We start from the raw sequence: 72,089 nt of genomic DNA, 5'->3' as shown, positions 1-72,089 counted from the left end.
TGGTCAGAAGTTTGCTTTTACCCTATGTATCCTCATACAACCTCTACTATGACATAGATTCCAATTTAACCAAAGCTGAGAGGCATTCAGTTGTTATGTGATCCAAATTACATTCAGTATTCCCAGGGGCTCCACACATTTAGAAACAGTCCTTGGATTTGAAGAGAGGAACTTATTTATCCATGACTGTATGATATTAAATGGTGAGTAAATATTCCTTTGTAGGGAAACAACTGTTTACCTCTTTAATTGCTGTCATTGAATTATCTATTCATCTGCTTTTTCAAAGCTGCATGTGAGATTTGCTGATCAAATTTTCTGCCCTTGAAATGAGTTTGATATTAATTTTTTCTTCTCCCATTTCAGTGTTTTATCCCCAACTTCATTGTTAATTCTATTTCTTCATGTGGTACAAAAATACCTTTTGGTACTTCACAGTTCTGTTTAAGATATATTCCCAAGAGTTGATGAATGTCCATGATTTCCACTGTGGGATGGTACACAGATGTTACAGTGAAGGGTATATTTATTTGAATTTCAGTACAGAAAAAAACCTAAAATTGTATGAAATTGAGTAAAATTTCAAGAAATCTTCAATATCTTTAAATCTGATGAACGTGCTCTTTTTTTTTTTTTTTTTTTTTTTTTTTTTTTTGTTCCTGCATGTTTTCACAGATTTTTCAAGCAGAAGTACTGAACAGCAAATACTAATAGACTTTGCTAGGGAATTTTGTGAATATACATTGAACCTCAAATTTAAAAAATGGACTGGGATTCAAAGCTCCTCCTCAGCGCTGGGTTTTAGATATCTAAAGTCAGATATCTAAAACTATGTTTTAGATATCTGACTTATACAGGGCTGATTTTCTCTCTGGTTTCCACAGAAATCAATTGTATTGCAATCTGTATGTTATTGTACAATCAGTGGATTGCAAATATATTGTTCTGACTGATATTTGGAAACCACATTCAGCATTGGACATCCTGTTTACAACATCACATAGATTTTTAAAGCTATCTCTGTTGGCTGATGGCAAGGCACCTATCTCATACATAAATATATTTTCTAGTTTGAAGGAAATGATGCTGTCTCTATAAAATCATTGTCTATTATTGGTAGTTAAAGCACTGACGCTTCATTTCTCTTTTATTATTTGTAGTTTATGATTGAAATACACCAGTGATTCACTTGTATAAAAAAGATCCATATTTTTCTTTTTAACATTCTGCTTCTTTTTAAAGCATCCACGTGCTAGCTTTAATGTGCATGTGGCATCACTGGGAAAGAATTTGGAGGCAGAACAAAAAGTATTCATTCCTTTCACCAGAATATTCCACCTATTTAAAGATCTTAGTGCAGGCAGATGGGAAATGCCTAAAAAAGTACAAATCCAGGGGAAGCAGAAAAAAAAAAAATAGGTTGGAATGGACCATCTGTGAAAACTTTTTCAGAATCAGATAGACCTGAATAGCTGGCATAAAGAATAAAAGCCTCATTACCTCCAGATGATGCAGATGCTGTGTGTGCTTTTAAAATGTTACAGAATTGTTCAAACTTCACAGCAGTATGTCTGATAAGTTTCTCTGAGCTGGATTCAGTTGACTAATACTACTTGAACAGTTATACAGAACAAGGGTATTTTCTTTTATGTCAGTTTCTTGACAGGATTTTTAGTCTTGCTATATTGTGCAATGTAGGAAAACTGACTTTGGTCAGACAAATTTGGCAATTTCAAAATAATTCCTGACATTATTTGCATGAAAATATGGCTGAATCATTTTGCTATTGATCTAAGAAACCTACTGGTCTATGAAAACTCATGGCAAAAAAACCATACTACTGATAAAGAGCAACAATCTGTATTTATAAAACAATTGTTAACATTGTTACTTTGTAGTAGTAGACAGTCTGAGCCCTAGAATCTTTCCCATTACCAAAGACAGAATAACTGCAAATATGAGCAAGACATGAGATTAACCATAATTTTAAGATGACTTCTAAAATGACCTGTATTATATTGAAAGTTCTTTTAAAGTCATCTTGCCCTCTTCTCTTTTCCTCTCCTCATGAGAGTGCTTTTTAAAGTGAAGGCTCCAGTTTCTGAGTGAAAACTTGGAATGTGTGCATATAACAGCAGTATGACTACAGCAAGTGAGCCATTCAAATTGGAATGAAAAAATCCCCACCAGATTTTATAACAGCTGTTGAAGTCATGTGGAGGAGCCTGCTCCCAGTCTGAACATCACAGGAAAAAAAGATCAAAGAGTAGTACAGAGCTAATCATGAATACAGTAGGGTAAAAGAAACATGGACAAAAGTATGTTTATTTTTGAGGTTTCTAAAACTGCTTTTGTACAGAATTATTTTGCAGAGAACAGAAACCTTGTTTTAAAACACTCAGGCTCAATTTGAAATTATTCACCCAGGTTCTCCATAGGAACAAACATGTTGCTATGGAGATGGACCAGAGCAAAGACAAAATAGAGATACAGATAGATTCTCCAGAGGAATGTAATTCAAAGCATAAGTAAACTTCTTGAACAGCATAAATACTGGCCTGGTATGTCTTGTTTTCTCCATCAAAAGTATAATAAAGTATCCCTAATCCTAAATGAGCTGTTGTTTTAAAAACAGCTTTTAAGAGAAGATTAATCACTCATATACACATATATATTCAACAAAGAATACTACAGAAACTTTTTTGTTATTGCCTATGTATTATTAAAATATAAGTGAAAATCAGCAATAAAATTGATAAAACTTTGCAGAAAAAACAGAGCTGAGGACTTTGCTGATGTAGAGATACTGACTGCTGTGAATTCAGTATTCATAACAAATGTGTAGAAATGTAATCTTTTTCTTAATTGCTATAAAATAAGCTGAGCTGAGCAGAACTTCTGAGACAGAAAGGACAAGTGCTTATCCTCTGAAACCCATGCATCTGCCACTTGGAAAAGATCTTTGTTAAACTTTTAGGTAGTACAGCCTCTAAGCATACGGTGGTGGAGATTTGATTATGTTGCCGAGAAGCCGGCACAGTGTACATAATTCATGGATCATTGTACTCCAAATGTTATAAATGGGAAAATGATACAGCTTTAAATGGTGAATGACAAAAAATTCTAATGCTGGTTTTCCACCAGCAACCAGTAATTCAACCAGGAGAAAACTCACGTAAAAGTCAACAAGACATTTACAGCAGTCCACTATTTTACTCGAATAATTTATAAAAGCACAGCTTCTGTTTCAGGTTAGACATTCTTATTCCTCAAGCTCTCAATGAAAATAGTAGGAATCCTAGTACATTTTATCAAAAAATTTAGATTAAAACCACTCATATTTTTTCTCATAAGAATTTTCATAAATCTGTCATTTTCTGCAAGTAGCTTGAGGAACTCAGCACCAGTGGCCTTTTACAGCATTGCATCACTGTGAAGTGTCACAACATGAAGAAAAAAGTATTCAAGCTATAAATTAGACAGAGCTCTTTCCTAGATAAACCATCCTTAACATTACATCTGGAAGCTGTTGAAGCATGCAGATTTCTCTTCAAGGATGCTTTAGAGACAATAAAGCACAAATTTTTGAATATTTCTCTACAGCTGTAACTCTCAACTTGACTGTGCCTGCTAAGTTTCATTATAATTCCTCTATACATATGTAATACCTTATAAAGCTATATATGTATGTTCAGAATTAATCTCATTATGGAAATGAAACATTTGGAAGACTCCAAACAATTGCAGGATCGACTGGGAAGGCAGCACCAAATTTCCTACACCCATTGCTTCTGTAAATACACACATGCTTCTTTGAGTGCTAGTTCCCTGAGAACCAAATGGTTGAATGTGAGCTTTCCAGATCTCTTACTCATATTTTAATTAATTATTATTTTATTATTATTATTTTTAACACGTTGACATGGTTTTTAAAAATGGTTGCTAATATTTGTTCAAGTTGATCTATAGCCACCTCATTCAGTTCTGGGAGTTGTTTTTTAAAATAATGCCCTCAGAAAATCAGAAATAATGTTTGAGCCTATTATTCACCTGAATGCTTGCTGGGCAATGAGAGACTCACTCTTAGTAACTTACTTGTTAGTAAGGTCAAGCTTAAAAGAAATATACAAATAGTTGTAGAAGATTTTAATAGGGAAATTTTAATTTCCAAGAATTACAATTCTTCCCAATACTGTTTGAAACAGGTTAATTTATTTATATGATAGTAGTAGCCTGGTCCCTGGAGACATAGTAGGAATTAACTGAACTTTTGATGAAGTTGGAAATTTAACCAAGTTTCTGTAACCAGCATGTAACTAGATGCTTAATCACAAAGGAAAAAATCTTAATTCTCTGTAAAATTTGTTTGAAAGTTTTTTGTTGTTGTTGTTTTTGTTTTTGTTTTTGTTTTTGTTTTTGTTTTGTTTTTGTTGTTTTTTGGAACATGAATATATGCCACAGATAGGCAGAAAAAAAAAAAACAAAAAAAAAAACAAGGACAGAAAAGAAATTTTGTAAATCCAGCTTCTGGGAAATGGCAAGACTCGCAGCTATATTAAAATTCCATCAAGCAAAGAATTAGCATTCCCCACTGCATAGAAACAAATCAGGAGATGGTGGAAAGGCTCTTCAGGCAGAAGTAATACATTAAAATGATTACACTGTCAGGCAAACTGAGCTACTATATTCAGAACAAATGCATTTTCACTGTTAGCAAGTGAGACATTCAAACCAGATGCTTATTTCTAAATAAGCTGTGGCACCACCTGGTATTCTGGGCCATGTCAATTTTTTTCTATGGTGGTAGAACATGGCCCAAAAATATTTAGGCATTGGCAGCATAGGATAAGGTGTCTGAGAGCTCTGAAGGGACAAGTTTGGAGAGGCAGAGGTGATACTAGAAACTTTCTTGCACTGTATAGAGCAATCATCTCTTTGCCAACAGTGCCATTGCTTGCCTAGTCAGAGGTGAGATCTCAGATGCTGAATCTGGAGCTGCCAGGGTGCACACTTACCAGGTGTTTGTACAGCTGGTATTCTTGGGCCATTTCAGCAAGGCCAGAACAGTTCCTCAGCTCTCCTCAGTAGACACAGGCTAGAGATTTTTTTGAATATACAGCCTTCTGTCTCTCTTCTGCACACAGGTAGAGACAACTGTGGGCTGTTGAAAGCCCATCTGGCTTTTGTTCAAAAGTAGAATATGAGAAGCACAGAGGTGGCTGCCTTTCAGCTCTCACACATTCATTTTCTGCTGCATCTCTAAAAACCATCAGTAATACATATAGGTTTGGTACTTGTGAAACTTAAAATAAGCCTCATGGAAAGCAAGGTATGAATAGTCTATTTACATATTTCTATTACATATGCTCAACACGGAGAGCATTTTTAATATTTTAGTTAAAAAATCACCATAAATGGAGGTTCTTATGTTACCTGGAGCATGTGAAAACAGAACACTTCATAGATTGACCCCACAAGAAAGTTTCATTTGCCCCATGCTGTTATCCTCAGTAACCAAAAATGCTCCCCCGCACTGAAATATGCAGCACTGTAATTTGCACACAAGCCTCAGTGATAAGCAGGGCAAGATAAGGTTGTAGAAGGTTGTGCTATCTGGAGATGAAATCTGAACTAATGAAACATATATGTCATAACAAATGGAAAAACATTGAAAAGGAAATGACGGGTTAGTGGCATGTCATAACTTTTACTGCATGTCTACATTTTTCCATCAAAATATGAAATCAGGTATTGGTTTGGGAGATATTATGTTCTAAAGGTAAGTTCTATTCTTGTGGTGCTCAGATATCTACTAGCAAAATCCAAATGACATAAAAAAAATTGGGTTTAGGTTGTTGAAAAGCGAATTGAAATCAAAAGTGGATTACAGGCAAATTTCCATTTGGTCTAGAATAATGGAAGTGAATAAAACTGGTCAAGGATAGATGTAGGGTAATTCCAAAAAAAAAAAAAGAAAAAAAAAAAAAAGAAAAAAAAAAGTAACTGAGCACAATATTACCATGAAATAAATCCCAGGGGAAGCCTTCTGCTATCTGCTTGATTTTAGATGTTCAAATATTTTATAATGTTGAGCTCACCTGCTCTCCATTTTCTAGGTAGAAATACTGAGGCCCTCAACTGACTGTGGTACATTTATATGTCACCAACAGTCATAAAAATATTTTTATTCTCTGCCTCCAGAGCCCCAAGAACTAGAGCTAGAATGAAAGCCCTGAAGAAATTAATTGATATCACTTTTCTTTAAGCTTTTCTTGGAGAGTGATGGATATAACACGATGCCACTTAATCCAATTCTTTTTTTTTTAATCAGAATTCTAAATATTGCTGGATAATTAGAATGAGAGACATTATTTTCCTACAATAGTGCTTTCTCCCACATGGAAGCATTAGTCAGAGAAACACTGTAAAGTATCTGATGTCATTTAATGAAGAATTATTTCAAGGCAGAGGCCAAATAGGAGAACAGATTTGAATCAAATTAAGCAGAATAACTGCCCATGCAATAAAAGAAGAATGAGGTTGGAGCCACTGAGAACATTTATTGTTCCTGCCATAGCACTATTGATACAACAGGAGACAATAAATGTACCAACAGATATTTCATAATTTGATGTTGTATGTGCAAATGTCAGGTTAAAGTATAAAAATATGGGATTTAAGAACACTGAAGTAGACCTTTTTCATATTACAGGCTGTGTACTTTTTTGACCACAGACTATTACTCACAAATAACCATCAAGTCTCCCCACAACTTTCACATTACTCCTTTATTTTTCTGCTCACCTTTTCAGTTCCTGATCTACTTCAGTTAAAGCCTTTCATTCTAGTATCTTTTAAGTTTCAGTGGCTTAATATGCTATAGTTTGTTTGTTTTTTTTCTCTTTTTCTTTATCAGCCATGCTCAGTGCTATCTTGCTATATCAAAGCTTTATAATATAAACATTATTAAAAAAAATATTTTTTTTTACTTTTTTTTTTTTTTTTTCCTAAACCACGGGGAAAAACACAGTTCTTTAATACAGTCATAACTTCTCTCTTTCAGCACAGGACTTATTACCCTACTGCTAAGGAACAAACATACAGTAACCATACAAGAAAACAGAACATCTTTTTCAAAGTTCTTAAATTGCATTTTTGTCTTTTCCCTTTGCAACATCATCTGCTGTATTCAGCCTAAAGGTGAATGTTCACATGTTCACTATAACACCAAGGGCAGAACAACTCAAAAAAAACCTAATTCTCCTAGGATGTGTCTGAAGATTATCACCTGTTTGGAACAAAACACAGGAATGAAATTTTGGCTTGATTTAGACCAGAGGCCATTATTCTTAAGGAGAAAATTACTGCATTTTATTTTATTTATAAAGTGCCATACAGATATATGCAGATCTATCTTGTTATCCTGTTTCAGAAGTCAGCAAATATCATTTGCTATCTTCAAGCTGACCACAGTTTTGTTCATTTCTTTCTATTCCTTCCAGTGATTTCTTTAATCTTCTGTAATTTTTTTTTTTACCATGATGAAATTTTTTATTTAACTTCATCAAGATTTTCAGCGAGAGGGGATAAGAGGCCATAAGAGGGGATAACTAGGCTGTGATTATAACTTCATATTCATCCTCTACTGCAAAATACTCCTGAAAAATTTCTTTTTCACTCTGTAGTCATTCTTCTATTCTCCTTACTGGCAACCAACTCGATATGTGCTTCATAATTTGCTTGATCACTGTCTAGTTTACTCTTTTTTTTTTTTTTTTTTATCTATTCCATTTCACAGCATAATCTAGGCATAGCATCACAGAAAATTCTGGTGGAAAGGGAGCTAGCTCAGAAAACATCTAGTCCAACCGCCTGCTGGAAGAAGATATGAGGGCACACAAGGTTGCCTTGGGCTTTATTGTGGTCTTGAAAAGAAAGAATGGAGACAACACAGCCTCCTAATAACCAAACACTTCCGCTACCAATATGCCCTCACAGTGAAAGTTTTTCTTTATAGTTAGTCTAACTTTTTTCTGTTCCAATTGACACCCATCAGCTCTCATCTTCCTACTATGCATTGCTATGTAAGAATCTGGCTCCATCTTGTCAGTTACACTTCTGTCTTCTTGTAGATAGTGCTTTCTTATCCCCTCAGCAGGATCTTGTTCTTTTGTTAAACCACTGAACATAAACCTTTGTGTTATTTAGTTATTGATCATCACAATATGTGATTTTCTACAGCTTTAAACTGCAGTCACATTGTGTCAATCATGTCACAGCGACCCAAATCTGGTTAAAAAGATCCACGTTTTTATGCCTTCATCTTTAGTTTAGAAAATGTTCTCTCTGGAGGGAAAGTTACAGAAATGCAATTTGCAACATTTTCTATGCATGAAATTATTCCTTAAACTTCCTTAGGCCAGCTTTTTCAAACACATCTAAAGGATAAAATATCTAAGGAAACCTAAAGCAATCTATAAAATTTACCTCTTCTGATGGCCAAGATAAAAGTTTGCCTTTCTTAGCATGTACTGTGACTTCCTTAGAATGTACTGTGGCTGTCCCTGCCCTAGAAATCCTGGAGCCACGGTTAGCAGAGTGATATGTATGCACAGTGAAAGTACAACACTGTAACTAGTTTAAGCCTTCTCATCCATTGGCTATTCAGTTATATTGAGTAAACAACAGAAAATTAATTTGAGATATCCAGGCAGACTCAGACTATTTTGTTTGGTATGTGTAGTTTTAAAATCTTGACATGGGATGATTTTGCTCGTTTGCTTTGTGTATTAGAATCTAATCCTAAAGGGGAGTCAGGCTGGTTGTGCATGACTGTTGTTGAAAAGCTTCACACATAAAGAGAGGAAGTTACTGTAGAATCATCATAGAATCATAGAATGTTTTGGGTTGGAAGGATCATCTTATTTCCAAGCCCCCTAACAGGCAGGGTTGCCTCACACTGAATCAGGCAGCCCAGGGCCCCATCCAATTTGGCCTTGAAGATTCCATCTACAACCTCCCTGGGCAGCCTGTTCCAGCAACTCACCACCCTCTCAGTGAAAAACTTCTCCCAAACAACTCGACAGATTCTTGATCAGCGTGCCATGAAAGAGTGGTAGTATGCTGGTCATGAAACCGCAGGGGAGCTCCTTTAAGTGCAATTTGTCCTTCTCGCTGAGTCTGATTAGCTGTTTAATTAATTTTAGACCCTTGCTGTTCTTTCACTCTACATAAATTTATGTTAAAATTAACTTAAACCAAACCAATGTTTTACCTTCCAAGGGTCACCCAGTAGGTGGCACTCCCCATCTGACTTAACCAAAAGCCAGGGAAGAACCCACAACAGACACAGGACTGTAGCCAGGTAAACTTGTTTCTGTCTCTTCTTTCCTACACAGCACAAGATCTGGGCATCTGTCATGACTTTTCTGCTGTTCCACTTTCCAGATTTCACATTCCTCTCTAGAGCTCAAGTGTGGTTTCTTCCCAATTTCATGGCCTTCTATGTGGGCTTGGAAAAGGCTGAAAAGCTAGACTGGTACCAAGGAAATTGGAAACAGTAATGACCAGAACACTGTCAGAAAAATTAGCTGTGACTTGAGAAGAACAAGTGACTTGAGAATCTATAAAGTGTTTATCTTAAGAAAACTAAGATAAGATTGGTACTTCACAGAATCTCAAAACAATAGATGTTTTGGAAGGCCATTTTTCTGTTGGTAGACTTTGCTGAAAAGAGCCCTGCTCTTTGACTCGCACCCTTTAGACAACTATAAGCATTGATAAGATTCCCGTTTAGTCTTTTCCAGGCTGAACAGTCCCAGGGCTCTCACCTTTTTCTTGTGTGCTCCAGGTCCCTCAGCATCTTTGTGGCATTCCATTGAATTGTCTCTATAATTTTCTTGATCTGATGAGCCCAGAACTGGACATAGTACTCCAGATGTGGCCTCATCAGGGCAGGACCTCCTCCCTTGACCTGCTAGCCATGCTTTTTTTAATGAATCCCACTGGCATTCGTAGCCTCAGGAGCACACTGTTGGCTCATAGACAACTTGTTCACCAGGACTCTCAGGTCCTTCTCCAAGAGCTCCTTTAATTCTATGATAACGTGTACTGTTGCATGCAGTTTTTCCTCCACATGAGTAGGACTTTACACTTGCCTTTGTCAAACCTTGTAAGGTTCTTCTTTGCCCAACTTTCTAGCCTGTCCAGATCTCCCTGAATGGCAGCACAGCCTTCCGGTGTGTCAGCCAGTCTCTCAGATTCATAACAGCAGCAAATTTGCTGAGGGTGCATTCTATTTCTTCATTCAGGTCACTGATGTTGAACAAGATTGAACTTAGTACCAACCCCTGGTGAATGTCACTAGTTACAGATCTCCAGCTAGACTTTGCTACTGATCACAACTCTCTGAGCAGTGCTGGTCAGCTAGTCTTCAATCCACATCACTGTCCACTTGCCTATCCCACATTTCCTAAGCATACTTGTGTGGGTAATGTTATGAGACAGTAAATACAGACAGGCTGACATGCGTTCACATCTGTACCAAGTTACATAACTTACATTTCAGTCTTCTGTAGGTTTGGTGACCTTTTCAATATTTCACATTTCACATTATTAGTCTCTTTATTCTGGTGAAAGGGTTTGAAAGGTTAGAAAGTTTGAAATCACAGATAAACTGGTATCTCCATTTACTCAACTGATTAAAAAGGCAAAGCGTGATACAAATTAAAATTCAATTAATGGAAAATATGAGACAGAAAAAAGTACTGAATATGAAACAAAATGTCAAGTGTGTAGGAAAATCGACTCTGAAGTAACTCTTGTTTAGCCTCAGAGTTCTCTGTATTTTGGTGATTTTTATCTTTCAGACTTTCATTTTTCACATCAGGGAACACCTCTAATATCTTTGAAAATCTTCCCCTTACCACATCTCAAATAGCTGTGCTTTTCTCAGATTCCCAAACTAATGGTTTGGTGAAAGAATACATTGTGTGACCACGGTGACAAAAAGTTGTCACCCATGTGGGAACATGAAATTCTGGATTTTGGGAGACAGACTGTACAGCAGAAGCACACAGTATACAGCTCTAATTTCTTTGTCAATGCATGTTTGAATAAACAGAAAGTGATCCTTCAGTACAAGCTCTCATTTCTTTGCTGCAAATCCATCACAATAAACTCAGATCCCATGCACAAATTGTCAGAGGCTTCTTCTGCTCTTTCTTTGCTTACTCTTACTGTCCTACTTCCTTCCACACAGTCATTAGCAAATGAATTCACTCCTGGACAAAAGTCCTGGAGTTTTCAATTTAAGCTAGACTTTAAGATACTTATCTTCTATACTGGAATACATGAGAGGAAGTGCTCTTTGTTATACTGATGTGTGTATTCCTTGCAGCTTAAGTAGAGCTACCATTCTAGTTTCCTAATTGAAGATGTATTTCAGAATGAAAGGATATCATTTTTCATTTCTGTGTATGTATTTTAAACTCTGTGACAGATCATGCAGCTAAATGTTCATATCATGATAGGTCATTCCAGTACTGCTTTTTATTCTGTGTGTTGTGTTAAACATTCTTCCTTATTTGAGTCTGCTCAAAAAATTGGTGCCTCCCATTATAATTTTCAGTTTATTTCCTGCTTGGAAAATCAGGCTTATGAAATATACGACTTCTATATTTTACAAACACACATCAGAAATTTCCATACTAAAGACATATCCACTGTTTAGAGTTAGAGTTGGCAATTTGAGAGGCACAAGAGGATTTTATCATGATATAAGATGGTGAAGTTCTGAAGAGGAATGTGTAAAAAGTATGACTGTTGTGTTATTAGAATAAGAAATCCTCTGGGAAAGAGGCAGAAATTACCATTCTATAACGCAGGGATATGCTTTCAGGACATGAATCTGTGTGTCCTTTCTCATACTAAAAAAAAAAAAAAAAAAAAAAGCACAATCTGTAGCTATGATCTGGGGATAAATTACAGCACATTTTCCACTGGTTGAATTAAATATTATATGCATACATATGTCCAAGGCTCTATTCTTTCAGTTCCCCCCAAACTCTAAATTCATGCTAAATCAAAACGAGAAAATACTGCCACAAATCACTGATTCCATTTCTATCCAAGGTAATATTCCAAGAAACAGAAAGCTACTGATGTTATTACCATTACAGTCACTTCTGTCAAACTGAAACCCTCAAAATAATAAGCCATAGCTTATTTTCTCAGAATTACAAAATCACACATTTTTAATCTGCCTGTCTTTTTTTAAGCCTTCATGATTCTGAGATTTTTTTGTTTGGTTGGTTGTTGGTTTTGAAAGCTTTTTACAGTACATATAAACTTTTCTATAATCATGTTGTATGTGAAAGTATATGCATGGTTCTTACTTTTCCATATATATGCATTAATTCCAGAGAAAAATAACTGCCAATCACACACACCCTAAATGTCTGTTTTCCATAGCCTGTCTGGCAGAACACACTTTGTTCTGTTGGGACTGTGATAACAGGAAGCTATACTAACTCTTTCATGTCTACATGTATGTTCACAATCTTCCATTTGCAATGACCTACACTGTATTTTAGATCTTTCAAGTTAATCTGATTAAGCAGGTTTGTCATGACATTTAAGAGTAACCTTATTTTTTTAGTTATCAGATATTAAATTTCAAGTTAATATCTCAGTGTATGGGTAGTGCCTTTTGAAAACAGGGTCTAACATGTCTGTAATTATAGCTTGCGTAAGTTCATCATTTTTTCCCAGCAAGAACAAATATGCAGCTTACATGTGCAATACTGCATTAAGAATCATAAAAAAAATATTCAGTATTTGACTGCTAAATAAATTATAATTTTTAATTTATTTTTCTTATAAACTGTAAGAAAGAAAAATCTTGTTATCTCTACTTTACAGATCTAAAAATGGAAGAGAGGGGATTCTAAGGCTTGACCTCCAAAAAGTTTTAGTTACTTTGCTCAAAATAATAATAATTTTATATACATACATATATATATATATATATATACGTATCTTGTTCAGGGTCCCATGGGAAATCTGGAGAAAAGAAAGGTCTCAAATTCCAGGCTAGTGTCCTCTCACATTGTATAATAGCCTCAGTAACATACTGCTACAGAATATGACTGAAATCCCCTTAGGGAAAAGGAAGAGAGAAAGAAAAGAAAAAATCACTTCCTTTAGAAAAAAAGTGTTTGCTACATGATGGTTTAAACCTGAATTCACTTCCAACTAATTTATTTTATTTTATTTTTGAAAATTGAAAGTATGCAGTATTGGTGTCAGACTGGGTTACAAGTCAGTTCATCTACAAGCACACTTGAATATTTCACTCCTTATGCTGGTCCTCAGAAGTATATGAGTGCTTTTCATTCTGCCAAATAAATGCATTCTACAGGGTGCAATCACTGTTTCAAGGATCCTTTTTTGTAGGCTGTCACCCATGTACTTGAATTGCAGCTCTCTGAATAAACTGAGCTGTCTATCTGCATTTTCCTGCTCCTTTCCATAGATTTTGACCTGTCACTTGATTTTTCAAAATACACCCATCTCAGAACTTCCTAAGGTCTTAGGCTCACCGTTTTTCAAGTGAATGTGTTTGAGTCTGTTCCTAACAAAGAAAACCAGACTTTTTTGTTAATTTCTTTTTTTCATTCTTGAAATCAAACTGAAAGCAGGAGACAACAAGCAATACAAATATTGATTTCAAGGTTTTGCAGCTGTGAATGCTTAGAGGTAAAACTACAGTAAAAGAATAGTTGCAATAGTCTTATGAAGTATTCAGAAGGTTACATTATTTTAGAGAGTGCAGATGATCAAAATAAAAATTAAGCACGTAAGTCCTATGCACTTTTTTTGTTTCTTTTATGAGATGCTGGTATCATTATGAAGGACCAAAGTGTAAAAATCTAATGTTAAGAAAGCCTGTTGTCTCCTGGTTACTACAGTTTCTAGGTCTCTGTACAACAGTCTTTGCTATTCTGCACATTATCTATATGGCATACATTAATTCAGCAAGTGAATAACACATTCATCTCTAGTCTCCTCTAACCTAATAATATTCCCAATGTACAAGATTATCTTTCTAAGTGTATAACTGCATATTAGCGATTTTATTCTAAAACATGGTCCCATGAGAGATTATTATCAATTTTGAACCTGCTGAGCTAAAGGAGTAGTAGAGGCTGTACAGTGTGCTCTGGTGTCTTTCACTTTCATTTTATGCACATATAATAGGCTGCTTTGTAAGGACTTCCTGTGAACTATACGTGGCATACAGACACACATTAGATAGGCACAAATATAAACTATCACTCCTATGTATTCTTACGATTGTCATGCACTTTTTCCCTTGCCCTGTGTTGCAGGCTGAACAGGCAGTCAGGCAACTGGTAATGCTGCTCCTCCTCTGTATGCCAGGGAGCTTGAGCAGCAAAGACTTATGTAGGAGGTATGGCAGATCTGCAGTATCTTGTGACCCAATGACAAAGTAAGCTGGAATTTAACTTATTTTGGAGCCTCCCCATTGTATATTACCTATTTTGATGCAGTGTTAAAAAGAAAAGCAATAACCTTGTTCAAAGCACTATTATAGCGAGTTTGCTTTATCCATAGTCTGATCCTTAAGTAGTACAACAGATTGTTCTCGTACAAAGCACTGTTACTATGCTTAAATGAGAGATCTGTCTTCAAATCTGTAACAATCCTGTAACAATTTTGACAACAGTGACTTTTTTTGGCACTGAGACCTCTGAAAGAAATGTGAGATAGTAGGATGAAAGGCTGCAAAAATGGCTAGGAGTGAAATCATTTTCCTGTAAAGTGAGAAGTTGCCAAGTGCCAATCTTTCTGAAAAAGGGACGTTTTAACAGAACACCTAACTTGTCTCAATCACCTCTCAGGGCCTATACTTCTATTTTAAAAATGATGAACTGTCACTACAAAGCGCACAGTTAAACTTTTTTTTTTTTTTTTTTTTTTAACAAAATCAGTTTTTTAACTGTCAATAATGATGAAAGACCCTCCAAAGATGTACAGCTCTTTTTTAACCTAGCCAGTATTTTAAACCATAGGTTCCAAACCATGATCTACTTACTGCTGTTTCCCAATTGTTGGTAACACTGAGTACTCAAATAGTGTAGAAACTGACGCTAAGGCTGATAGTTTTCCATGAGAAACTGTGAAGATTAATAGCAGCCAGGAAATAGCTCTAAAAAGTTGCAGTCACTGAAAGCCACTGTGTAACTGGGAAGAAAGCATGCATTATGGATGCCTTAACTGTCTTCCTGAGCCTAAAAGTGGTAGTTTCCTCCAAACAGTCCTTAGGACAAGGAAAGGTGCTGTGATTCATATCCCACACTGGCAAGGAAAATACCCCACCGAACACAGAAAACTATTTCTTTTCATTTAATTCAGAGCGCAGAGAGGTGGTCTGCGTGCTCACTCCTCTCTACCAGTAGTGCTCCATCAAAAATGTGTGTTGCAAAATAAAGGACTCGAGTTAGGAAATACTGGCACAAAGATTCTTTTTATACAAGAGAAATCTCTACTTATATAATTTCAAAGTACCTTTGTTCCGAGAAGTAATTTATTTCCAAGTCCTGATTACAAATGAAACTAAGAGGTCCCAATTTCCATTAAGATTTTGTAACTCCTCTAATGAGGAGCATTTCAGGTAACCACCAAAATGTCCTCATTCTCTTCCTCCTTTCTCTCTGCTTCTTCAGGAGTATAATTATTATGAGACTATACAGTTTATACAGTTATGAAATGCGTATCCTCAAGATACTTGTAGATTTTCTGGAACAACACTAGAGTTGCTTTATGATGTATCTGGTATCTATCAAGTATATCAAACAGAGAGAAATGACCTCATGAGATTTAAAATCCTTGGTTTTACAAAAAGAAAGCACAGAAAAGCTGCTCTGGAACAAGAAGAAAGTTTTTCTTTCCCCCTTAAGACAGTATGTGCAGTCAGAACATCAAAGAAGACGACTGAAAAAGGAGGAAAAGATAGCATGAATTCTACTAACTTAAAGATGTTTAGCAACACTTTGGTTTGATAATTGGACTACATCACTTGCAGAACCCACAGATCATTTCCTTTAATGAGAGCTAGCTGCCATGGCAACTGAGACTCTTCTTGCCATCACTGGCTCCTGCAGCTGCTCAAGTTACTTCAGCAATCCGGCACTGCTGCAAAAGCCCATGGCTGTGTCACGACTTGTGCTGAAACCTTGTTTTGTGCCTGCTGCACATACACTGTGCTTGGTAATGACATTACAGAGGAGCTGCTGACAATTTATGGTTGACACAACCCTGATGCCAAAAATCAGCTTTAATATGTTTGTGAGAACTGTTCGTTGTTCCCTGACGCCCAAGGGATATAAAATGAGTCCTTGCATCTTTCTAAAAAAGGAAAAATATATAAAACAAAATAAAACCCAAACTATATTGTTGTTAATAATTACATGCAAATTGTGTTTTAAAGATATAATTCTGTAACAAACATTTTATTGGTTCATGTCACTCAACTGAAATTATCATATTGCCCTACCTCTCCTCTATATCTTTCATCTATTAAAAATTCCAGAGTTGATTTCTTTCAGCCCTATCTCCAAACCCCTTAGCCGTGTTAGCACAGTGCCCTTTGTTCAAACATTCTCTGGCCTGCTCTTTGTTGCTACACTATGTTAGACCAATCCTGACTCCATAATTTTGCTTCTTCACAGGCTTGGCCATATCTTTGTTTCAAATACTCTTCTGGAGATTATGAGATCTTTTTTATTTTTGTAGATCATATAGGTAGAAGGGACTGTTATGTTCATCTGTTATGGCTTCCCAGATAAAGCAGTCCAAAAAACGTCTCTGAAAATAACTGCACTTGAACCATTAAACTTTTCTGGTGATGGAGGATCTGCCCCAGGTATTCCTTATAGCTCTTGGAAGGTTAGCCCAAGGATAACAGGGAAATATTTTGATTTTATGCGTTCTTCACTTTCTAACTATTATCTCTTGTCTGTTTTATCTTTTTCTGATAGAACCGCAACAGTAAAACTCTACATAGCAAACTGTCTGATTTATCAGTGGTGGCAGAGTGCCAGATCTGTTGAGTACACTGAAGGTCATCACCTGCAAATGACTGTGGCACAAAGAATCTCTTTGCTGCTCTCTTAAAAACATCTGTTCCTGGAGAAGGGGCTGCAAACCATAGCCATGTACCATTTACTAGGGCTGCTCCAAAAGTAATGCCTCCTATTTTATCATGTTGGCCCGTGGCATCAAGGGCAGATGTTGGTGCTGTGGCAGTAGAGACTGAACCTTCCACCAATATTTCATTACATTTTGTTACCCTGAGACAGATGGCAGCAGGGGGGGCAGTCTGACAGAACGGCGTCTGACATGGAAGAGCGTATGAAGCAAAGAAGTGGAACTGAATTCCTCCATGCAGAAAAAAATAGTACTCGTTGACATTCACTGACGCTTGCTGAAACTTCATAGAGGCCAACAGTGGATGTGAGCACAGTGAACTGATGGATAACACATTTCAGCAGAGGCGGCAGTGATGTGAAAGGCAAGCTGTGTCCTGGACAACAATGCATATCTGTCACACCAGAAAACAAAGAACATCTTGATCATCTTACCCATGCAAATCAGCGAATGATGATGACTATGTTACAAAATAGTATCTTGTAGCTGAGAAATTACTCTATCAAATAGTGTTCTTTTCTCTTTGTATCTGCTGTATTTTCCATGGAAATAAATAGGAGGAATTACTTTCAGAGTTACCTACTTACATATATCTGCTTCATTCTTAGGCTAAAATATTTAAGCTAGTGACAAATTGACTCAGTCTTCTTCATGGATTAATTAATAAGTGATCTAGAATGTAAATTTTAAAGGTATTTTAAAGACTGAGTTTTTACAAAATGCTTTTTAGTGATTTTTTTAAATCACTTTATTTTTTTTTCTTGTCAGTAATATTTAATCCTTCATTTAATGATAGGCAAAAGTTCTACACTTTAAAAGTGAGTTCACAGTCTGACATGCGAGTAAAAGCAAAGTATGTTTTTCTTTCTACTTGCGTTATCCTTCTAGAAGAGGATCTATGCATTTGCACATTTTTCTGGTGATTGAGTACACTTTGTTTCCAGCCTTATATTTCACAGGGAAAGATTTGCTGTTTCCATAAGAAAAAAGCTGGCAAAAAGTGTGTTCTGGAATAGAATTATTCCACTATCAAACAGATGTAAGTTTCCAGTGGTTTTGTGTGTGCGTGTGGAATAGAGCCCTGTTATAGCAGCTTTTTTATTGCAAAGCTTTTAAAATATGACTCATGCATGTTTTGTCAGTGGAAACATTTGTAAAAGAAGTTAGAGCATTTTCTTTCAAAGATGTCTAAGATGTTAAAAAAAGATGTTAACCCTGATTTCAAATGTTTACATACAGCTCACATTCAATAATCTCTTGATTCCAATAATCTGAAAGCAAGTTGCTGTAGGTTAAAATCACTTAATCACATTTTTGTTTAACATATCATAAGACATCTATTACTGAATATAGACCAATTCTAAAATAATGCATTGTAGAAATTGAATTTTGAATACATTTTCTGCTTAAATATATGACAACACAAAGATGTGTAAATGCGCATTTCAATTAAATACAAACATTTCAAATTAGACATATAATTAAAAACTTTAATGCCACAGAAGTTCAAGTAACAAAAAAATCAGGTACCACTGTGAATTCAGTCACCCATGACTGAGATAAGATCTTTAGAGAAACAGCAACAAAAGTAAATAGATCACAATACTGAGAAAATTCTTAAGCTGTATATGAAATCACTATGCATGCTGAAAATGACCATTTATTTTGTTAAGAAACACATCAGTACACCTAAAAATTGGAAACTGGAAACCTAGATCTCTATTAACTCCTGAACTTACAGATCAACACAAGATTCTCTACTTTCTTACAAATAAGCTACTGCTTTTCCTCTTGAGGAACAATGACTAAGCAAAGGAAATAGGATGTTTTCTGCCAAACGAATTCAGTTCATTTTCACAAGAAAAAGTAACACCTCCAGAAGTGAAATATTTCTTTGTGGCTCTAAACATCAGTAAAAATACTGATGAACCAGAGGTAAAGAAGTGTGCTGCCAAATCATAATTTCAACAGAATATTCTTTGTTTAACCAAAGGCCTTGCCAGAGGTAAAACACTGTTTTAACAAATCACAGGACTAACATTTCAGTAAATAAACAAAAATGAATTGTTCATTCTTCACACCATCACCAAAAACCATATTTCAGGGTTTTCTAATTCTGAGCAATAAATAGAGATGCATCTTTCTAGCTGTCTTTTTTTCATTCTCCTGTACTTCAGATTACTTCACAAAGAACAGTTAAGAGATAAATCTAAAATCAGCTAACAAGTTTCAGCTGTCAAATGTTAAAAAACTTCTAGTGATTGAACACAATAGTGAGAAAGTTTAAAGCTTTCTTAGAAGATAAGGTCAAATATATTTAAAATGAAATATATTTTAAAATGTTATTTATTCAAAAAGGAAATTCACAAAAACAATGAGCATTTTTATTGGTGTAATTGTGGATTATATTTATAATCACAGAAAATAAGAATCAATGCTTGATTTCAGTAAATATCTCAAACATTTCATCAGAGGCCACTGAAGCCTTCCCTTTTATGTAACAATGGAAAATGAAACCACTCCACTGCTCACTGTAACTTGAGGATTTTCAGGGGTTTGATTTTAAAGTCCGTGACCGTGCACTTCATTTCTGTGGTCATGCAGTTTTTAATTCTGAATTATTTCTGATTATGTACTCAGAAGAAGAATGTACTGTGCTTGGATAAACCTAACTGGAAAAAGAAGCATGAGGCATCAAAAGTCCTACTTTTCAAGCAGTCACTAAGAACATAAGTAAACCTTTCAGTATTCATAGGAGAAATAAGGGAAAAGGAAAATGATAGCAGAATTCTGAATGTTGTTCAACATCTTCCAAGACCAACATTTGTATTGTGAGATCATTGGACTAAACAAGCTGAAGGCACAACTGCTCCTCAGAAGCTGAACATTTTATTCAATTGCTTTCTGAAAACAGATGTGATCCTGGAAATTACAGCAACTGGAAAAGGGTCAAAATAAATGTGCAATTCCTCTTACTCAAAATGAGATAACAGAAATCATAGCTTTTCAAATTGTGAGGAGTGTTTTCGCAATGGTTTCTTGTAAACAGTAACTGACTGTGGCTGGTGAAGCAGCAAACTTCTTGCACAAAAAGCAACTGACTTTGTGCAAGCCCACATGGATAATGACAGAAGGTTCATATAGAGTCCACTACATTACTCAGCGAGAAGTAGTTACAATGGTAAAGATAATTTATTCAGTCCTGAGGTTCGCCAACTGTCATGAAATCTTCTATGAGAATTCCAGTGCTATGCAAAGATCCATAGCATAAAAAGAAGCAAAAAGGAGAGGACAGGAGTTCCATTTACCCATTGCAATGGCTGTGTTAGGAATTTGGCTTGGGTAGAGAAAGCAAAATACTGCTGTTGTATCTAATATTCCTGTAGCTGTTTGCCAAACTACCAAATTTAATTTTATACAAATGAGATATTATTCTTCAGGCCGCATAAAGAAAAGTAATGATGACATCATTAAGAATTTGACCAAAAGAATTGTGTATGTGTGTGAGAGAAGTGGTTATAATTTCTGGGCTGACTAGAATGTGGTACAATGGGAAAACTGAGAGAGATGTAGAGAAAGAATTTAAAATGATTGTTTGAGCTGATCACAAAGTATTGTTTTAAAAATCACTCTTTTTCAATCTAAGTTTATGGAAGATTTCCAGACAAGGTAGACCTATTTTCCAATGAAAGTTGCAGCAAAAGAAGGAAAATCTTACTTCTGTCCTCTCAAATAGCTGAAAACTGGAAATAAGATATCAAGCAAAGATTAGCACATTCTAATTCAATTGGCAGAATAGGACTGCAGTAACAGAGTTTTCATAAGTACAGACTATATATGCAATGAGGAGAACTTACCTGATAGGTTATGCCAGAAGAGCTGTAGCTAAAGAATTCTTGGCAGAGAAGCCAGGATAAAAATCTGTGAAGGGTGCAATTTCTGAACTGATACAGACATTTTGTCAGGAACAATTTGCCCATGGTTATATTCTATGACATCTCCAAAAAGATGTGAAGTGAGAAATTTTAGGATGTGTCTGAGATTCCAAGGAAGAGAAAAGTTCCAAAGAAAGTGGGGCAGATAAAACTAGATTGTCAAGTTCAACAAAGTATTTAATTACTTTTTTTTTTTTGTGAGTCTAAAGTAAATCTATTTGCCAATGTTTAGTACTCAACCAAACACTGAACAAAAGGGATACAAATTATTTAAGATCTGGAAACTTATAATGACATCAACCTGAATAGAAATGAAAATGCAACTAATATTTTGTTACTTCTTGTGATGAATTTACAGCCTTTTAAAATCTTTTGCTTGTGCTGTGGACCACCCACAGGGCAGTGCCACTGCTGCTCTGAACTCCAAGTTGTCTGAAGTCAGCTAAGTTGCAGCTGTGAGCATCACAATCAGCTCAAAGCTGATTGTGAGCTTTGGTGTGGTTTTATCACCTACCTTCCTCACTACATTTGGAAGTGAAAAAAAAAAATAATAAAAGCAGGTGAAATTAGGTACAGCACTGGAAGATGTTAGGTTAAGTGACTGCTGGCTGTGCTTTGCTGGAGAACATTTCCTGAAACCACCCATGTCTTTTAATGAGATCTGAAGTAGTTAATTACTTGATCTTATCCTGCTTCTGTAGGTGTCAACAAAAACATTCATTACATTCAAAATGAAAACAACAGGAACAAACCTTGCAAGATTTCTGAGTGAGTGTTCCCTTGAGCCTGTCAGCACTGAATATATTCAGTGTACTGCAGAACCCCCCTTTCTCAACAGGTCTCATGGCAGCCTCTGGGCCTTGAAACCAAATACACTCCTCTTTCCAGAGCTTTCAGTTACTCATGCACCAAAGAAATGTTCCATATTCAACAATGGTGGTGACATATATAGGAGTGGGATCCTCTGCAGATGCAACCTGGAATTACTCTCTCTGCTTCAGTGGAGTTGCTATAATTAATAACAGCTGAACATCTGGCATAACTTCCCTTTTATAACTCCATCGTCAGCATGCACTGTACTTAAATTATGCTATTTGTTATACCTTTTTTCTCTTAGCTGGCAATTCATTTCTAGCCTTAAAAGAGATAACTTAAAAACGTTATATTGGCAGAGATGGGGAGGGCAGGTGAAACACACTTTAGTAGTGAGGTGTGACTGGTGGCAGCACTAAATAAGAGTACCTTGCTTAAGTACCATGTGCTCAGAGGTAACAATTGCTATTCTCAAAGCTGCCAAGTTCTTAGAGTGTTTTTTTTCCTGAAATTCTTTTTCTGGTCCTTCTGCTCTGAAGGCAGCCAGAAATGATTTTCCCTTTTAGGCAACCAGTTCCTCAGGCAACATTTAAGACCTTCTATGAAGATCTTGGGGCCATTATGTGTATCTCAGATTAACTAAGTGGGGTTATTTCAGCAATGGAAGAGACATGGGGTGTTGGTGGTGGATGTCTCAATGCCTGGTGCTGTGACCGTGCAGAACTGACATAGGAGCATCTCCAAGACCTCTTGCTTATGCAGGATTTGAGATACTCTCACACAACACAGGGACAACTGGAAACTTTGCCAGATCCCGAATTACCCTGAGGAAAGAGCATCTGAGTAATCTTTAAGCAAATGTCTGCACAGCTCTTACTGCCTGTGTATCTCTTGGGAGTTAAAGCCAGGTCCGGCTTTCCCCCGTAAAGATGACACAGCCAGACCTTTTGCGAAGGAAGCAGGATCAGCCTGCATTACAAGGAAGCATGATATGCTCAGAGCACACCAGAAATTTCTTATTATGGAAAAAAAAAGAAAAAAGATTTCATTTCCAGAAATAGAGTTTTACAGACCTGATGACTGTTTGCAGAGATTTGAGGAAATTGCAGTTATTAAAAGCGAGGCAGCATTAGCAGGCTGGTAGCACAGTCTGGTTCATATTGGTGCTTGTATGGCTGTGAGATGCTACTCCAGAGCTTAGACTCCAGCTCAGGAATAAAGCACATACATATGCAATGCCAATATGATAATGTTATTCCTAAACAGCAAAACACACAATTAAATATGCATCTGAACTGCATCAACAGTAAGATTAGCTGATGTTTTGCTGACTCAAACTTAATGAACAACTGAGTGGGTACACAGCTGAGCTTTTTCTCGGTAACGTTTTTCTCTCTAAGATTTTTCTCTTTCCTTATGTACCCAGTAGTGAGAGCCGCACATTTTCTTCTAGGTAATGATTACACAGAAACTGAGGGCTCAGATCCCTGCTTCTGTATCTCAAGTCTGTACTGGAGGTAGGACACATTTTTCAGGTCTTAGCCTGCTAGATAAAATCTGATTTTCAGAAGAGCCTGTTTTCTATCTAGCCGCTAAAAAAAGCTTTGTCTTTCAGAAAGCTTCCATTATCTGGTGACTCCCAGTGAGGCATCTGTGGCCAGATTTTCAAGTTCTTAACATAGTAGTTGCTGAAAAACTGGTCCATGTTGACAACCTATATGGTCAAAGCTAGGCACATACTACTTAATTCAACAGACCTGCTTGAGATCTACAGTGAGATTAGATTCTGATTGTTTGTTTATGTTGTATAAATAAATACCTTTTTTCCCCTATGTGGACACTGACTAACAAAAGGAAAAATGAAAATGTATACCTATAAGGAAGAGAAACTTCAGGAGGTAAATTTCTCATAAATTCGTGTTTTGAACTGGATTTTCCACTATTAAAAAGGAGAAGTCCTGAAACCTCTGCATGATTTCATAGCAGTCCCTCACTCACTGTTCTGTGTGATTCTCTGATGCCTAATAACACGGTAACCTTTTCTCCACAGAGATCCTTAACTATGTTTTTCTACATGGATGATTATTTTCATTAAACTTGCAGCATTCTACCAAGTCTGAGGTTTCTGTCCCTGCACTGTGTTGAACAGAACTAAAATGAATGATGGATTCACAAAACACTGTAGTGCATGCACAATCTTAGACATGACATAACGTGATTGCATATACCTTGTATATACACCTAGGAAATTAGGGTAAAACCACCACCAACATAACCCTTATTTACTTCTCTAGCGATCAGTTATTTTCTACTGATGTGCTGCTGCGTACAATGAGATAAATTCTTAAATAGGCAAGAAAATATTCTAAAATGAAAAAAGTATTTCTTTATTCACTGTTGACTAATCCTAAACACCTGAGCTTCTTGGCTTGGAGTCCTGCATACAGGATTTTTGTTTACTTTCATACAAATAATTTTTCACTGTTGACAAGCACTGTAACAGAAAATATCCTTAATTAGCCTAGGGGATTTAATGAGGAACTAGGAGAAAACCAGGCCTTTCTGGATCTGAAAGTAGTTATTCTTTTCCCAGTCTAACATTACAGAAAAAAAAGTGTAATGAGGCCCTGTTATGTGCTGCTGCTCCTGACTTGGTTCTGAAGGCATTACTGCAAGCACTTCTCTATAATGAGTCTCCCCAAAACACCACCTATGTCAACGTTGAGTCTTTGTGCCTTATTGACTGAGGCTGTAGGCTTGCACACTAAGACCAAATTAGTTTTCCTTCTCTGAGGTCACCTTGTGTGCGTTCCCTGTGGGAATGTAATAAGTGTCTTTTCTCTGTGGAGAGCAGCAGATTCTACTGTGGAAGAGAGGTTTACTAGCAACAGAGTGAGAATGGTGTAAACAAAAGAGAAATTGTTTGTTTAAAGAACAGATTTTGCATAAAGTAATCTAGAAACTAACCAAACTAAGCAGTTGTGTTTACAGAAAGGAAACAAATGTTCCCATGTCACAAAAAACATTTTGTGGGTCCTTGTCTGTAGCTTAAGTTTTAATGTTCTTGCTATTTCAGGAGAGAAAGAGAATTCTCTCATCTCCCTTTGCCACTCTCAGAGGCATTTTTCCAAGTCCCTTTTGGCAACCACGTGCTCCTCATTTAAGAAAGCTCTCACCCTAATGATTTTCAGTCCAATTTTCCAGCTAGCTATTCACACTAATGTTTGAATTGGATGATTCTTTTTAAAGTTTTTCATTCACTAAATAATAAAAGAATTACAAATACAAATGAAACAAACAATTCCTCCCACTCCTCTTTTAAAAATAATTTAATAAGATAGTTATAACATTCCACTCATGTAAAGGCATGTTATACTCATTCCTTCACTAACATAAATACTACAGGAAAAGCATGATGTTTTTCAAGTTGATATGTTCTACTCAGAGCAACCGTGTTTTTACCAAGACTTTCTGATTTGTTTTCTAATAAATTTCAAGGAAAACTGATTTCAATTTTTTTCAGAGTACAAGTAGATATAATAAACATAGGTATAGCACCTGCTACTCAACATATTTTCTCTACTAAATTCTGTGCTGTAGAGTGCTATTTCAGTTGGGTCTATTGCCTTCAGCAGTTTTAGTAAACATTCCTGCTGTGGACTTTGGCTGTTGTTTCCCACATAGTACTGATTCCACTAGTTCTGTGTTCATTAAAATACAACAGATGCTTTTTTAAAAAGCAAATCTTCACCTTGGCTGAATTCTAAGACGTCCTGCTATGTATATATCATGATTTGAGAGTTTTCTGATTATTTAATGTCGCCCAGGAGTATATCCTGCCGTTTGGAAATAAAGTTAAAAGCTTTCATGGGATCACAGAATTGTTGGGGCTGGAAGGGACCTCCAGAGACCATTGAGTCCAAATCCTCTGCAAAGCAGGCCCCCTACAGCTGGCTGCACAGGTAGGCATCCAGGTGGGTCTTGAACATCTGCAGAGGAGAATCCACAACCTCCCTGGGCAGCCTGTTCCAGTGCTCTGTCACCCTTACTATGAAGAAATTCTTAAATACATTCATGCAGAACTTCCTGATATCTCTGGTTCTCTGTTTATCGAGAAAGGTAGTTTATTACCATGCCTGGGTGGAGTATTCGTTAGTGAATGTAAAGCCTACTTTGTATTAGAAACTTCTGTTAGCATAAGTAATGTCCCTTAGGAATGTGATTTTTGGCAATATTCTATATTGGCAAAAGCCCTAATGTGGATGCTGAACTGCCAACATCAGTGTTTTTGCTGGTATAGACTATACTCAGCGTTCTGGAATCAGTACAACCAGCCAAAACTTTTCCTGCCATTATAATTATAGTATAGTATGTTGGTGCTCTAGCATAGACCTGGCAGAAAATCAATTCTCACCCCTACATCTCTCTTAGTTATTAAATATTATCTCGCTGGTAGGTGTAAGCAAGCTGTTACCCCATATGTAAACATCTTCAGCCAGAATAGTCTCTGTAATGGAAGCTTTCTTCTCACTGGTAGGGAGAAAAAAAAAAAACCACCTGTATTTTGCCATGTGCAAGTGACTTATTTATATCCAGAATGACCTGACATTGTACCTATTTTCCTGTTACGTGTATACATAAATAATTATGTAGCGGCCATAACTAATCTTCAGGAAGACCATTAGGTAACTGTCTTATAGCTTCGTATTTATGATTCTTCTTTTTCAATGTCTTGGCGGGCAGGGGCTTCATATTTTATCTCTTGTAAGCTTTAGGAATAACTGAAACAAATGAGATGAAAACAATGTACAATGTACTTTAAAATCCCGGTGCTTATTATTCTGATAAGAACTGCAGCAAAACTGAGATCAGGTCCAAAGAAGATACTCTGCTTTCTGCCCAACTATTCAATTTGTTGAAAACAATGCATGTTTACAGACACAGATGAAGTGACCCCTTTGACCTGTAATCATTGCTGATTTTAGACATCAAAGTATATAAAAAAATATTTAAAAAAAAAAAAAAAAAAAAAAAAAGGAAAAATCAGTAAAGTGTAAGGTGCATACTTGTAATCAAATAAGAAGCGAAGACATGGTGACCACTTCCCATATGTGTTAAGTTACATAAAGCCAAAATGTGACGGTTTACGCTCTCAGGCTTTCCAGGATCCTGCCACCACTACCAGTAAGGTTGCAAAAGCCAAAGGATGTGGCTTGGTGGCATTCACCCCATTCCAAAGTGATGTAAGTTTCCCATGATGTTTCTTGTACCCTGGAGCTGGCAGCCCTGCATGCTGCTGAACAACTCTTCTGCCCTTTCTACACTAGTGAATGTGTTCCCGTGGGCTCACACGTTGTGTTCAGCTTGCACCCCAGACTTCCTGCACTGCCCAGGTGTTCTCAGCTTCTAGATCTTCCCTTTTAGGCCCCACTTATATCCCAAAATATCCCTCCTCAAATTCCACTCATTTCAAGACCGAAGTATATCTGTGAAGCAGATTGAGATTAGCAAACCAAAATAAAATGTGAAAAATATATTACCAAATGAGTCTGTGAACATCTGCTATTGCATTTGTCTGTGTGTCCAGTATGTGGATTTCCCCTGTGCATAAACTGTGTGGTTAATTAAACTCACAAAATTGCTTACTAACTGTCCACATAATGCTTAGCATTCCTAAAACCTAGCAGTGTTAATCTACTTTATGAAAGACTTTTGCTTTGAAAATGAGTCAAGCTGCAGGAGATTGCAGCGTCTCACCAACTGATTTTCACAGAAAAGTTGCTGCAGAGTTTTTGTGGAGTCTGGAAAGGAGAGCAGATCAGTCAGATTTGGCAGCATTGTCTTTTAAACACTTACTTTAGATGGCAGGCTCTGTAACATGACAGAAGTGGCAAACTTTAATAATAACATGGGAACTCATTACTGGTCACCCTTCTACAGAACACCCAGATTAACTATATTACTACTCAAGCCCTGTTCTGAGTTTAAAAGGTGACCTGGAATCGTGTAGGTGTTTTACATGGGTCAGCAAGGTCCAAAAAAGCTACAAGTACAGATATCCTCTACAGTATTTTCCCAGCTGAGAAACATTTGACAAGCAGATTAGCTTCAATGAGTTTTGATACATTCCTCTGAGAAAAACGGATATTAAAAATAATCAGTCCTTTTGTTTAAGGTAAAATATCTTTTTTTTTTTTTTTTTTTTTCAATCAAAAGAACGGATTGTCAAAAACATATGGCTGTAAAATATTTCTACTGGGAATTAACATTTCTTCTCTGAGCTAATGATGATCTACTCAGAGACATGAAGACTCTAGAAGGTAGTTTAGCTAAATAGAAATTTTAAGGAATAATCAGAGATGATAGAAATGGGGTCGAAATTTAGAGATTAAGATACCAAGATCTTCATTCCTATTTAAATGATATTACTGTAACAAAGAATTTCAGCTTGTTTGGAAGTGTCATCGTCTTCTGTATTAGAGAGGGATAGTAGTACCTAACTCAAACAAAACAAAACAAAACAAGCAAACTAATAAATGTCCCTGGAAATGTTTCCTTTAATCTCCTGACAAAATTTTATCTGAACTATGTATTCTATTACTAGGCCTTGAGTTTCAAAACTAGATGTTCAAAAAGGCAGTGGAAAGAGAAATCAGTTAAGTTTTCTGTAGTCTCACCTGCTTCTGACAGCAGAACAGTGCTCTTTCAATGATATATCTAGTTGGTTAGGACACTTGGAAATGGAGCATCTCTTCTTTTTAATCTCTGTCACCATCACCTCAGTTTGTTATATTAAATAGAATAGATTCCCACCTCACAATCCCATAAAGTCAGTTAGGAAAGGCTACCTTCTGGATGAGCAGGTAGAAGAAAAAGTGTTGAATTCTCTGAAGGATCTGAAAAATTGTAGGGTTGCAGTGGCATGACCCTTTCATTGAAATGATGCTGGTACTATTCCTTCTAATACATTTCCCCCTATATTTTTACCAGATGAAACTATTTGCTGTACTTGATTTCACTTGATTTCACTTTTCTACTAGCTCTGGTTGAACAGAACCACATATTTTGGTAAATAATAGCTTTTTTTTTTTTTTTTTTTGGTTGGAAATTGCCCACCAATATTGACACCATCTGCCCCAGGATTCTGTTGTTTCTACAATTTTTTATCTTGGTTTGTATTTCAGCTTTTTGAAGGTTGGCTTAGAAAGTCTGTAAAGCTTGTTTCTTCAAAAGGAATCTTCAGCTGTGAATTTTAAATTCTATTAAAATACTGCTGGTAATTAAGAACAGGACAAGAAGATCATATCTTCTCCAACTCCCCATGATGTGCCTACTTCAAAGACCATTTATCACATCTCTCTGTGACTATGATCTTTGCCTTTATATCCTAAAGAATACTGAAATAATTATTGCAGCAACTGTGATATCACACTTGGGAAAACATGATTTCCTAAAGGTCACAGAGCCAAAAGGAAATATTTCTGCTTGGAATGTCTCTGCCTTGGCTCCTCTGCAGATGCCTTCTCAAGCCATTGCAGCCCCTTGTTCATTTGCTTACTCATACCCAATTGTCTGATTACCTTATATGCACAGAGATTCCCAAACCGGTCCTACAGGTTCATGCAATTTTGGTCGCTCTATTCACTGCCTGTAAATCTAATTATTTCTAACCCTGAATTTTATCAGAAGCCCATCCCTTGTCCACCTCCCGGCACATTCAACAGATCTGTAATGCGGCATGTGAAAGCAGAAAACCTTAACCGGCTTCTGGCGGTGCATAAGGAGAACACGTTCTCTTCTTTTTTTCTACTTGTACCCATCTCTCCTCCCTAGGGCGAAACTCCCACACCACCTCTTCTGGTTTCAGGTGTAATCATAAACCAGCTGAAGGCAGTTGTGGGTAATGTAGTTCCTTCACTCTCTTCTAACTTCCTGCACAAGTGGTGCTAGGTACTTGCTGGACTGCAAATTCCAGCAGGCATTGTGCAACACCTCTCACAGACAGGCACACACCAGGTGTGCTCCTAGCAGCTAACCCAGCCCTCAGCACTGGAATTTTTCAAAACCAGAGCGAAAAATAGGTGCTCTTTCAACAGCGCTGATGTCCTGAGCCACAGCATAATTTGGATATAAGAGAAGGCTCTTAGTTTCCAGAATGGTGAGTTGTTTTTTTCTTTCTTTTCTTTTCTTTTCTTTTCTTTTCTTTTCTTTTCTTTTCTTTTCTTTTCTTTTCTTTTCTTTTCTTTTCTTTTCTTTTCTTTTCTTTTCTTTTCTTTTCTTTTCTTTTCTTTTCTTTTCTTTTCATATATCAAATATTTTTCTTTGTATTTAAAATATTTCAGAGTCTGAAATGTTGCAGTAATTGATTACTTAATAGTAATACTGCAGTCTGCTACCCTGTTTCTGGCTGTTGCTAGTGCCAGGCACCTCTGGAGAAGGTGCAGAACCTTTATATATTATGTATTGCACGGTACTGTATCCTAAGGTAGTTTGAGATATGTGGAAAAAGGCACTGTGCTTGCTAAGTGCTGGTGATTGCCATTCTGGAGAGGACAAATAACAGTGAGCCCCTTAAAATTTTAAATTAGCTAATACTAAGCTGACCTTCCATGTCGTTCTTTTGTGAATAAAGACTCTGCTGGTTGGGTGGGTATGTGCTTTTATTTATTGACTTACTTCCTTGTTGTTGTTTGGTTCTGTTTCTCTCTGTTTCTGTTTCTCTTTTCTTCTGTGTAAACAGAAGCATTCATGTTGATGCATGTAGCAGTTGCTCCGGCCCGCAGTGCTTTGTCAGAGAGAGGTCTGAAACATGCAAAAGGGTGTACTGAACACCACATCAGCATCTTCACTGTTAACAAGAAAACTATTAATCAGAAATCAGAAAAACAGAGTTTAAAGAGCATATGTACTTCTGACATTTAACATATTTGTTCAGTATTAAAAGGATTCTTGAAAGGTTGTATCTCTGGGCTGACTGCAGGAAAATGCTGACAGACCTCGAACAAACTCTCTCTCTGTGGCTAAAAATATGACAAGCAGAGCTGGCTAGTCTGTTTAAATGAAATAAAATCCCAGCCCCACAAACAAACAAACAAAACAACCGCACATTTAAATGTAAGACAAGGAAGAAACAGTTCTTGTTCTCTTCCCACCTGTTATTACTGCTCAGCTAGTAACACCTCTGCTTTGATAAAAAGTTATTTTTAAAGGAGACTGTTCAAAATCTTACACAGCTTGGGAATCATTTGGGGGTATATTTACTATGAACTGAAAGTAGGTATCTTCCTGAGTAAGTGAGGGAGGAGGATCATTTTTAGCGCACAGAACTTGGAAGGCACAAATTACCACGTTGGTAACAACATTCTTCATAGCCCAAAACCATATGTTTGACAGAGGTCGACAGTGAAGAACTTGCACATTGAAACTAGTTTGATGGTAGAAACTGTTTTAGATGGGTGACATACAAGGAAACTTACAGCACAAATAGGATCCGATTACTGTCTTCCTGAAAGCTGTAAAATAATGTTTACATTGAGCATGTTAAAAATGAGGAATACCTTCAGTCGTATCCACTAAGCTGTTTAGTGCAACGATATCCTCTGGAAATGAGTTTAACAAGCTAATTATATATTGCAGTAGAAGGCTTATTGAGTATTTAAATGTTTGGTTTAAAATGTTATTCTTCCTCTCTATTTTCTCCTCTCCCCTTATTATGAGAATGGTTAATTGTGTTCAATTGCACACTTCTGTTACACAGTTGTCTCTTAACTCTGTCATAGGGACTTTCAGTTTGTGGCCCAAGAATGTTGGTGTTTGGTGGACTCTCTCTGAGGGATTTCTATGAAGGTATCATAGGGAAGCCAAAATTTTGAAATTCACTCTCTCTCACATCAGATGCCTTTGTTTTCTCTTTTCCACAGCAGACAAATTTTAGAAATTATCCATGTTTATGCTACTGTAAACTTTGGCATGAGTCCTATTTGGGGAAGTTCAGCCTTAAAATGTGAATGCAAAATAGGTGGATAAAACTCCAAATGCACAAAATGAAAGAATATAAATCACGTTAATGTAAAAACCAAAAGACTGAATCTGAAGAGTTGATCAGTCAGTGGAATCTGGTGGCCATGAAAGGATCTCCTGTATAAATATCTGAACTATTTGTCAGTGGCAGCTGTGGTATAGCAAACTTCTGCACCACAAACTCCATGCTGTGTACTTGAAGAAAAAAAACAAAGCAAAACATAGAAAACATAGCTCTGTTCTGGAACTACAGGCTCTTCCATCCCTTTTACTACAAAATACTACATAGGATCCTAAGTTACCTCCCAAATCCAATGATGGGAAATGGGATGTGGTTGGAAAAACAGAAAGGAGCTGTTTCAACACTGTCCTTGTCCTGATATTCCCATACTCTGCTGCTATTACAAGAAGTTTAGACTAATTTAACCTTATACCTTTTTATCTTCTCCTAGGGAAGCATTCCTCATTCATGTCACTCCCTTTCTTGAACTCTTTTTCAGTTCATTTTCTTCAGTTCTATTTTCAATAGACAGTTTTTTTAGAAACCGAACTCCAGAGTAAATCTGAGGTCATAAATTTATATAAACCATACACGTGTATTGGCTCTGTAATATTTTTCCATATTTTCATCTGCTTCTTAGTACAGTCCTGTGTCTTATTTGATTTCTTGGCATCTCTGTACTTCAGGCAAATGTGTCCAGGATCATAAGTAAACTTTTCCTAAGAAATTGCAACTACTTTAGAGCTCAATCCATAGGAACATTTAACAAGTGTTCCTCCAAAAAATGCCATTTGTTGGTCTTAAATGCAGCAAACTTAATCTTATGCTGTTCAATTTATTAAAATTTCTGGTAGTTTTTGTAGTCTCTTGGAGCATGAATAATGAAAGAATTTTGCTTTGTGAGCAAACACTTTCAACTTACTTTTCACTGACCCTTCCTTCACACCCAACAGAACTTTACTTCAGTAAAGTAAGTGTCTACTTCAGTGTCTATTGTGTACTTCACCACGCTTAGCCGTAGGAGTTCATGCATACTGAGGAGTGGAAGCAAAGTTGATGCAGGGCTTTGAACCACCAAAAATTTCAGGAAAGTGAAGCTTTCTTAGAGCTTGCAAGGAGTAATATTTTTATTAATACAAAGAGTAATACTCTTTGTGGTGAATGGGAAAAGTTTTTAGGTTTGGATGTGTCCAGGCATTCTATTTAAGGAATTTTATAGGAGGCATATACTGCAATGATGGGAGTCCCTTACTTGCACAGTTGAGCTTCCCTGAGCCAGCCTGCTCAGGAGGAAGCCAGCTGAGGATTAAATCTTTGTGATGTACCTGAGGATGCTGCCTTATTCTTAGTGTATGAGTGACTCTGTTCTGAAACCCAGTGAGCATTTTGGCAGCCTACAACAGGCACTTCTAGATCTTCTGCTCTTAGGATTTGTATTTACAAAATACTCTAGATGACAGTTACAGGAATCTAAAACGTAAACACTTGAATCAGCCATTTTCTTTAGCTTTATCAATGGGAAAAGGATCTTTTCAAGTTCTTAAGGGAAGTCTGTTTCCACTGAAGAATCTGAGTTTGAAATGATCTTTGTATTCCTCTTTACAACATACCTGAGAGATAGGAAGCTGCTATTTTAGTTTGGGTAAGGTCTTGCTTTATGTTCAAGCTGCTCTAATGGCTACTTGCTGCTGAATGTGGTAGTCCCACTTCTCTCACCTTACTATTACATCCCACGAAGCAGCACAGATAAACACTGACTCATCAGTGCCAGCTGTGACAGCTCACTGTGAGACCAGATAAGTAACAGTAAGACTGCTGGTTTCTGGAACAGCCAGCCCTGCAGCAAGTGGCATGCCCAACAGCAGCCTTAGCCTTAAGCACAATTGCCATGTGATTATGTCTCTTGTTTAAAGTCTTAAAACCTTGGTAGATTTGAACCTTTGTTCTATCCCAAGCTTGCTCTGAGTACTGTGATGTCCATCTCTTTCTCCATGGAAGCATATAATTCTCACTTGCTCCAATAGGAGGCTCACAAATATTCAAATGTTTAAGATGATTCTGAAATGAACTGCTCCAAAACTAATAATGCCTGCTATTTTATCATGTTGGCCCATGGTGTCAGAGGCATATATTGGTAGTATGGCAGTAGGTGTTGAACCTTCCTGTCAATATTCCTTTACATTTTGTTACCATGAGACAGATGGCAGCAGAGGAGCAGCCTGACAGAATGGCATCTGATACGGAAGTGCAGATGAAGCAAAGGAGTGGAATTAAATTCCTATACGCAGAAAAAATGGCACCCTCTGACATTCATTGATATTTGCTGAAACTTCACAGAGACCAAACAGTGAATGTGTGCACAGTGAGCTGGTGGGGTGGTGCATTTCAGCAGTAGTGACAGTAACAGTGGATCACCTCCACTGGCATAGCTACTGGAGGATGGCAGTATTGAAGAGTAGTGGTTTGTAACTGAGAATTTGCTCTATCAAATAGTGTTATTGTGCTCTTTGCAGTTGTAGTTTCCATGGAAATAAATAGGAGACACTACTTGTGGAGTGACCTATGTAATGGACTTCTACTTCGATTTCCACAGGCTTTTAGTTAAAAAAAATCAGGGTATTAATTCTTTCTGTGCTTTTACTAACTAGTCCTACCAGCTAATGGCATTGCTTGTCCATTGTGCCAATCCTCCTGCTATCACACTAAAGCAAACAGCTCCTTGCCTGTTGGCTGCAGTAAGCTGTATAAGAAAACATTTGTGTGGTGACTTAGGGAGCTGTTTGAGTTCCCAGCTTAGTCTGGGTCTATCAAGATCAAAACTTTCACTATTAGGCTCAAAACTTGTGATCCATCACTGGCAGATCCTGCAGCCAATTTCAGTCCTCTGATCTAATTGGGATCAGAATTTGGGTATGTATTTACAAGAAGAAGAAACTGTATTTCTACATGCACTGAGCGGTATAATTAAAAGGAAATGACTTAGCCCAAAATATCCGAGGGGAGGGGTGGGGCCACTGGCAAGACTTTTAGGTGATTAGCTTTACTCATAGGTGATCTCATGTAGCACTAACTCTGAGCCCTGATGAAAAGCCTATGGTTTGGTAATCACTTTTTTTAGCTCCCTTGCTCTGATCCGTTTCCCCTAACTTAAGGGTCTCTGTAAAGATGAGGGGTTCAACATAGCAGGGAGACAAGAATTCTCCGTTTGCTCATAATGCTGCCCTAATTCCTGCAGCATAATTTGTCACCTGTTGTTCTGTGTGAAATTACAGCACTGTGAACCTGAGTAATGGCTGTTTGCTCTTCTGTTCAGTGTGTGGGTATTTTTGATTTCCCATTTGAAATTTGGTCTGTTTAACTTGCTTCCAGTAAGTTTCACACTATACATTATAAAAGTGAAATGAGCAACGCAACAAATACATCCAAAGAAACACCTAGCAGTTCTCACTAGAGACAAGCATTCATAGTATCTCTCTCAAGGGGTGGGAAGAGGACAACTAAGCAAAACTTTGCCCCTCACTTTCCAAGCGTTGGACAAATTACTATAAGCTGGAATAGGGCAAAATTTCCCAGTCCTGAAGCTAGGTAGTACACAGGGCCAATTTGTGGTTACACTAATTCAATGAGCTGAAAAACTCCACTGTTAAACTCCATATAGCTACGAGGATTGTGGGAGAAGCCAGCTAGCATGGTAGCCCAGTGGGATAACTGTTGTTCTGAGGTGCTCAGAAACATCCAAAGGGTTCATAAATCTAGTTGTAAATCATAATTGGATAGTTTTCTTGAAGGCTGCATTTAACAGAAGTTGCATTCACCATCACTTTTTTGTTTTGTTTATTTTGTTTTATGAAGTAATAAAATCAATTGTTCTACAAGACAAATGAAAGAACCAGAAAAACAGTGGTGAATGTGTATAATCTCTCTCTATACTGGTAATTTTCTACCACATGTTGAGCATAACTGTTGCTTTTGATTTCTTCTGATAGCTGAAAAGCAAGGCTGGATGTACCCATGCTACAACACTCTCTCAGGAGGTGTTTCTAACACTTGCCTTGTTCTTGAGTTAATTGCCTTTTCAGACTGTGAGCATTTTGAGACAGTAAAGGGCTCTTATGATATTTATGCAGTGACTGTCAAAGCCCTGTTTGCAGTGGTAGCTTTCTTCCCAAGGCACTCAAACATCCTGTGTTCTGTCACTGGTTTCCTGTGTGGTCTGGGACAGGTCTTTTGGAGCCAGATTTTTAAGGAGTTTAGCACTTGTTTATGCAGCTCTTAGGTAGGAGTGGAAGAGATGGTAATGTGCCTATTAATCTCTTTGTGCTTTAGTTTTTGGTCTGTAAACCAGTTTTCTTCACTCCTTTCTCCTACTATCTTCTGTATCTGCCCTTCCTGGTCTGGTGCATTAAACAATCAGATCCTTGTGACCAGGATGGGCTTACTATGTATTTGTACAAAGCTTTGGAGAGGGTTGCTGTTGCAGCTAGGCCTGCTAGGATATAAATGAAAAACTAAACCATAACCCTCATTTGTGTCCCACCATAATATAAACATTAGCTCTGGATCTTGAGATCAGATGTCTCTCTAACTGTCCCAATTCAATAGAAATACATTTAGCTTGGCAGAATAATAAGAAGGTGAATGTCTGTGCCCTTGGTTCTGCGTAGGAAGAATAAAGGCAATTGCTTTGTTTCTTTTGGCTTTGAAATCTGTGAATAAATCATATCTAGTGATTCTGAAAGAATCCAACAGATAGACACGCTGCCAGCTTTTGAGCTTCTGTGCCTATGGTCCTAAAGTCCATGTGTCTCAGGCCCCATTTCTCTTGGCATAAGTGGGACGAGTAGGTGTGTATCTTGAGCAGCTTACTCCTTTCTTGGCTAGTAAATTGTTTCTCTCTTAATATGGAGAAAGTGGAGTGAAAGCTCACTCGTCTCCTGCAGGCAAAATGTTCTCTATGGATTATGCTTTAAGCCTTTTTTTTTTTTTTTTTTTTAAATGCTAATCTCTAAAGAACATTAAGACAAAAGTATGTGTGCATGTTACTGATTCAGCATACCAAATGAAGACAACAGACATTGACTCAGCGTTGTAAAATCATGCTAAAATCAGTAGTGTGAGATGAATTTAATGATCTCACCTAAATAGAATAACCTGAACTAGCTTGCAGAGCAAAACAAGCTATTCAGTTACATTCAGACTGCCTTGATAAACACACAGTCTTGGTGTGAAGTTCAGCATAATCTATTGTAATTCTGAAGATAACAACTTTCACTAACTTAGACGAATATCTTTATATGTAGTTACTGATATTTTACTGACTGCTGCTTTTTTTTTTCTTCTTTTTTTTCTTATGGAAGTGGATAGCTATACAATAGCTAAAAGAAAAGCACTGTAATCTAAACCAAGTTCAGGCCTAAACATTTGGGAAATGCATCTCCAAGAATACTTGCCAAATTAGAGTTTAGATGAAACTTTGGAAGCAAAACATATCCTTTCCATTTTGACTTCCAAATATCACGCTCTTTCTGCTCTCTGTAGCAGATAGCTCTTGGCTGGAGAATCTTATGTTCTGTAAATATCTGCTTGTTGTCATCAGTGACATGAAAGTCTCTTCTTACCATAAGAGGAGACTGAAAATCTCGTATAATAAATGGCACAAACAGGCTTGCACATGTCTGTAGCAAAGAGAAGTAACAGGAATCTCCAGTCTCTCTGCAGCCAAGGAATAAAACCTCTTAGGCAAAGTAACTTACTATTACACATCAAGGTGCATGTTTGATGTTTACAAGTTAAATGCTAATATGATATCTGCATGTTTTGACACTTGTATACTTCAAACAAGGAACCCCTGACAGTAATGGTAAGGATACACATGTACTGGCAGAAGAGAGTTTCTTGGTCCTTCAGCTGCACTGTACACGTGCTCTGTATATTGATTGCTATGGAAAATCTATAAAACACCAAATTTCATTAAAATTTTTAATTTCATTTACAGGAATCTGCAGTATTTCTCATAATAAGTATTTTTGAATCCTTATTATCTGAAGTAGTGAGAGCTCATTAAAGATGCAAAACTCTAGACTTCCTGTGAAGGAGTGAAATGCTTTAACATCAAAGGCAGTGGCCTTATAATAAAGATGTGAAAGCTTCCTCCCACATTTCAGTTCATGTGGAACAAGGACAGCAAACTTACAAAGATGAAACCAAGAAATGGTTTGGCATTTGGAAGGTGTTGCTGCATAGGTTGAATCCTCAGAATTACCACATGGCAGATGCCTTCAGGTTCCTAACTAAGAATGTCAAAACTCTAGAAAGCTACTGTAACTGTGGCCTGAATTTCAGTTTATACTACTTGTAACCTTGTACCTGGTTTCAGTTCAAAGTGAACTTTATTCGGCTATCAATGATCAGACTGAAAATGGGCAACTAGCCTTCACCCTAGGCTATTACGGGATATTTGAAATGGTTGTTCCGTTCTTTCCAGTAGGCTGTAGGCACTGCTGTCATTTTCCTCCAGCAGGCAGGGGTAGCAACACTTCTGCAAGAATGGTGTCAGAAGAACCTCAACTCGAGATAGTGTATGAAGATTACCTTTTAAAATAATATATATGAAATTAATTCATCTTTGCCCAGTGTTTAAATATCCTAGTGATTCCAGATCAATTTTCTGTAACTTTTCCTTGATAACAGTAGGCTGGCAATAGCCTACATAACTGTTTTACTTCATATGCCTGGTGATTATTCTTTTTAGTGAATGGAGCATCATGTGGCTGCAGAGATGGTTTTAGATGGCAAATGAGACACAGGACTTCAGCCATTATTTTTCTTTGTGGAATCAGCCAAACTTTTATATAGATGAAAACTTCTTCAAGTAAACTGACTAATTTTTGTTTATGAAAGAATGAAACATAGGATAATTTAGGGAAAGATTTTTCTGCCCCTCCTTCCAGTTTGAACTGTGACTTGAGTGGAGAATCTCACTTATTCTAGTGCTTGACCTACTGGCCCCTCACTTCATCCTGCGCTCATTCCCTCTGCATCTCTAACACTCACTGCCATTGCAAATGCGTCTATGTATGGTTAGGAAGTGAGAAAGTAGCAACAGCTTTGTTGTCTTTTTCTTCTCACCACTGCGGAAAAGAAGAAAGAAAATTAAAGTATTCTATTCTTGGCAAATGGCATGGAAAAATAGAGCTGAATGAAGAAAGTTTCATGAACCGGCAGACAGGCTCCTGAGTATAGTACCTGCTCAAGTTACTCCTGAGCCACTACAGCTTTCATCTGTTTCATCAAGTTTTGCCCTCAGAAGTCAATGATGTTTTCTTAAATGGAAGAGCTGGAGCAAGTAGGGTTGGAGGTAGGGTGCCTGTAGCAGCCTAGGAAGTGAAAGCTGGAGCTGCGCTGTTGGAGGTGAGTAGAAGGAAGGGGTTGAAGTCGATATAGGAATGTCTGGGCTAAAATGTGGCCTTCTATTATTTGTCACATGAGTAATTAATCCGTCCGTTCAAGAGGTCAGCCAGATGTCATTGAGGACTTCAGGAATGATTTCTGCCTCTGAGCACTCCATGGAGGCTGAAAAAGGAATATACACACTTGTCGTGCTTTCAGGTAAATACTACATGTAGCACTAAAATAATATGGTTTTCCTGAATGGGAAACCTAGCTTTGTACTGAGGTATTGCATTCCACGCTAACGGTATGTATTGCAGGAGGGAGAACTGCTGCTAGAAAGCCAGTTGGTCATGGCAGTGCAATGGAGAAAAAAGAGCAAAAGAACAAGGGGATTGGAGGAAGACAAAAGCTGGAACAATGAGCTCACATTGTGCTTACATTCACTTATTTCTCCACTTGAAGGATGGCTTTGGTCACCCATTTTTATGCAATGATAACATTGGGAATGCTGTCCTACTGTGTAGTAAGAAAGGGAAGTACAGGAGTCCTCATCTCTATAGATAGGAACAGATAGTTCAGTCAGTGAAATGTAAAGCAGCAAGATTTGAGAACTAAATTTAGACACATAGAGGCATGGAATTTTCTGGGAACTTCTTGACTCAAATCTTGAACTCAAATGTTTCCTTAGAATAACATACATGCAGTCTTCAGCATCACATGCATGTATAAAACTGCCAGCAATGTTAAAAGCAGCCCTTCCTCTGCTTTCATATGTAGCACTTCTTAATTCTGAAATACCTAGTTTGCTGCAAGCAGAGATGGATTATTAAATGGGATCTGATATTATGTGGCGATTTATCTTCCTATGACTTAATTCTTTTTGCTGGATTATCACTACTTCAGGATCTATCTGGCTCTATTATTTCATATTAATCATATTATTTCAGTAAAAGTATGTCATTTTTAATAATCTATTGATAAATATCTAAGAGTACAATTTGGAGATCAAAATGCCCTTCATTGGTAGAGAAACTAACAATTTAAACATAAATCCCTTTCAATAGAAGTAAGTTTTTTTTTTTCCTGTCATGAATGTTAGTAATTGCTATGTAAAGGGAGTGTCTGCAATATAATGAGAAGTATTGGGTTTGGCTTTTAGAGAACAAAATCTGTTTTTATGAATCCTCCGCCCTTCTTCCCTTCAAAATTACAGTTTCAGCAAACAATGTCAAAAATAACTTCAAAATATTGGCAGGTGCACCTTAATGGGTATCCTGTTACTAGCAATGAAGGCACAAATGTTTTAAATGAAATGACATCTTACTACAGAAGAAAAAGTTCTGACCAAGTTTTGTGGTTTATGGCTGCCATAAAAAGCAACAAAGAAAACACTGGCTTTCTACAGTATACCTTGGAAAGAGTCACAGTGATTAAGACTCCATTGGATGCTCTCTTCTTTATGTTGCTAAAATGCCAAGGGCTATTAAACAAGCTCTTCAGTCAAAACAGATCAATGCATAAAAAATAGGTATATGCTTTTTCTTAAAAATAATAAAAATAATAATAATAATTAAAAAATCATAATTTGTCAGATATACTATTTGTTCTGTCACATATTCATGTGTCAGTTACACAATCAGAAGTAAAAAAAAATACATAATTTGTGAGTGTGCTGGAGAATGATTATGCTGTGGTTAGAAACTCTCTAAACTAGATCCTTATGACAACATAGTCTTTCTTCAGGCAATCACCTCATTTTCCTGAAATGAGAGCACCAGGGGATTAAAAGTGCTTCATACAGACATGAGTATCAAGCTGAATTTACTCTGAGGTTCATGTTGCATGTTTTGCTTAGGTATCTTCAGTCTATGGCTGTAGAAAATGTAGTTCAGTACCCAGGGAGGTACATCAATTTCACAGCTGGAAGTTCAAGACTGGGTCCAGGCACAGTGTCAATCACATTGCATGATTGTGTCTGTTTTAGTTTGGAATAGGAAAAAAAATCCTACATCTTTGTAACCTGTCCAGCTGATAAAGGTGCTTAAAATCACTCGCTAATGTTGATTCTAATTATAAAGTTAAGAGCTTAGAAGCACTATGAGTTAATAAAACAATGGCCTTTCTCTGCAGGTGGATTCCTTGGTGCTTTGACTTAGTGCCATGAAGAGAGCACAGCTTTTGAAGGATTTCACTTATCACACCACTGGACTAGATGAGACATTTAAATGTTAAAAGTCAAGGCCTTTGCTCAGCCCTTCAATTATTTGCTTTTGGGAAACATGTGACTTGATGAAATGCATGAATGCTGGTTCCTAATGAAGAACAAGTTCACTACTTTTCCTGGGTTGGATTTTCTGGAAATTGTTATCCTTTACTTGTGTTCTGGGTGGATAGCAAATATGCTGTTCTCCATGTATAACTGTAAGAACATTAAACATTTAGATGTTGCCAAAACCCAGTGTTTGGAATAGAGGAAGCCACTTTTTGTTTTGTTTTTATTTTTATTTTTTTGTCATGACTTTGTGACTCCAAGACACAGGCATTTTTATTTTTTTTTTTTAAAAAAGTGTCCTTTATTATTCTGTCAGCCATGAGATTGTAAATAATTTGCTACTGTAAATGTTATTGCTGCTTCTTTTCCCCCACCACTGCTTCCTGCCCTCAAAGAAACCACAGCTTATATCTGTCCCTCTGCAAATTGCCTTTTGGCAAGAATAGGAAAAAGGCAGAGCCTTTTTCCTGGGAAAAGCATAATAAACACTATGCAGGAAAGCTGGAAGTGCTGTCCAAGCAGAGGCGGTGTGTAGGTGCCTAAGGCCTCATAGACCCTTCACTGGCAGGTAAGCTGTTCAATTAAAGACCCAGTGTGTACCTTCTGCATGCAGAAGAAGGTAGGAGAAAAGGTAGGAGAGAAGGTAGGAGAAGAAGGTAGGAGAAAAAGTCTGATTAGCAGAAAAAGATGAAAGCAAGGGCAAAAAGCAAAAAGCTCAACATGTTGAATATTTTGGAGGTATCCTGTATTTACAAACTGATCATAACATGAAAGCTATAGCTCACAAGGACATACATAGCCAGCGAAAGTTCTGGGGTTCCCAGTTGCTCTCATCCTTCTAGGTTTAATCTTAGGAAAAAAGAGAAGAACAGGATAGGCAGCAAGGCTCTGGTTTACATGCAGAACTCTTTACATAGAAGCTCTACTTGTGCTGTGCAATATAGCTTATATTATGGTGGCACTGAAACACAAAAAAGAAAAAATGCATCATTTAGCAATGGAAATTTATAATCAGATTGCTAAATAAAAGATGCTCCTTACAGAAGGTGTCCAACATCACTTTTGAAGGAATAACTCTTGGGATTACTGTAACTTGTAAACCCTGTGAAGTATCTGCAAATTTTCCATTGGGCCACCAGCAGTGAAGCAACTCTGTGTTTCCAAAGTATGTTTATTTAAACATGGCACATGATAATCTGTTGTGCTTGTTTGCTTGCTTGTTTTTTTAAAAAACACTATTATTGTTTTTAGAGGCTTTTGAGAAGAAGTAAATGAGTTTTTAGAACAATTAAGGAAATAAATGTAGGAAGTTCTCTGTTCAGAATAAAGAAGTAATATTACAATTTAGTGGCACAAAGTTGGTAACTTTAATTTGTTAAGAATATCCTTACTTTCCATTTTCAGTTCTTTAAAAATTTATTTGGTAATGCAGGTGGAAAGCAATGTCTGTCTATATATATATATATATATATTTTTTTTTCTGATGCCAAAGAGAAACCATAATTTATTTCAGTGTGATAGCTGAAACGTAAAATACAACATCAAGATTTATCTAAGCAAGCAATGTTCCCAAATGCAAGGTTTGTAATAAAAAAATAAAGGCCACTGCCCTTATGCTTATAGCAAGCAATTTAGTAGTGTAGATGTGTGGAATGAAAGGAAGGGTGTTTGCTTTGTAAAGAGAGTGTAGGCACTTTTTGCTTGCATAGTATTCTCCAAACTGACTACAAAGCAGCAAGTTCTGGGTAGTGCAGAGCTAAGTGGAGGCTATAAAAAGCCCCTTGAGAAGTCGTGGAAATCTACTGAGAGGATGACCCACTTCAGGTCTTGCTCTCTGTTGCACTAAGACTACTAGCTCTGCCCTTTAAAGCTAGCTCAAATTAAGTATTATGAGCAGTGATTAAGTCAGTTACAAACATTACCACATGAAGGTCTGCAGAAACCTTAAAACCTGGGTTCAGGCAGGAGTGTGAATGCATCTGCAAATCACATTATCATAATATAATAAGTTTTCGGAATTGAAAAGTAGGTACCAAATGAGTCAGCTACTTAAAAGTAGAATAAGTTAGTAACTATATCATTTGAAAACATCTTCTTATTGTTATAGGCAAAGTGACAGGTAACAGGATGATACTAAGGCACTATCATTGCTGCTGCTAAGTACTGGTAAGGTGGGTAATATACGATTGAGATCTTTAGTTTGAACATTAAAAGCCACTGCTTTCTCAGTACAAAATGAGATACAGATGCAATCCTTTAACTGTCTCACACATCCTAGGCTAAGACAGTAAGATGAAGACTGTATCATATCAACTGAAAACTTTGCTCATTGTCCTGTACTACCATTAACTACAGTACCATAGTTCAGTCTTGTGGTCAAGAGGTTGGTAGGCTCATATCCAACCACCTGTCTGCAGACCATGAGTATCAAGGGACTGTTGTAATATGACCCATTGATGTAACTGATACTAGTTGCAGACATGTTAATCTATATAAAACATGAGGTGTTTTAGACTTTATGATGATATGTAGTACCTTCTGAAACCATCTCTCTCTTCTGTTTTGCTTTCTCTTTAGAAATCTTTTTCTTCTCTTCATTTGATAGAATTTAAATGATTCTGTGCACTTGGTTAGGTCAGGAATACTGTATTTAAAACTGACAAAAAGGCCTCGCACCGTTTTCAGAATTATACTCGTAAATCTTAAATCTAATAATCTAGCCTCTGAAACTAGAAAGTCATCATCCCTCATAACAGCTGAGTGAGCCTGAGTAGTACGTCTCCATCACCTGCTTGTGTTGCTTGTCTCATCTTTGCAAATGACAAAACTTCATCCTCTGGATGCAAAGGCCATGAATCATTGTGAATAGTGCCTGAATATCACTACATGTGCAAGGAATCTGTGGGGTGGCACTGCCACAGTATAACTCTGCTGCTAACACAGACTCTTCTTGAAGCAGGCCAAACAGGGCTAAGGTTGAATGAAAGGCATATTGCTGGTGTCTCACTCTGGGATGCTGATACTTTAAAAACACCAAGGAATGTGTTCTGTCTTGTTTTTGAGGGCAGAGGCAGTGGGGAAGTGTTTGCTTTTGGGCTTTCTTTATTTTTTTCCTCACCACTATTTTAAGCACAGCAGGACATGTTTTCTTTGGTAGCAGCTCTAGAGGAAGAAAAAAATGCACTTGAATTTTAAAAGACCTGGATGACATTTCCAGAGGCATCGCATGCAGCAAAAATGCTGTTTGCAGCAAATCTGTCTCCTGACTTCTCTGAAAATTTCAGCTTTCTACCTGAGTCTTTCCACTCCCTCTAATGTGTTTTCCTTTCCATGTGACAGTCTGCAGTGTGCCTACCAGGAGCACTGTGGCCCTGCTTTCCCCATGGGCTGAGCAGAGTCCTTGAGGCTGTAATAGCAGTCTGCACCCAACTATTTCTTTCTCTCATAGGAAAAGTGTCATGTCTCTCCACAGGTTTGCTCTCTGGTCACCAGTGTAGATGATCTCTTTCCAACTTCTTTACTTCTTTATTTCCTTTATTTCCTGCTCACTTCATGCTGTGAGCTGACATACTATCAGTCAAATAATTCTCTGCACCATTAAGTACTTGTCAGGTTACATCTTTCTTACTCAGCAGCTACCAGAAATGAAAAGCATAGCTTCTGTTTCTTTCCATATATAATTCCTTCTTTCTGCAACAAAAGATTTTCATAACTTTTCCCTTCGCTCCTGTTCAGCATGGTTTTTCACCCCATGTGCACTGATTTCTCCTCTCATGCAGATGATTGTTCATTTGGATTTACTGAGGTAAGTTTCTAATTATTCGGGCTGCCCTATCCAAAGTTTCTGTCAGGATGCTATTTTATCACAGAATTTACATACAGAGAAGGGGAAGCATTGGGCTTTCTTACTTCAAGAGTCTGATACAGGGGCAATGGTAGTATAAGCACTCCCAGCACTAGGGCTGAAACACAGAAGAAATTGGATCCAGCCCTGCAGTCAGATCATGTCATTGTGCTCAGGAAGCACAGCACACAGTATCCCATGGTATGTGTACAGCTTGTCCTTGGTATTTCCCACATCCCATGGCATCCTGACCAAATGTGGTCAATGTTTGCAAACAAACATCTATGTTGTCCCTCACCCTCCTCCTCTTTTTGTCTGGCCTGAAGATGCACCTAAATAACAAGGGCTCCCTCATCATAAGAGAGAGGCCTTATTTTTGAGATTGCTTTTCCTTTTCAGTATCTGTCTCTACTGTCTTTGTGCCAGGCTAGTGGTAAGATTTTAACGAGTTCCCAGAGGAAGCTTTTAGGAACTGGCTTATTCTTTCTGCAGAAGTTTGTAGTGTGTATAAGATTTCAATATGCAATCTTGTTCTCATGTCTCTGACAATATGCACCCACTGTGTAAGAGATTTGTTTTTCTTTCTCTCTCTCCCTTTCCCTAAGGGTTCTTACTTCAGTCTTTCTGCAGCTACTTGCCTTATCTTGCTCTATCCTCATCTTAACTTATTGCATCCCCATTCAAAGAGCTACTGAAATGCGTGTTCTTTTTATTAACTATTCAAAGAACTGTTCTTAGATTAATTTGTCAATAAATCATCAGTCAGAGTTCAGTGCTGACAATGCATATGCTGATGCTACAAGAACTAGACTTTCTTTTTGTAAACTTACTGGGAATTTAAACTATGGATACCAACATAATGTCTCTACAGTCGAAACTGGTGATTAAACACCCCAAATCCCTGAAATGGAAATCTGAGATTAAAATCTGGCATACTTCTACAACATATTCAGTTTTTCAGCATTTCAAGATACAGCAGCAATAAAGAATATTTACTTTGTAGGAAAGCAGATACATTATCAAAGATACTGCTCTATACAGCAGATGGTGACAATTTTATACAGATATGGGATGTCAGCTGTTGGAATTACAGTGTCAGGGTGAAAGAGACATTTTAGATTTGGTTTTGGTATGGCATTAATAGCATAAGCTACAACTATGAGTCTTGGAGGCAAGCTTCCACTGTTATCTGAAATCAGCCTTTCTAAAGCTGAAGGCTGAGATTTCTGGTAGCAGGAACCTTAAGAGTGCTTGCAGCCCCATTACAGCAAAGCCACTGGCTGGCTGTCAGCCTTAACCTGACATCAGCCTTCCATCCTGCCTGAGTGCAAATCAGCATCTGATCAGATGGCCATTTGCTGAAGATAGCCATTGTCATAAGAATAAAAGGTACCGAGTTACATCTGCAGTGAAAAAAAAAAATCACATCTTCAGCCATTGCACCGTGCACAATGGAAACAGTCATCCAGCTTCCAGTTTCTCATTCAGTAATTTTCTATTATAAAGCGTACTTCTTTTTTCCCATAATTCACCTACTGGAACTGTAACTGATTTTTTTTTTTAATAACCACAGCAAAACCTTCTCCAAAGCATTTTTTTCCTCTTTTTAATCACAATAAAAACAAGATCTGAGTCGCCTGCAGTTTCTGTTGAAGAAGTGGCAGGCTGCAGTACTTTAGACTTCTGAACAAAGCTGACTGTTGTTGTATCCTGTGGATGGACCACAAAAAATCTGTGGTTTTCCCCTTCCCTTCCTCTTTATTTATTTATTTATTTTTAAAATTCCAAGTGTCTTAATGGTTTTACTAGCTGCCATCACTTACAACAGTATAGGGCTGGAAATGTTCTATATTACTTGACAGAGGAATGAATAGACCTAGATCTTCTCCTTCAATGTTTCTAGTCAAGTTTAACTGAAAATAGGAATTGAGATGTTTATTATTATTTTATAAAGGTTTTCTACAAGACATTCATAATGGAAATTATTGTAAAATTGACTCAATTCTACGTGCAAGACATTTAAATATGTGATTTGTTTGTTTTCCCCAAATGCTGGGGTGCTTCACTGTACTGTAGCTGTTACATCTGGTGCTTTTTCTGTAAATTAGACAGTGAGACTGAGGACTGCAGTGCTCTTGGGCAAACTCCATATATTAAACCATAATGTCACAAAGTTTTTTCTTTTATTCTATCACAGGAGCAAAACTCAACTATTCTTCAACAGTTTCCACTTTTGCGGCTTGCTAATGTTTTACACATTTAACTGTTTCCTAGGAGGAAAATGCTTCTAGCAGTGGAACAGCCTCCCTCCATAACTCAGAGATTCCACGAAGCAGGTCAGAGGGCACTCTGATTGATGTGGATGACCGGATACCTTCAGCTACTTACAGTATGCTGCTGTTTTCTCTATTAAGGCTTTCCACCTCAAGTCTGTACTTCTACAAAACTTTTGATAGTGTTAAGAGCTACAGCTACCCTGTAAATCCCTGTACAACATCGTATTGTTTGTTTGTTTTTCTTGTATTGCTTGTGTTTTGCGCAGCTCAAACCATAATGGCTGTCCTTGGAGTCAGAGTGCAGGTCCCCTAGGAGAAACTTGCCAGCATAAGAGAAGTTCCCTATCTCGGCAAATATGATTCAGTCAGGTTAGGAGGAACCATTATCCTCATATGAATAAGTGCTATTTAGGGTGTGCTCTTGGTGATGGAGATGGGGGGAGAAGAGAGAAGTTTAACCAAACTTCATTAATTTAGGGTTTCTTTAAAATACCAGAAATCTGAAGAGGGAATTTTGACACTAGCCCAGCTTGACAACTTGAGTTTTGGACTGTAGAAAACTTTGGATTGAATGTCATCTGTTAATTTGAGTTAAAACCAGAGTTACTTTACTCTCACTATTATTTTAAACCAAAAGTTGAGGTAATGTTCCCCTTCACAAGGTAGACCTCTTAACTTTTGTCCAATTACAGATGTGACGAACGGCACAGCTTCACCCAGCTGTGCAAGCTGGGGGGTAAGTAGGTTGCTAACCTACTGCACTTCGGTAACTTGTGCTGCTAGCTTGGTATGCAAAAGACTCCACCTTAACAAAATGAGCTCTGTCAGAGCTTTCTGCTCAGAATTCTTTGGAAACATACCACTTAAGAAGATGGAGTCTGGGACATATATATATATATTTAATATATATAAATGTATAGAATTTTACTTCAGATATTATTATTATTATTATTTTTAATATGATGTTTCTACTGTAATAGCACTGAAATGCAGGGAAAGCTTTTGGACACTGGACAGAAAGGAAAGGCCAATTGGTGATTGAGCAGCCCAGCCCAGCCCAGTCTGGTGGCCTTGTGCTCATTCCTGCTGGCAGCTCCTTTCAAAGAGTCTGGTTGAGACAACCCTAAGCCTTCCAGATGGGTAGCTAAGAACAGATAATTTCCATTTTGGTTCTTCTCATTTGGGATTTTACTGGAACTGTGGAAAAATTTCACTGTTCAGGCTTTTTGTCACAGTTCACAAAAAATTGGAACTGAAAAGTACAAGTGTTTCAATTCTTTTTTTGGCTGAGTGCACTGCCATTCCTGTGCTTCAGCAATAATTAATAACCTTGAAAACTTCTATGGGAAGTGTAATAATGAAGAATATAAACATGCTGAATGAATAGAAATGCTGAGTTTTACCTCTAAAATTAAAATCCCTCATAGGATTTTAAGCAAGTACAAAGAAAGGATGGTATACAACATACTCTGTATGGAATAGTGACAAACTATTAGTGACAGAAACCCTTAGTGAAAAAAGTCAGACTGTTGCAGGAAGTGTGAGTCAATAAACATAGGAGCCATCTTTTGTGAACTGTTATTAATATAAAATATTAGGGCATTTTATATTCAAGCAAATAGACCTTGTTAATGATGAGTATTCTTATTAAAAACACATTTAAATATCACTTATATACCCTTATTTTTCTATTTACATTTTATTTAATATATGTACTGAAGGTTGGAGTAGATTATCTCAATGGTCTTTCCGAATCTTAATGATTCTAGGATTTTATTATTCTATTTAAATGCAATCTCAGGAAAACTATTTGCCACAAAATCATTTCTTTCTGAATTTCAAATTGTAAAAAAATCATAGATTATACCAATGAATTTTTTTTAAAAAAAGCTGGTAGAACAAATTTCACTCACACTGAGATAAATTGTAAGAATGCTGATATCAATTAAATACACATGCTCTAACATGAAAAGGAATCCATACTGTCCACAGTGTCTGAAAATGAAACAGTGGTTGCTTAATTTTTGCATAGAGATAGTCACAAAAGAAAAAAACCCATGGAATTTTGTAGGAGACCAAGGATTACTGAAATGTAGTGGCTTAAACCTTATGGGATCTTAGCATGCTTGATACTAATTAACATTTATTGGTGTTCATAGTAATCAGAACTTTGCAGAAGATTTTTTAACAGCTTCCAGTGCTGATTTGTTAGTACTATTATTATTATTAATGAAAATTCTTAATGCTACTTGAAAGCATTGATAGTCAATATTGATACTCTTTAATGATCTGAAGTAAAAACATACAAATATATCCCTTGACAATTTGATCCATATGCATTTTAAGATGACAAATTTGGTCTCTCAGTCATTTTAAGAGCGTTGGTTGGAAACTAATGGAATGTCTCAAGTTTCTGTGAAAATACTTGGTGATTATTTTTTTTTTCTTTTCTTCTCTTAAACAGATGTCAATGAAAGCAAAATGGATTTGGATATTGAGTGGTCTGATCTGTTCAAACATACCTATACTATTTCCAAGACTAACCCTTTCTGGAATGAACTGTCATCCTCCAATCCTTTTGTATATGACATAGCTGCTTCCAATAGAAATGAAAACAATAAATACTTTTCTAGTTTGAAAGAAAAGTCCCATTTGTTCTCTAAAGTTTCTAGTGACAGGGATTCTTTGGCTTCCTCAGGAGATGAGCTAAATATTGATTGTCTTCTAAGAAAGAGCTCAACAAGAAGGTCTGGACGATCCAAGAGTGTTTCTGACTTCTTGGATATTATTGATAACCGAAGATTTAATCCTCATAAGCCAACGCCTCAAAAAACTACAGTTTCTGACACGACGTGCCCTCAAATTGACCGTGAAGCCTACAAAATGGCTTGGTTGAGTCACCGACAACTCACTCGGTCTTGCCTAGATTTAGAAGCCATGAGCCATAGTCCTGGATGGGCACAGACACAAGCTGCAGACATTCATGTAGTCTGTAAACTGAATCATGAAGGGGGTTCAGTACAGCTACCTGACTCTGATATCAATGTTCACGTCCCTGTAGGTCATGTATTACCTGGAGAATTCCAAGAAGTTGGTTTAAGGGCTATCCTTAACCCTCCATCGTCATTTAACAATGAGCTGTCTAGCACTGTAAGTCCTCTGATAGAACTTACACTGAGCAACCTCAACACGAAGGAAGCTATTTTCCTAGAGGTGAAAGTTGCAGCTAAAGTGAAGAATGATCCTCTCAGTCAAGTTATGAGTGATATTGTCTGTTTTTTTAGTCTCGATAAAGAAGGGCCTTTTAAGAAGCTAGAGAATTGCTACACTTATCAAGATACTATACAAGTGAAGCTATCGGACCTAAGTCACGTGATGTATGCAGTGATTGCAGTACAGGCAAACAAACTCCAGCCTCCAGCCACTAACGTCTGGGACTACATTCATAGAACTGTTTCAGTTGGGATTTATGGTCCCAAATATATTCATCCATCTTTTACAGCAGTTTTTGCAGTATTTGGTCATAACTACATTCCAGGAAAACTTACTATTTGTGATATAAAAAAAGGAGGGAAAAATATGCCCCCTGTCGTATTTCAGCTGTGGGGAAAACATACATTTCTGCTTGACAAGCCCCAAGATCTAAACATTTCTTTGGTATCCTGTGATCCAGATTTTGAAGTGAAGATGGAAGATGAAGGCAAAAATATTAAAGAGGAGGAACTGAAAACTGGTGAAATGGTCCGCCAACAATTCCTGTTTTCCATGCTAGGATGTAGGGAGATGCATTTCTTTGTTTTTCTTGTTCAGATTAAAGTCTCAGAAAGTAGCCAAATAACACAATTCCATGTTACGACCCCTGATCCAGCTCCAAAATTAAGTGGAATTATCAGTAGGCCACAGCGCTTACAAAAACGCAAAGAAATCAAGTCTGCACCTTTGCTTTTAATACCAACAGTTAAATACCCAAAGTTTCAAGACAAAATTTTGAATGTTAATACTTATGGAGTAGCTTTGAAAACTGTGCTACGTCAAAATAAAATTGACTATTTGCTGGAATATTTTAAAGGAGACACAATAGCACTTCTTGGTGAAGATAAAGTAAAAGCCATTGGACAAGCTAAGATAAAAGACTGGTATGTAGGAGTTCTCAGAAGAAAGATTGGTCTTGTACATTGTAAAAACATAAAAGTGATTTCCAAAGAGCAAGCTATGGACACAGCTGACAGCGAACTGACAACCAGGAATCTTGTTGAACAGATTACATTGCCATTTAAAAAACTGACTTATATCTACTCAGTAGTTTTATCTACAGTATCAGAGAGTGTTTATGACTGGAGAGCTTTGGCTGAGGTGCTAGGATATTCACATATATCTTTGGATGACTTTAATGAGGTACATGGTGATAAAGAATCAGACAGAGTTGCGCATGTTGTAAAAAGGCTAAAGGAAGACTGCCATGCTAACAAAAAAAAGAGACTATTCCTTTATGAGCTCATTATTGTAAGTATTGCATGAACTAACTTGGTTGTTGGGAATGCATTGCCAAGAGGCTATGTCAGTAGTAACATGAACAAGAAAATGTTGTCCTACACCTTCACAGGAACTTTTACAAACCTGAACATACTACTAATTTTTGCAGATAATTATAGATGTAAAATGCATCCAGACTCTTATGAAAAATAATGCTTTAATCCATTTACTTTATATAGTCTTCTGTAAACATACCAGAAATCTTGCTCATGTAGTATGTTGACAGGCCATCGTCGAAGTAGTTTTGTCTTTTGTCATTGTCACAAATCAATAGTAAATTATTTACCTAAGCAATTCACAGTCCTAATTAGAAGCAATTAATAACCACAAAGTGTGAGAACTGCTATAGCATTTCTGCCATAAGATGTATTTCTAAGATTGCATTATATTTTTAAGGCAAGGGAACTGTGACCTATCTGTTTGTTGAAGACAAGATTTTTGGTCCATGTTTGACAGTTTCAGTGTTGTAGCTGCATAAGGACAACATTGAAAATATTTTAGAATTTATTTTCTGTGGTAGCAACTTATATGAGGGCTGCTCTGAAAGTAATGCCTCCTATTTTATTATGTTGGCCCATAAAGTCAGAGGAAGATGTTGGAGGTATGGTAGTAAAGGTTGAACTTTCCTGGCAATATTCCATTACATTTTATTACCATGTGACAGATGGCAGCAGAGGGGCAGTCCACTTTGCCTAAGTGTAAAGGGTGTTGGTACTGTATATTATTGTCCATTTCTCAGTAGTGACTTCAGGATATTATTCTGGTTGGGCACTAGTATGGGAGAATTTTGGATCCATGTTGACTATTTCTTGATTAGCTACATTAGCCAAGCATCTTATCTGCCAAAATTTCTGCTTCCATGAGAATTTTTATGGAACATTTTCAACTAAAATATACAACTAGCTGTTTTCAGGCAAAAAGCTTGCTATTGTATAAAAAAATCAGTATCAGAACATAGAGAAACTTCTCTGGTTTTGGTTCTTGATATTGCTCTGGCAAACCAATATTTTTTGTGGAACATCTTTCTGTTAAAAAAATTAATAACCGCCACCCATTTTCTCATTAGCTGTTGAGGAAATAAATAAGAAGTGAGAATGCAGCCTTTGAGGACTTTGCTCCTGGAAATATGTTAATTCATTTGCTCTTGAAAGATCATTTGGCATGGGGACTTTCATTTTCACATTTCTGTGTGATGATTGGCAAATTTTCCATTATATGAGAGGAATAAATCAAAGGGTGCTGGCCAGTGTAATCAGTGTTCTGGAAAAGCAGTAGACTGAGGACCACGTCTTAGTGCAACAGTACTTTAATTTCAGTTTTAAGTTCCGTGTCATACTCTAAGATAATTTGATGGGCCAGATATTTTTGTTGTTGAAAAATATTTTCCCTTCAGGATCCCTTAGCTGGGCAATATCCATGTGACACTAGAACGCTGAAGCAGCTGAATGCCAGCCTAATTTTTTTCTTAAGCTTGTGGGAAGCTTTCCTATGAAATTATTGGCAATGCATTTTTATTGGAAAAAGATTTGTCAGCTTGAAAATGTAGACTAGTGCTTTGAAGACAAATTATAATGATGTTTGTAGGAAGTTCCTTTGTGAAGGGATATTAATGAAAATGATTGTTGCAGGCACTTTTGAAAATAGATTGCCAGGGATTAGTGGCCCGTCTTACCCAGGACACCGTCATTTTGACATCAGCTGTGAAGCTTGGCAGATACTGGCGGGAGCTCGCAGAGAAGCTAGCCCGACTCACGAAGCAGCAAATAGAGGCTTATGAGATACCCCATCAAGGGAAAAGTGGAGCAGTGGCTCTGGAGGTAAAGTTCTGGGTAATGCAATGTGCACCTTTGCTCCTTTCCAGGGACTTTTCTTCTTCCTTGCTGTGTTTAATTTTTTCCTTTTATAGTTACTGCCTCTGTATTTAGTTTGTAATCTCTTCAGGGCAAGAAATTCTCATCAAGTTTTGCTTACAATTATTAAGATTTTCCTTTGAAGCCAGTTGTAGAGTGTTGTGCCAAATTAATTTGGTGTGGAGATCCAGGTATCTCTCTATCTTGAGTTTCAGATCTTTACTTTCCATCCCAAGGGTCACTTTCCATCCCTTATTGACCTGCTATCTTATTCTCAGTCTTGCTCACTCCTCTCTTTCTTTTTCCCAGCTGCTGTAATTTCAGTTGCAGTAAGGAAGACCATCCAGTCCTTGCAGTGAGCTCCTTCAAATCACCTTCAGTACAGCTTTTGTTCTCTCCACTGAGAACAAGCTTAACTCTACTATTAACATTTTCCTCTTCTTCGTCTGTGTTAAATTTCTCACCATCAAACTCATTCAAGGCAATCTCTGACACCAATTTCACCTCCTTTTATATGAACATGGCAAACCCTGTTTTAAGTGGATGGTTTGCCACGTAGCTCATATTTGCCCTGTGTTGTAAAAGCACTCTGGTTAAATAGAAGTATGACTTCTAAATAAAAGTCAAGTTGTCTTCTCAGATATATTTTAGTGTGTATACAGTCAATAGGCAATTTAGGCACCTAAGTATATCTCTAGTGCTATTTGAAGATGCTCAGAGGTATCCATAGCATCCATGCAGTGTGACAGATATGTCATAAGACTTAGATTGGGCTCGTGCCCACCTCTGACTTGAGGGCCAGCCTGTATTCCTGACACACCTTAGCCTGGGCAGCCAACTTTCTTCCTACATTTCTCTACTTTCTGTATCCACTGTATCCTACAGAGCTATGTGCCGATAACTGATAGTTCTCAGACTGGGTTTAACATTGAACATTCTCTTATGTATATCACTGAATGTTGCTCAATGTGACTTTTCTGCTTGGGATTAGGTATTCAGGATTGACCCTCCATTTGCCTGCAATATCCTCTGATTATTGCAGATAATGCACATTACCCAATCTGAATCCCTTTTCTGTTACATCTTGGTATCTAAAAAATTGCTTCTATTTGCCATTCACGCCTTCACAGCAGCTCAAGATATTCTTTCTTCCTTTTTCTTTCCCTGTAGCTGATTCTCCCTGATTCCTGTTGAGCATATTTTCCTTACTACAGCCTAATTCCTTTGAATCTTTAATCTCAGTCTTATCTGCATTGTGATTACTGTCAAGAGATTTCTGCTCTGATCATGAACCACCGATTCTTCCTCTGAATGCCTTGCTCCAGCTCCAGACCCGTATTTGACTCAGATACACATTTTGATTCACATACAGTGTTCTGCATTTACTGCAAATTTCTATCATTTCTTCTCAAAAATATCTTCTCAAAAATATCTATCTCAAAAATATGTGCTTCAAATATATAGGCATTATATATCCATCTATGTACATTCCCACCTAATATAAATCATAGTATAATAAACCATCTACAAGATTCTCCACCTTCCTATGACATCATCTTATGCCTGAAGATAATAAAGTCGAGTTCTATATATATCTATCATATAAAACCAGTGACAAATCTCTGAACTTCTCACTGGTATAGTGAATTGAACCTCTGAAGAAACCTCTACAGAAAACTGTACTCTGCTTATAAAATTTATTGTTTATGTTCAGTGGGAGTGCCTATGTGGGATGCAAAATGAATATAGCTAACACGGTGTAAATTCATACCTGTGTGGGAAAGACTGCATGATTTTTACCAGGTTAGTGTTAGTCTGATTATTTATTTCAGAATGGTTGCTGTTTGTCATGTTTACTTAGAAGCTACAAAAGAAACACCATTAAAATAATCTTATCCTGGAGTTTACCAATTGCAATGTAGGTTTTTTTTGTTAATAGTAGTTGTTTGTATGTAAGTGAAAAAATAAGAAAATTCAAGGAATAATGATTCTGACTAATTACTATTGTCTGAAAACATTAACCAATTCATTAATCAAGGACTATTCTCCATCAGAAGGATTGATTGGCCAAAAAATGTTTCTATTTCTAATTGGAGTATTTTTCTTAGTGGGAGAAATCTTCTCTCAGATGATCAGAAAGACAAATTGAGGTGCATACAATTGATGCCTTGCTTTTGAAGTGCTTTTCATCAGTAAATTCCAAATCACTTTATGGAGAATGTGGGTATCATTATTATCTACTCAGCAGAGGTAGTGGGAGCAGAGGGAAAACCCAGGCACGTAGCTGAAATGTGATTTGCCCAGCATGCTGCAGTGATTTAATAGTTTGCCTTAAAAATTTGCTTTGTTGAAATTCAGTAGTGTCAAACCTGATTTAGTTCAGCTGTTGCATTAGAGTGTGTGATTGCGGAGAAGGACCTATCTCAGAAACCTGGTCTGCAGTATTAGTTAGGTGTGATGAACATGTAGGTTACTGCCTCGTTGCATTACTGATGACTTGTTCATAAAGTTTCTGATTGTCTACGTTTTTCTTTTGTCCTGGAAAAAAAAAAAAAAAATCAGTTGAGGAAAGCATGGTTTGTATTTTAGGCAATTCTCTGATTGTGCTGTGTCAGACAGACCTTCAATGTAAGTCAAAGCATAGCATCTTTTAATACTCCCTGTCTTTTTGCATACTAGTAAGTATCACCAGAGAAAGGCTGTCCCCTAATCTTTCAAATAGCCTGGTCCAGCAGGCTGTAAGAAAAGGAAGCAGGAGATAGAGAAAAGACACAGCAGTAGCATATCAAGAAATCCCAGCTTTCTTGTTGGCTATGTTGCTTATCAAGCTAGAAGTAAGAATAAAGAATTTTAAAAAGCTTAAATGACAGACTTCACCCAAAGCACTTGCACTTTCTTATGGCTTAAACTAAAGGCAGAAATCAGACTAACCAAACTGTGAGGTATACTACCAGGGAGATTAATTGTATGGATTTTTGCATTTAAGGATGAGGGAGATGTTGACAGAAACTACAGTAAAGTTAATATTTGAGTAAGCTAGGAGTTCTTAGCCCAAATACAGAGGAAAGTTCAGAACCACAGGTAAAGGAATTTCCTCCAGCTACTTGTTTTCTCAGCTGATCAAATAAATAGAGCTCAAAGTAAGGAAGTGGAGCTTTACATTGTCTATTGCACATTCATAGGACAGGATATTGAAGAAATAACCAATTTCCTTCTGAACTATCCTTCAGAAACATGCAATTGTTTCACCATTAAAAAAGGAAAAAATATTTTAAAAATCCTTTTAGAATTAGATGACTCCTGGTCACTTCTGTGTGTATACATACATGTGTACGCATCAGTTCATGTGCTTTTATTAGTATGCATAAGTGTATTTTTCTCAAAACACCATATGACAGTACTATTTAGGAAAGCAAAAGGTTTATTTATGGCTTTGTGTATCATCCATACAACTGCTAATTAAATTGCTGTTCGCAAAACCTCTGTTGCCAATGAGAAGAAGGGAACTAGACGTCTAAGTTAAATTTTTGAAAGCAGCAGATGGGAAGACAAGCTTTCTGTTTGTAAACAAGAGCAAACTTACTCTGTGCATCAGCACTTTGAAAGATGCAAGTCAAGCTTGGTATCTGAATCATGCTGCCATATCTGCATTAATGCCACAAGGTGAATGACAAATTACATCTGGAGAAGATCTACTCCATATTTATTAAACATAAAATAATTAAACATATTGTGATTTGCAATAAGAAGCACTGGTAGCTTGTTTTTTCTTATATATATTTTCTTAATTTTTATTATTTCCTTTATTTGTTGCAGGATAGTTTTTAAAATAGCATGCCCTAATTTTAAGAAGTTAATTATAAAAACTTTCTATTCTCCTGCTCTTTGAGCAGTTTTATTTGTTTGTCTGCTTCTGTTTTGTTTTGCTCTATTAGGCAGATGTTTCTGTTGATGTCACCTTAAAATTTTTTTGTGTAGATAAGAACTATGTTTAAATTTTCAGGACTTCAAAGGGGGACAGTGGAATCTTGACAAAGCGGGGCTTTAACGGCCAAAAGCACAAGTCAAACTCTCCAATGGAGAAACTGCTGTTGGATGTATATGTTTCAAAAATGATCAAGGGGAAAAGCATTTTCCTTCTACCCTTGTGCCTTTAGTTTCACTTTCAGACATAGAAGTATATTTACTTTGTGATAGTTATCTGAATGAAAACTTTATCTTTCTCTTATTATTCCTCTGAGAATTATAGAATTTCATATCAATGCAGTACATAAGGTTCCTGGATTTTTTAAAGAATATGCCTTATATAAGAAAGCATGCCAGCGTGGCTAGGGATCAAATAGTTACTTTTCTTCTTTCTCTTTTCTCTGACTGTTGCAAAGATTTTGCTTCTTTTTTTTTTTTTTTTTTTTTTTTTTTTTTTTTTTCTGCAATAGTCCAATTTTGCAATTAAGATTTCTCATAATTTTCCCTTATTTGCAGATGATGTGGAAACCTGCATATGACTTTCTCTACACATGGGCTGCCCATTATGGAGACAGCTACAGGGATGTCTTACAAGATCTGCAATCAGCCTTGGACAAAATGAAAAATCCAGTAACAAAACAGTGGCGAGAGTTAACTGGAGCATTGATTCTTGTGAACTGCATGGAAGTTTTAAGGGCAAGTGCTTTCTCCAGAATGGAGGAATAAAACTAGACTATCAATATATATTTTTTGAAAATCTAGAAACTGTACTGTTATCTGTATTTCAGCAGCGCTTGCAGAGCAGGGCTAAATACTGCTGGTGTTGAGTCCAGCCCCATGGTTCTCAGCTATAGCCACTGAAGATTGCCAGACCTTGCTCATAGCTACTGAGGAAGTAAGAAAAGGGTGAGGTCAAAAATGACTTGAATACTATAGGCTTTGTACAGGGAGCTATTTCTGATTGCACTTATTTCTAGTTGGGAATTAGTTCTAGACACAGAAAGGTGCATACATGAGTGCAGCCCATGGAGCATATGTTTACATTGTTTTCACTGGGGCATTAAAATCTAAATATTTAAAACATTTTAATAGCTGTCCCAAATCTTCAACTCTGAAAGAATATGTACAGGATAACCTAGAAAAACTAGGATTCTTTGTCCTAAACTGGGACAAAATTAATCTTCTTCCAAAAGAGTAATTCAACAGTTATTTACACTTGGAAGCAAAGGCTTGTGCAGTGCATTCCTTCCAAAACAGCTTTTGGTTCATTTTATGGAGTCTTAAAAAGAGACAGGCAATGTAGTAGTCAAGGTCAGTTGGTTTGTTGATGTAACTCTAAAAGGGTGGGGTTTTCTTGTGTCTAGAAATAGAGGAAGCTTTCTTGGTGTACATTGTCCTCTGATGATTTGCATATTTTTCCTTTGTTATTGTTAATTAGGGAAGACTGGCTTGGTAGATATAAGGGCTGTAGACTGTTTATAACCTCTTCTGTTGATCATTCTTTTCTACCTTACTGTATGAGGAATATGAGTGATGGCTATAAATTTAAAGAAAAAAAAAGTTAGCAGTGAGGTGCTTTCTAGAATTTTTTTACAGCAATTAATTTTCATTAGTCATGTGCTCTAAAAAGAACCCTACTTAGACATCAATAAAAGTCTTGCAAACACTAGGTAGTTTATTATAAACACAGAAAATACAGGCTGAATAATAGCTACAGACTAACCAACTTGATTGCAATTATTATTATTTTTTTTAATCATAAGCTCCTAAATACATTTTTAGTTAAGTAGAAGCTTCAAAATGTTAAGGCCATTTTAAGCATCTTTAGCAACATTCGTTCAGAAACATGAGCATATACTCATGACAGCTGGGAGAAAAGAAATCTGGGTTCTGTCATCACTTGTTCATAAGACAAAGCCAAATTCTTTCAGGAGTATCACAAAGGAGTATCATTACAATTAATTAAGAATCTGTGCATCTGCTGTTTTCTTAGATGACCTCTACTAACAAGGAAGGTTTTGTGGTTCTAAAACCAAACAGCACATGTAAACGTTTTTCTTCCCCTCCTCTTTTCTCCAATCTGCTTTCTTTTATCGTTTCTTTAAGCTTTCCCGTTGCATTCATAGCTCAGAAAAGAGTCTGAGGAAAGTGCTCTTGCTCCAGTAACCGAAAAGTTCGCTCAACAAAAGTCCCTTAAGCATGAAGGCATGACTGAATTAGCATGCATGCAAGTCATTTGGCTTCAGTGGACTTGCTCTTGATTTGCAATAGATTGAGAGATTCAGCCTACAGAGCATTAGTTGTAGTTGTTTATCAATGAAACCTTGAGAAAAAGAATATAGATTGTTGGAATTTCCTGTTGTTTGAGTTGTTAGCACCTATTTCGTACCTCATCACCTCTAGTTTTAAAAAGAGCTGCAAAGAAAGTATAAAACACACTCTCTTGTTAATTTGTCATTCTGTGCAGAGACCAGCTGTTTTTCCCTGCTTGCAGTTACGAAGCCCCCCAAAGGGGAAAAAGGATCTATCAGTTTTGCCGTGCTGCTGGATAAAAGGTTCTTATTTATCGGTAAAATGCCAAATTGAAATATTAAAATTAAAAATCTAAAAAATGGAAATCAAATTAAAATAAATTATTTAAAATAATCCTTAAACATAGGACTGCATGCCCTGATTAAAGTTTTTGTACATTTTCCAGATTTGGTCTCAAGGCCAGTTCCTTTCATTGATGTGAAACAACAGTAAAATTGTTTCTGCTTAGAACAAGAGTTGAATTTGGCCTGGTAAATTTAGTAAATATTGACTTAGTGAGTCAGTGTTCTCCTTAGCTTACAACATTAAGCAACTGGTCTTTCAAGTATATTTCTTTAAAAGGAAATTTATATCTGTCTGTAGTTTTTCCGTACCCCACGTTCTGTATACTGTGGGCTTTGGCTGTTAATTGTTCTCCCCATTTCTGTTTTAAGCTTCTGCTCATATGAATGAAATGTGCACTCGTGCAATATTCTGTTTACTTTAGCATCCCACACTGGATACATGAAATAATAGGTATTAAAATCTCATATTTTATTTAGTGCTCTAGTATTCAAAACCGCAAAATGCCAGCTGAGAGTGAAAGCAGCTGCATGCAGCAGCAGCACGCATAAAGGAGCACATGGGTCTGGTAAACACACTGTTCTTGACCTTTTCTCCTTTCTTCCCACTCTGTCAAGAGAAAACAGCTTTCCCATGAGCCTGCATACATACCTTCCTGGGTTTCTGCAAAGCGGGTGAGATTAATGGCTCTCTGAGAGGAGACAAGGCAAAATAAGCCTGGTCCTTGCCTTAAATGACCCTCTGTTTCCAGTTTCCGTTCCATTTCCCTTTGGATGTGTAGGCAGACAAGACCCTTTCACTATTCTTCTAGCATCTGGATTGGTATGGTTCTTAAACAGATGAAAAATGTGTGAGCACCCACATTATGATTTCACCTAACGATGAAAACTGGAAAAATAATTGCTGTAGCTCTGTCTGCCCCTGAAAGGGATAGACATACTGCATGGTGGGCAGCAGTAAAATAAAGTCTAGCTGCCACTCACACTAGAAATGCTATTTTTTTTTTTCAATTAAGAAGCCATTCCTGTTCTTGCAGTGCAGAGACGACTCAGCTCTGTGCCATTTGATGGCACACTGCAGTGATGTGTTTCTAAATTAACAGGAGAGAAAAAGTAAATGGGTTTCTGTCCTCCGTTTAGGTTTTGGGAAAGACTCAGTTCCTAAGGTTTCACTTTTTTTTTTTTTTTTTTTTTTTTTGAAAGTAGATGTATAGATAGGAAAAGGGAACTTTCTTTTAAAATATAAGTAAGGGCTACTTCCCAGGGCAGCCTCCAGGTTGTGAGCTGAGTAGGAACATTTTTTGTGGATTCATCCAGGGAGAAAAAGGGAAGGCAGCAGCCACCCCTCTCCAGATGAGGCCAAAGAAATGGAAAGAGTGAGCAAGCTTCTCTTTTATGTCACTTTTTGTGAAAAATACTGATTTTTCACAGTATTTTTCTTATTAAACTGAGTGGCATATAAAGCAAATACTAAGCAGCTCCAAAGGAGCAACTCTGTCTTTTGGTGTTTTTTTTTTTTTCTTTGTGCATGTGTGTGTGTTGACTGTAAAGAAATATTCTTAAAGCATTTTGGACTCATTCTCATCTTTCTGCTCTTCCATCATCTTCATCACCTATGAACAGCTGAACCAAATACAAACAGAAGGCTTTGCTATTTTGTTCTGTTTGTGTTCTAGTTATAAGAATACTATGAAAAGATAATGCAACAGAGAATGCGAGGGTTGGATATTTTTTCCCCCTCAGACAAGCATGTAGCAAAAGGAATTCCACACATTAATGTGAGAGAGCATCCCATCTGTTAAAGCCTCTGGAGAAGTTCTATAGCAACTGTAGACGTGTAAAGAAAATGTTAGTCCAGTGCAAGTGGTAACTGTTGTTCATTATAGCTCTTCTGCTGTCAGTAAATATCTACAGACAGTAAGGAATGTAGTTTTCAAAATAACCTGGAGATTGTTCTTAGTACATATGTGCCACTTTATATGTGTTGCTGATATATATGTGTTATCTATTTGTTTTTTAACTAACAGTATATATTTTTAAGCAAAATAAACAAGGAAAGATGATATTGTCCACTGGAATCTTGTACGGATTTTATGTTGTTTTTGTGAGCCAAGGAGGAGAGGTCAAAGACGACTGATCTGTTAATACCTGAGAAATGAGGGATGCCCATACATACTTTCCTTCATTTGAAAGTTCTGTGCTAAAAATATGGATGTACAGTCATTTTAGTCTGTTTATAAGCAGAAGTAACTGGCTTGTATCACTCCCTGAGACAGCAGAATGAACCAACTGCTGAGAGCAGGGCTCTCAGAGCAAAGGTGATAGGCAGCCTGTTCCCCTCACAGGCATGTGTCCCAGAATGCATTCCTTTTTATGGCAGAATCATGCCGGCAAGTTTGAAAAGGTGAATCTTTGAAAAGGCCATTCAAAACTAGCACAAGCTTCTGAACATTTGGAAGACAGAGATAATACCACGTTTCATATTTAATTATATATTTATCTCATTTTTCTCAGATCATATTTTTACTGGACATTCTTGTCCAGTCAGACAGTCTGTATCTTCGATGTTCAATTAACAATCATTATTTCAATTTAAAACTAAGTGGCAGGAATTACTATACTGACTGGAAAGTGCATTTACATATTCATTCTAAATCCCACGTTTTAAAATGTTAATGAACTGGCCTGCACGGAAGAAGGAGAGCAACACAATAGTCCTAAGAGCAGGGAAATACAAAGGGCATTCAGTTCCATTCCATAACTGCAGCATTTTAAGCATTACAATCTTGGTAAATTCAGAACAAGATCTAAAATGTAGCGTTGACAAATACAATACGTTGAGAAAAAAGAAAATCAGGACTGACAGGGAAGAAGTGAATAAACAATGACTGTTCCATACGTCTAACAACAGTGAAGATATCAGGCAGCGGGTTTAAAAATAAGCTCAAGTGCCTTTTCACACAGCAAGAATTGAATTGAAGAATGAATTGTTACAGGAAGTTTTTGAAGACAAGTGCATAAATGGGTGCAAAAGACAGCCAGCTAAATTTATGGACAAAAGTGCCATATGGAGGTGATGGTCTGTGCCCTGCCACCAGCTGAATACAATACAGAATCAGAGAGTGGGAATGCAGCAGGGAGAAGCACGTCCCACACTCATTGTATTCTCCACACTCTGGTCTGGATGCTGTGGGGCTGGAGCAGGCAGGCACCCGTTTTCACCCTGACCACTTCTGCTGCTCTAATAACTACCACCCTTACTTGGCCACTGCATCCCAGCACATTCCTTTACGCTGTCCCTGTGCCTCCATACAGGACATAGCTTGTGCTTTTATTCTGCAATAATCATCGCCACTTTCCTGGCCCGTTGCTTCAAGTGCCAAGAGCAGCTGGTTGGAACAAGCTACCATCCTATGGCCTGGATGTGGAAGTCTAGGCAGGGAAATAGCAACCGAGTCAGACTTGCCCCATGGTCTTCTTTTCTTTTAGGATCCAGCGCAGCCCTGTGTCCTGCAACAGAGAGCAAAGCAGAAAGGGTTTAGAGAATGTAGGGGAAAAAGGAGAGGCAACTTTTAAAAGAAATCTCACATGAGAAGGCTCAATTCATAATTTTACTCACAAATAGGATATGTTGGTATTGGAGTCCGAAACTGTTTTGTATAACGCCACCCTCTGTTCTTCATACAAAAACTTCTATTATTAATAAAGGAGATTTAATAAAGCAGTTAATGTATGGTTTAATAATGCTGCTGATAAAACTAATTGTGTGTAACTGAAAAGTTCTCTCTGGAGTCCTTTTTGCAAGACTGTTAAATAGGATTATCAAATCTTAAAAAATAAAAAACAAAAACACCTTAAGCCCTGAAGCTCCTGCAAGATGATGTTACAAAGCAAGAGGGAGTTGGGAAATTTTCCTGAATAAATTACAAAGGTTAGTCACCAGGGGATTATCTCATAGAAACAGAAATCTGAATGAGCTTCATATGCCTGCAACAATCTAGAACAGTTTTAGGTCAGAAATCCCATTTTTACACAGCTCTCTTTCTTGACCTGGAGAACTCTAGCCAGCATGCTGACTTCAGTGACAGTCTGCATACACAGTACGTTAAGACACCAAACTGGTATCAAACTACTAAAACAAAATGGACCTTGCTGTTTCCTCATTTTTATTTGCCTATAAAGAACAAATGTTACTCCATAAAACAATAGAAATGGTGCAGCTGAGATAAATAGAGAGAGTGATGTGTAGGAGCTGTCTCTGCATGTCCTCCAGAGCAGGTGATGGTTAGAAACGTTCACAGTACCTTGGTTATGTGGACTGTTCTGCAACCCATGCTGCCAGTCTTCCCTGGCTTGCTAACCCCTCTAAAACCTTCTTAGTGAAGCTCTCCTCTTTCACAGACGTGATATTCTTGTCATTATAGACAAGCCAAAGATGAGAGAAAATTTTTTACTCTGGAGAAAAGGCACATTCTCACAGGTTCTTGGTTTCCTGCTACTTTATATATTTTTAATGAATTAAGCTAAGAAATTTAGCAACATCACGGTAATTAAGGCCAGTTTCCTGTTTTTAACAGTGCCTTAATCCTCACGTGGCTTTTGTCCTTTTGAAGGACTTTATAAGTAAAATTATACTTTAAGAGATTTAGTTGCATAAAGGTAAGTACTGATGGCACAGAAACTCAGTGTGCTCGACTCTAAAAATGATGTTGATGGAACTTATGGGAACTATTGCACTCCAACTGAAATTCATGTCACATTATTTTACCAGAGAAAGAAAATATGACAAAATGCAGGACATGGAATATTCTGTAATTAAAACCACCAGAAGATATTAAAAGCCTATTAACACATTTCAAGTCCTTTTCATAGTACGAGTGTACCCTAGTATGTCTAGAGAGGAGAAAGATACAAGAGGAGAGAAGGGTAAAAAAAAGAGATGTTATTATTACTTGGATGATTGCTATTTGTGTCTATTAGTATTGTAGCAATAGTTTGTTTGACATCAAAGCATTGAAGACTTGTTGTACAATGATTTTGGATAACATAGAAAGTGAAGAAAAAGCACAAGAAGCAAAGTGAGGGTAGAAAAATTGTTTTAAATGTCACTCAAAGGATACATTCGTTTCAAACTCCAGTTCAAGCCTCATTCATTGAGCATTGCAGCCTTCGTAGTTATCTGGCTTACTGATAATTAGTGTGCTGTTTAAAAAATATGGTTAATAAGGTTTATGTTGAGTATTAGGAAAAGGTTCTTAACCAGACAGTGGAGAGCATAGAAGAGGCTCAGGCTCCCCAGGGCAGTGGTCACAGCACCAAGCTGCTACAGTTCAAGAAGTGTTTGGACAATGCTTTCAGACATACGTTTGAATTTTGGATGGTGCTGTTAGGGGTTGGAGGCACCTTTACATTACTCGTGATGGACCTGCAGAGCAGAAGGACTAGGTCTCTTGCAAATACAGCCCATAAAATATAATGAGGTAAAACTGTAAGAGTTGTTTTTGTTCACTTATGAGTGGACTTCAGAGACAGGATGTTTTTGCAGAAATCCTAACTGCTGTAATTCTTCTATTTCAGCCTTGGAAATATACATAAGGCCAATAAAAATAAAAGCTGGGAAATGTCTTTGGCTGACAAAGGCACTGATAAAGAGGTACCTCTGTCTGTCTGCATCAGATGCAACAGTAAGTAAGACATGAGACTGTAGCACCCAGTCAGCAAATTTGTCTTGAAAAAAAAAAAGTTTAATAATTCAAGATTCTTTTCTAGATAATGTCAGATGCATGACTAGGTTGGGCAGTAGCAAGAATTTTGACTGCATCTTATTAATTGAAATATTATTTCACATTTTACAATATAATTGGATCACTCCCAGTGTAGAAGCTTTCTTTTACCTATAATTTTCAGATAAGTTGTCTCTAGTAGAATGGTTCTTTTTGTGTAAGCAAATAACGTCCCAGACTAGTTAATCTAAGGAAGAAGTGTTGAAACTACAAGCCTTCAAATAGAGTACTGGCCTTGCATATATTTTTTTTTCCTCTCAGCTCCAATTATCTGTGTCCTCATGGATGCCCATTAGTTTAGAATACTGCTCCTAGGCCTCTCTTTTTCTCATTGAGGCAACAGGGACTCATTAAAAATTGTGTAAAAGCTAAGGATAGTCTGGACCTTCATTACATACAGTAGTAATAGTTTTCATTGGACCAATTAAAATATCTCAGTTGTATAGACAAATTCATCTGTATTCTGCTAGTTTTACTTATTGAGTTACATTTTAAAGAGTGTATTCTTGCAAATGCTAGTGAAATACCCCTCTGCCCCCCAAAAGGCACACTGTTTCCCTGTACTAAATGGCCCATTCCACAAAACATAACTTTTCACTCTTATTGTTTCCAAAAACAAACATAATGTTCCAATTTTCTTATTTTCTTCCTCTCTTTCCTCCTTTTCTGCGCATTAGAGATACCCAGGAATTGCTACACAGTACACAAGAACATTTTTGTGGGAGGTACTTGTTGAAATACTGGCAGCATGTGACTGAGATTACAATGAGCCCAAAAGTGCTTACACAAATGCTAAAAAGAAGCCAGAACAGTAAAGACTAACAGACAGATAAATAAATTCTGGGGTTATAGAGTTCCTGTATGATGCTATTATTTATGGCCAACCAGAATTTTGCAAAACAACTTGACTGAAATGGAAATAAACAGTAATATCAGCCATTGTCTCAAATGACAGACTAATTAAAAACAGGATGACTCTTCATCATACTGGAGTTATTTCTTTTTCCTGTATTTCATTTAGTGGAGAATGCTTCACAGTTCCCATGCATTAATGAAAAAATATGAATTCCTTTTTCTAGATTTGTTCAACTCATACAAACTTCTTAAATATATTCCTTTGTGACTAGCACGGAAATCAATACTTTCTGAGCACAGTGTAATACTCAAAATCAAGCTTGCATAATCTTGCTAGTTCTCCTGTTTGTAATTAGCTTAATTAATGCAGGAGGGGTTCAGAAGAAAATTCAGAAGGTTTCAGTACCTACAAAGCACCTATAGATATTTTAGCAATGGCATCCATAATCGCAGTCTTCAGACTTCTCTTATTTTTATTATTCCAGTTTGACAGTTCTCCTCTCCTCTCCTCTCCTCTCCTCTCCTCTCCTCTCCTCTCCTCTCCTCTCCTCTCCTCTCCTCTCCTCTCCTCTCCTCTCCTCTCCTCTCCTCTCCTCTCCTCTCCTCATGCCAACTTATCACTTTATTGTCAATTACTTGTCCATTTTTATTACTTTAAAGGCAACATATAATACTATAACCCTGTCATTTTCCTTTGTTACTCTCCTATTTTGACTGCATCTCCTTCTGCCTCTCACCTCTTTGCATGCACTTTTGATATTGATGTAAACAGTCAAAAAGTTATACTATGGAAATTTGTAGTTTAATGCTGATAATATTTAAAGAGATTTATTACTGTGCTATTTGTAGCAGCTGATCCAGAAAGAGGCAGCATCAGTTCTCTAATATGCTAGGCATTGCATAATGTCAGAGCAAAAAAGCAGTTGTCAAGAAATCCTTGAAACAACTGCAGAATTCAACTGTAAAGGGCACAGAGATGCTTTTCGTCTACCCAGAGATATCACAGCTATCCACTAATTTATGACTGTCATAGTCTCTCTGAACATGATTGTTATTTTAATACCATTAGCCATGTGATTGTGTAATAGCAGTTTGAGTACCATGAATCTAGTTCTCTTCAGACAAGGATGGTATACATGTAAATAATCATGACCTACTGCACAGGACAAGTCAAGGTGATTAGTATGAAGTAAGGAACAGAAAGTCATGTGGTCTAGCCCCAGTCATTGCCGTAGTCATTGCTTGCATGGCTTACCATGAGTCCTGTGCTTTTGAACTCACAACAGCCAATCTTTTTCTGGTCTGAGAGTCCAGACTAACCAAACCACCTTGTTTAGAGCATTCTCAGTTTCCTCCCATTGCTCACTTCTCAGAGCACACAACTGTCAGTATAAAATATCAGGAACAAAAGAAAAGACTTTCTTCTTCAGTATGTGCTGTGAGATACTGCTGAAGCAGATTCGGTTTCCAGCCATGCATCCCACTGTCATGCTGTGTGCTGACATGCTTTTATGGTCATCACCTTTTACAGAATGATACTTCTGTTTTGGACAGCTGTGGTAGCTGAAATTCACTGACCTGAATGAGAAGCAATCGTACATTTACCTGAATTAGCTTCCTGCTGACACAGTAGAACTGACTGACTACAGGGTCAGAGCATTTCTTGTGAAATCCCGCCTTGAATCTGTTTCTTTCCAGGAGAAGTCTGGCCATTCTCAGCTAAAATGAGCATGGTTCAATTTTCTTGGAGAAAATGACAACGAAAGAGAGAAAAAGAAAATGGGCTGGGGTGATAAAATTCCAGAACAGCACAACACAAGTTACATGGCAATGTAGCTGTAGGCACTATATTAGAAAACCTTTCCTTGGCTGCCTACAGCTGAGCACCCTACCACTGCTGCAGGGCTTGAAGCAGCTGCTGCCCAGACAAAGTGGAAGAAGCAGCACTGCATGGGCATATTGGCACTGTAGAACACAAAACATGCTCAGTGGGGAAGGTTGAGGTAGGAGCAATAACCTTGGTAGGACAGCACCATAAAACTGTGGTTGATTCATTCCTAACTAGAAGCTATCTTCAAAATTTTGCACTTAAACTATCTGCCTACAAAACATATAAATGTTTATCAGACTCAAATGGCTTGTAATCATAGGTCAGATGCTTCACTGATTTCAACATATACTAACATGGGGTTAGGTCCAACATTTTTATAATGGTCATAAATGCATACAGACAATACAAATTAAAACAAACAAATAAACCAAAAAGAACACTGTCACAAGCATATTTAAAGCATTGTTGCAAATGTGCTTTGATTTTACATCAGTGATTATAAAGAATGAACCACCTTTCTTACTGTCCAAACCAGAAACACACTCTGCAGCTCCCTGTAACTGTAGGGATTGCTGTTGGACTTTCATTATAAAAGCCAGCAGGTATTTGAGACAAATTATAATTGGTTTGTTGATTTTGCTAAGTTGTCATTATATGGCTAGCCCCTTCTGGGACACATACATTTATGACGCAGTCTAGGTAACTAGCTGTAAAATGTCCATTTGATGTCAGCAGCTGAATGAGAAGAGCAGGGTGAACTGGATATGATTTAAAAGCAATTCACCTGAGAGCAATGTACAATAATTACTTTTCAGTAATGCTCTATTTTTTTGGTCATGAACTCTTTTCTTTCCAGAATATTTGCTGATCACAAGCTAAAAGCACTGGGATAATTTTCAATCTTCTTAATGTATATTGTAGAAGTAGTTGAAAACATATTTAAAATAGCAATGAAAAGATACTAGTTTTTACTCAAATGCCTGAGGTATATAGAATATCACTCTCATGAAGGATAAAATGGTGCAGAGTGCGAGCAGGAAGTATTGGCACTTGTAGCACTCTTAACACCTGGGCTTCAGGCTGAGCCTCCTGTACACAGCTGCTTTATACCTCCAAAGCTCACTATATTTAGATGCACAATTTGCCCTTTGAAATGACATTTGCAAAGCACTGAATGAAAAGAAAAATTACTTCTCTCCCTTGTCAAACAATTGCATTAATGGAGAGAAATGGCTTGAGAAATACAGGAAAGTTTTTGACAGTGTTCAGTTTGGCATAATTTTAACATTCCAGTTTAGGAAGGGGTATCACCTACCCCTTTATGAACTTTGAATTATTGTTTAGTTCTATGCCATAACAGATCATAACATAACATAAACAATTGCTCATCCTCTGATGGAGGATGCCTAGCTGTACACAAAGACATATGGCCACTGGGAAGACATTCCAGCCTAATTAAAGTGGAATGCAAGAGAGAACACATTGTTTGTATACTCTTTACTCTAAATAGGGATATAAACTTTCTTAGGCAGAAATTAAAAATTTTCTAAGCACTGGAGGATATGTTATCCTATATTGTCACTAAGCCAGATGATTTTTCACTGTTTATGTCAGCAAAGAATTTGACTCAATTGGAGAAGTATCTTTTTCCTTATTTAATGAAAACCACAAGTAACCTAAATCAAATGACTGAGCCAGATTCCACCTCTTAGTTTGCTGACTTACCATTTACTAGTGTTAGCTGAGTAAGACAAATACAAAATGCTACAAGTGCATATTAGAATTCTGTGCTCAGAGACTGCTGTAAAAATTTTGAGATGCCTAAAGCTATCACAACTGCGTCGACTTCTAAACCTTCCAGCCACTTCCTACTAAGTTATCATTGGCAGCTCAGCCCGACCTTAACCCTTTATGTTTGCTTTGTTAAATGTGTCTCCACCACTACTTTGTGTTTCACAAGATTTCTGCTCTGTCATATGAGCAAAATAGGGCAGGAATCTCCATGTAATGTGAAGATCTTCACACGCACCTCCAAAGCAAACTGCCTTTCAGAGCCTGCAGGGAAAGCAGTAGAATCCTGCACCTCTGAAGTGGTATGTTATTTGGAAGTGATTTTTTTCAGAGAACTGTGATATAAACAGGAACTGGGTCCAGATCTTTGATAGATATTTATTCTTTGACTAAAACAAGAATGAAAAAATTAAAACACCATTTGCTAAAACATAACTTAAAAAAATATCAGAGTACATAGTTAAATAGTTGAATATTGCAGACTTCTGTAATGAGAAAACAGAATCATGGCAGGAGATCCAGCTTCCCTTAAAACAATTCAGATTTCCAGTAATAATTACTCAGTTAACTTTTTCAAAAAGAAGCGTAGGCTGTATATTTTCTTAGGTGCAAGTTTATTTTTCTCTTCTTTCTTTTAGGCAGAGTAAAAGATCACCTTGTCTAAAACTATCACTAATTTGGTTAAAAGGGGGAAAGTAAACTATTCAACACTTCAAAATAGCCATGGATCTTCAGAATACTTCTACCGTCTTAAGATTTTGTTATAGACTGTAGGAACTATTTACTCCATTTTACGATACTTTTTATAAATCATACAATTCTTATTTTTAAATAAAAGTTTCATTATACAGAAGAATATTGGAGTTTTGCTAATGACCGCTTCACTCTGAGATCAAATTTTATGCATTATTCATAGAGAAGAAGTCAAGAAACTAAGGTAATTAAAAAAGTAGGAATTATGATGGAAAATTTTCCATGACTCTTTTCTATGACTCTGATGGATGAAATGTGTCTTATAAAAGGGAATAACGTGAAAGCTGTCAGTTCTGTAGAATTAGCTAGGTATTGTCGCAGCTATATTGTAATTCTGAATTAAAGTTT

General features: G+C 37.0%; 1 protein-coding gene across 1 annotated transcript; it reads left to right on the top strand.

Moving 5' to 3' along the window:
- The first annotated feature begins 29,910 nt into the window (after window positions 1-29,910).
- MACC1 (MET transcriptional regulator MACC1) lies at window positions 29,911-61,930 on the top strand. Its single transcript, XM_052695388.1, has 5 exons — window positions 29,911-30,138; window positions 47,784-47,898; window positions 50,250-52,288; window positions 53,947-54,135; window positions 58,651-61,930. Exons 1-5 carry the CDS (start codon window positions 30,136-30,138, stop codon window positions 58,858-58,860), a joined length of 2,556 nt encoding a protein of 851 aa, XP_052551348.1. The 5' UTR covers window positions 29,911-30,135; the 3' UTR covers window positions 58,861-61,930.
- Window positions 61,931-72,089: the final 10,159 nt, after the last annotated feature.

This window comes from Tympanuchus pallidicinctus, unplaced genomic scaffold (assembly GCF_026119805.1).
Source record: "Tympanuchus pallidicinctus isolate F22 unplaced genomic scaffold, pur_lepc_1.0 scaffold3, whole genome shotgun sequence".
In the NCBI taxonomy this organism is placed as follows: Eukaryota; Metazoa; Chordata; class Aves; order Galliformes; family Phasianidae; genus Tympanuchus; species Tympanuchus pallidicinctus.
Note: the sequence above shows the minus strand (reverse complement) of the source record. Positions and strands in the feature narration are given on the sequence as shown.

Excerpts from the sequence above, each read along its gene's own strand:
- MACC1 (XM_052695388.1), top strand. Across the intron at positions 47,899-50,249 it reads GATACCTTCAGCTACTTACA|ATGTCAATGAAAGCAAAATG; the intron begins GTATGCTGCTGT and ends TCTCTTAAACAG. Across the intron at positions 54,136-58,650 it reads GTGGAGCAGTGGCTCTGGAG|ATGATGTGGAAACCTGCATA; the intron begins GTAAAGTTCTGG and ends CCTTATTTGCAG.